At 46.9% G+C, this 69,598-nt stretch overlaps 3 protein-coding genes and 4 long non-coding RNA genes across 8 annotated transcripts; 2 read left to right on the top strand and 5 right to left on the bottom strand.

Annotated features, from left to right (window-relative positions):
* Nucleotides 1-24,771: 24,771 nt before the first annotated feature.
* LOC146754295 (uncharacterized) lies at nt 24,772-32,377 on the top strand. The gene is made up of 19 exons (XM_085527600.1): nt 24,772-25,021; nt 25,394-25,466; nt 25,594-25,714; nt 25,900-25,979; nt 26,185-26,310; nt 26,581-26,660; nt 26,929-27,040; nt 27,351-27,440; nt 27,681-27,785; nt 27,969-28,121; nt 28,279-28,430; nt 28,698-28,845; nt 29,011-29,148; nt 29,268-29,444; nt 29,701-29,856; nt 30,008-30,109; nt 30,227-30,329; nt 30,568-30,627; nt 30,894-32,377. The coding sequence occupies exons 3-19, from the start codon at nt 25,612-25,614 to the stop codon at nt 31,040-31,042; spliced, it is 2,034 nt and encodes a 677-aa protein (XP_085383726.1). The 5' UTR covers nt 24,772-25,021; nt 25,394-25,466; nt 25,594-25,611; the 3' UTR covers nt 31,043-32,377.
* A 542-nt stretch (nt 32,378-32,919) lies between these two features.
* LOC146754294 (uncharacterized) lies at nt 32,920-34,752 on the top strand. Its single transcript, XR_014938884.1, has 3 exons — nt 32,920-32,951; nt 33,590-33,784; nt 34,102-34,752. It is a non-coding gene; the product is annotated as an uncharacterized LOC146754294 (long non-coding RNA).
* A 6,253-nt stretch (nt 34,753-41,005) lies between these two features.
* On the bottom strand, nt 41,006-45,243 carry LOC146754293 (uncharacterized). 2 transcript variants are annotated; one of them, XR_014938882.1, is made up of 3 exons: nt 45,025-45,243; nt 44,232-44,275; nt 41,006-41,403 (listed from the first exon to the last, which is right to left on the bottom strand). It is a non-coding gene; the product is annotated as an uncharacterized LOC146754293 (long non-coding RNA). The 2 variants fall into 2 exon arrangements; XR_014938883.1 differs by lacking the exon at nt 41,006-41,403 and adding an exon at nt 42,485-42,586.
* A 251-nt stretch (nt 45,244-45,494) lies between these two features.
* On the bottom strand, nt 45,495-47,166 carry LOC146754292 (uncharacterized). The gene is made up of 3 exons (XR_014938881.1): nt 47,009-47,166; nt 46,197-46,533; nt 45,495-45,636 (listed from the first exon to the last, which is right to left on the bottom strand). It is a non-coding gene; the product is annotated as an uncharacterized LOC146754292 (long non-coding RNA).
* A 242-nt stretch (nt 47,167-47,408) lies between these two features.
* On the bottom strand, nt 47,409-51,904 carry LOC146754291 (uncharacterized). The gene is made up of 3 exons (XM_085527839.1): nt 51,728-51,904; nt 49,557-49,749; nt 47,409-47,864 (listed from the first exon to the last, which is right to left on the bottom strand). The coding sequence occupies exons 1-3, from the start codon at nt 51,827-51,829 to the stop codon at nt 47,434-47,436; spliced, it is 726 nt and encodes a 241-aa protein (XP_085383965.1). The 5' UTR covers nt 51,830-51,904; the 3' UTR covers nt 47,409-47,433.
* Nucleotides 51,905-57,651: 5,747 nt separating this feature from the next.
* LOC146754290 (uncharacterized) lies at nt 57,652-59,393 on the bottom strand. Its single transcript, XR_014938880.1, has 2 exons — nt 59,283-59,393; nt 57,652-57,947 (listed from the first exon to the last, which is right to left on the bottom strand). It is a non-coding gene; the product is annotated as an uncharacterized LOC146754290 (long non-coding RNA).
* Nucleotides 59,394-67,842: 8,449 nt separating this feature from the next.
* On the bottom strand, nt 67,843-69,250 carry LOC146754289 (obscurin-like). The gene is made up of 2 exons (XM_085527506.1): nt 68,659-69,250; nt 67,843-68,015 (listed from the first exon to the last, which is right to left on the bottom strand). Exons 1-2 carry the CDS (start codon nt 68,906-68,908, stop codon nt 67,843-67,845), a joined length of 423 nt encoding a protein of 140 aa, XP_085383632.1. The 5' UTR covers nt 68,909-69,250.
* Between the last annotated feature and the right edge of the window lie 348 nt (nt 69,251-69,598).

Below are 69,598 nucleotides of genomic sequence, written 5' to 3'. Positions count from 1 at the left end.
CTGTTGGTGCAGCCTTCATCTCCTTTTGTATCTTGTCCTTCTCTGTAAACACGTCTTCTTTCTCTGCAGGGACATCACAAGAGTCACACAGTTTTGCTGTAGTCTGCTGCAGAGCTTACTCCAGTTGCCCGTTTTCATTATACTTGCACTTCACAGGGAGCATCGTGATGCCTCACTAAGACAGGAAAATACTTTCCCCTCTATTTTGCCTTGGGAAATGATAGACATATCATTTCATGTCATATCATATCATATCACATCATATCATATCATATCATATCACAAAGCTAAACATTTTGCAGTCTGATAGCAGATTTGGACATGAGATTTAGAACACCTGCATGCACTGCTGAAGCTCCTATCTTATCTTTTTTTCTTCTGATGTCTCTCTACATTTCCAGTAAATCAGAAGGGAACGGCCCTCTAGAACAGGTTGCCCAAGGAGACTGTGGATGCTCCATCCCTGCAGGCATTCAAGGCCAGGCTGGATGTGGTTCTGGGCAGCCTGGGCTGCTGGTTGGCAACCCTGCACATAGAAAGAAGGGGGTTGGAACTGGATGAGCACTGTGGGCCTTTGCAACCTAGGCCATTTATGAGTCTGATTATTGGCATTTTCCACCTAATTGTGTCACTCAAATTTTGTAACCAGATCTCACTCCTTGCATGCCTGGTGTGCTCTTGCACTGTAACCCTGCAGACACCAGCTGACTACAAGAGCTGCACAAGTTACCCTCCTTGCCTATGGTTTGTTGCAGTAATTCATTCCTGGATGGAAAAGCACATGTAGAAAAGTGTTGCTATGACACTAGATGACAGAGAAAGTCCTAGAGCCAAAATGTTTTGCACCAGAGAGGCTGTCAGTTGATCCTCCAAATGCAAGACACACCAAATGAAGCGTTCCTTTATCTCTGGGATTCCAAGCATTTTCTCACCTCTGACTTTCACTTGGAATGTTGCTTTGTCATCTTTTGTTTCACAGCTGTAGCTCCCTTGGTCTTTCAGGGTCACATTTTTGACCATGAGCTTGCGGTGCGTCCCCTTGGAGATGATGGTTGTCCTCTGGTCCTGCTTCACCTCTGTTTCATCTTTCTTCCATACAACAGCTCCGCTTGCAGCTGACACCTCACACACCAGCTCCAGGTCTTCAGAAGGACTGACTGATATTTCTGGAGTCATTTTGGGCTTGTTGACAACATTAATGGCTTCATCTGAAGAAAAAAAGAGAAAGTGGTTTACATCCTGACTCAGGCTTATTCAGCACAGCATGAGATACAGTTAGAACTGATTGTAATGTCTCTGCTCATTACATTTGGGTGATCGAGTTTCACCTCTGGAGATACTCACATACAAACGTGTGCTTGATTCTCCTGTGTAAGGAAAGAGTAAGTTCTATGCAGACAGTTCTTATTTCTTTTAATCAATTCTGTATTCTGCACGTGTTCTTCTGTAGCTAAAATGAAGGCAGCTAAGTAACGTGTTTTCAATGCATGAACAAACCTATTCAACACCTTGTCTCTAAGCTAACAAGCAGCGTTTGATGAGCACATCAGTATTTCATGCCCTTCATTCCATCCAGACAGAACCTGCCTGAGGAGCAAGCTGATGGCTGTCAGCTACAGGCAGACCAAGCTTAGCATTGCATTTCTTACAGCAACAACTGTTGCTTTCAGTCACTGGATATACCAAGGCCAATTGCTATGCCAGGCACATTTATGGCATCAGTGAACAAATAATGCATTAAAAATTGTAATAGACAGGAGCCATCTATTCTTTTAAAACTAGGTGACCAAAGAAGAACAGCCCCTCTAGAGTCAAGCTGTTAAGAACTAATAGCATCAATCAGTATCACATAGATAGATTACTTCCCTGCCCTAAGACCATCTTGTGACCATTTGGTGCTCCTAATTAAGCCCCCTCTTGATGGCATTTTTGTCTGAGCCACGTGATATTTTGTGATAGGAGTTACTGCTAGTGTTCCCTTCACCCTACACCAAAGTAGGAGGTATCCATTCTCAGGGAATCATGCAGGCTTCCTCTGGATTTGATGCTCAGAGACAGCCCCAGAACTTTTTAAATCTTAGCTTAACTCTCATCCAATAATGTTCATCAAACAGTGCAACTTGTCCTTTGGGGATGCCTTTGTTCTGCATCCACCAGTTCCAACGGAGTCTTCTTGGCTTGTTTTAGATCAGTTTTTCAACAGATAAAGAAAGGGGCTTTGAATTACAAAGTGAAATTGCAGAATGCATGATTCTCAACCAAACAGAACGGGAGGTGGGATGCAGGGTGAATACCTGAGCCAACACCACCTGCAAGCAATCCTTCAATATCTTAGGAATCTCTAGCCATCCCAAATCCAGTGTTGGGCTTGATCTATCATCTCTGCTGAGTTTTTAGCCTGCTGATGGTGAGCATAATGGTGGTGATGGGTGAGCAGTTGGACTAGAGGGTATTAATCAACCTTAAGGAGCCTGTGATCAGAGGAACTTAAATGTGCTGTTAAAGGTCACAAGCGCTGCACTGCAGCATGAGCATACACAGCAAAAGGCTTTCAGTAGAGCTTCAGTTCATAAATGAGGACTGGGTTATGGAAAAGAGGTTCAAGATAGAAACCAGAAAACAGATCTTAACGCCAGGTTCTGTGAATGCAGCCAGTTGAATTTCACAGATATTGACTTTCAATGACAATTTCTTGTGTTATTTTATCCTCCAGCTCCACCCTGAACAGGAACATGTCAGTGACAAGCATTACTCCTCCAGGCTTGACCTGACAGTGCTTTACTTGCACTATGAGCTAATGGCTGTGCTTACAGCACCTCAGGGAGACACCTCAGAGATCACAACGTCCTTCGGGTACAGCAGGAGACACTCAACTCTCCAAATGTGGAGTTTAATTTGTCAAAAGAGGAGACTGGATTCCCATGCTAAGAACTTAGGACCGTTTCAGTCATAGGTTTAAAGATGATGTAAGTGCTGAGGCAATTCATGAACTAGAAGAATGAAGCCCAGATGTCAGGGCTCAAGTCGTGACTCCAGTTGTCTCTTTGTTTATGAAGTTTGCCAGTGCTGAAACAAAATATGGGCACACAAAATATGTACGATGGTAAAGAACTGCAGGGACATTGCTGACCATGAGGCATTCATTTATCATAAGGCCAAACATACACGTTTAATCCTAGTTCTAATTGCTAGATTCTAATTCAGAAGCTGGCAAATTGGCAGCTTTTATAAACCACGTACCAGATTACCTTATCTCCACAAGTTGAAAGACATACACTGTACAGGGGACAGAGCCAAAGGAAGAAGCCCAGGGCTTAAAGAAAATGTTTAAAATAGGAAAACTGAGGAAAGAATTGGAACAAGCAAACTAGAAGGAAATAAATGGAGGGTGTTCTATTACTGCATTGTAACCCCCTGGAAAACAAATCGAGCCTAAAAGATGGAGACAACACTTAGGACTGAAAAGAAAAACAGAATTCCTTTATGGAAGTTAATTGGAGCGCAAAAGTTAGATGATGAAACTGGCCTCTATTAACACACAGTGGAATAATTGTAGTCACCTCACCACTGCTGGATGTGAGCCCAGCCACACAAAAGCAGCTGCTGGTTTTCACTGCAGATACTGCAGGAAGGAGGAACAGCCTCCGGACTGGACCAGCTGAGCGTGGCCCTACCAGGATTTGCTCCAAAGGTCTTATTACCAGTAGTGCTTCCTGCTGAAATACATGGGGGTCCTCCTTTGATTCCAACCCCAACCCACCCCACCATGCCCCCTGATAACATCCATCAGGGCCACATCTCCACAGTTCCTGAACACCTCCAGGGATCCCACCACCTCCCTGGGTAGCCTGTGCCAGTTAATTCTGAGGGCAGACCTGCCAGTATGAAATATTATGCTAACGTGACAAAGAGGGAGAAGAAAAGCAAAATTAAGACTAGCTGACAAGCCTTGGCAGGAAGTTCTGCTCTCCATAAGTTTAGTCCCGTTATTCAATTCTGTTTGGAGCTGTCTCCATGCCTCTCTGGAGTTTGTTCATTGAGAAGAAGCAATTAAGTAAGCTCTCCAATGCCAAAGTGCATACACTACTCTAGGGCTTTGTTGTTTCTCCATGGATCAACAAGGGTGACAAACCAGAAGAATATGATGAAGAGCCTCATGCATACTCAGTGTAAAAAAGAACAAGGCAATTGTTGCTGGGAAGAAGGTGCATTTGCATTTGTGTCTTCTGCAGAGGGTACTGCAGAAATGGAAAGTCTTCCACTGGAGCAAACAAAGGGCTCCCATTTATTGCAATCAAGGCCCAGCGTGTGGATCTCAGAGATCAGACCTAAACCCTGCAGCAAAACAGAGACCTGCGTGGGAAAGTTCAGTTTCTCCCTACATCTGTGTAAGAAAAAGCCCACCATGGAATGACAGCTAAGTAAACATCCCTGTGACTCATCACAAGTCTCTTCTACATGTCAGTGCTGAGCAATTCAAGATATTTAATTTGGTCTTCTTGCCAGATTTACTAAGTAAAAATCAACCAAACATCTCCTTCTACTGATTAAGAATGCTCTAAACATGCTTCTGCAGAGGTTTCCACCCAGTGACAAACAGCTCCTCCCATCACGAATGTTTATTTGTTATATTTGGTCATGCAACGCTGATTGATATTATTGGAATGATTGCTCCCCTACTTCTAAACTATTCCAGTGCAATCAGAAAGGCTGTCTGAACCTGGAGCTGAAAGTACTGCTCTATGGTGATGCAGTGGTAAACCTGGTGACTGAATGCACTGGCCAATAGCTGTGAACTGCAGACATTCATCAGCTGGCATGAAGCAATCTGGTTCAGATACCAAGCAGCTGGGTAGATTGGCTTACCCTACACTCTGTGCTATCATGTTTAGGTCATTACCAGGACTCACATCAGTCCATGGGATGCAATTTCAGGTATTTGGTACAGTCAGTGAATGCCTGCAGCCCCAGTTCTAATCAGCAGATCACAGCAACTATGCCTTGACTGTAAGAGGAAAGGAGAAGGATCAAAGCAAATACCTCTCACTTTCATCTTGGTGCTGACATCAACATTTTTGGCAACAAATTTCACTTCTGCTCCATCATCGTTCTTGGTGACGTTCTTTATCATTAGGCTGTGAGTAGTTTGGGTTCTCTTGATGATGCAGGTCTCGCTTTCCTGTAAGACTTTACCATTGAGGTACCAAGTGCCGCAACACGTTGTTGTAAGGTCAATAGTAAACATGGCATTCCTTCCAGGTACAGCTTCACCAGTTGTTAGTGGGGATTTCACAGCCAGGACTGCTTCTGAGGAAGAACAACATGGATGTCTTAATGCTCTTTAGATGCAAGTCTGGGATCTCATTTAGAGATGGAAGATTAAATCATAGGTACATTTCTACTTCACCCTTTGCATGAGTGCTGGAAGAAGCACTTCTATGCTTCAAATCTGTTACAGAAAGTTCTGCCTCTTGCACATGTGAGATATCAAAAGATAATAATATTCATGTCTCTGTCACAGAAACATAACTTGTATCACTTTAGTGGTAGCTGGAGGTTGATAGGAGATAGGAGAACTAGGAATAAGGGAAAGCCTTTGGTGTGTTAATGCACTACTATCCTTAAAGTCAAAGAAAACAACTTTAGGGAACCAACACAGCTGCTCAGCACACACTGACCCATTTCCATTGGGGTTTTTGTGCTTACCAAGGTGCACGCTCCCTGGGAATTCCAGAGACGGGCTCTGTCCATGCGCATTGACTGCAGACACTCGGAACTGATCATCAGCCTCTTCAGAAAGATTGCTCACCGTGAACTCTGGGACGGGGACATGAGACTCGTGGCACCTCACCCAGGTGAAGCCAGTTAGTTTATTGGATTCCACAATGTAGCCATCGATTGGAATGGGGGTTGCATCTTCGGAGGGGACCATGCCAGCGTCACTGAGGTTTCTGTTTTATTTTTCACCACGGAGTCAACTGGGGGCTGGGTGGGAGGTTTTCTGGGAGCTGAACAGAAAGAAATACAGAAATATTAGCATAAGGTCATGTAGGCTGGAAAAGACCTTCAAGATCAGCAGACTCAACTTTCAGCATGACCTACTGAGTCCCACCATTAACTACTGTGGTACCTGAGGACATACATGACAAGCTTATTCCTGCAGGTATTTGCATAGTGAATATATTCACCCTCTGGTTGCTTCGGAACATTTTAGAGGTTAAATTCCCATCAGACTTTTTCACTGTGTGCAGCCACTGATACAGGCAGGAGGCTGGGAGTTACCTGATGGGCTCTAGTTACAGACTACTGACACAGTAAAGGATTGATTTCATTTCATTTTGGCCATCAGAAGGTATGGTGTCTGCTTTAAGTCACCCAATTATAATTTAAGACTCCAATTATAATCATATGGAGAACAGCGCATTTAGGAGAACTCATCTCATCTCAATAAACCTGAATGAAATCACAGAATCATAGGATCACGGGAGGGCTTGGGTTGGAAGAAACCTTCAAGATCATTAAGTTCTAAACACCCTGCCATGGGCTGGCTGCCCACTAACCAGCTCAGGCTGCCCATCACCCATCCAACCTCGCCTTCAACACCAAGGACAGGCATCCACAGCTTCTCTGGGCAGCCTGAAATGGAAGCAATGAGCCACACGTTGAAGACACTGAAATATTCATTACTGTAGAGAGAGCCAAATACTCCATACATATTGCCTGCCTGGTCAATTGCATTAAAATGCCAACAACAGACTCATCCAGCTCATTGAAAATGGTGTGAACATGGCGTACAGTATTCTTCCAGCAGCTAGTTAGATCTGCAAAGAGCAAAGACAGGAAATCTCAATGCCATACAATTTTCCTGACCCATCCTGACACATAACTGCTTTGATGTGCACTGTTACCAGCCTGTCAGTTGCTGTTAGTCAGTGCTGGATGCCAAAGGTCCCACTAACATAGCATGAAGCCACAAGCTAGACGCTGGAATCAGATCTCCTGACCTTACCATCAGAAATTGAGATGTCATATTTTGCTCAGAGGTGCCTGCTTGTAGGAGGGACAGCTACCGAGCTTTTTCTGCTCCAGGAACCAGCTTGAGCTCCAGAATTTAAACAGCAGTCAGAAATTAAACTGAGCTTTGTCACCTCCATCAAATAGAAGGAGTGGTTGGGTGGTACAGCTTTCCAAATAACTTAGAAACTGGCACAACAATCAGATGCCTACCTTTTCTTTTTGAACTTGTTAATACATAGAGCTTAATAGCATCAGAATGCCCCAAGCACTTCAGATAACATGACAGCTATAAACCCTTCTTTAAGGATTCCTTAGAGTAACTGTAATTCAGTGGTGCTGGTGGGAGAAGGGAATTCCTGATCTTCCCAGATGGTGAATAGAGTTGATGTTCACATGCAGACTGGTGCTGCAGCACAGCCAGAAACCACTCATTTGGGAAACACAGCACCAAGAAAATAACAGGAATAGCTTCATAAAATCAGGCAGCTTCACCCAAATTTCCGTCTGATCATCACAGTGGCCCTCCTTTGGACCCACCCCAACAGCTCCACATCCTTCCCAGGCCTGGACACAGTGCTGCAAATATGGCCTCACAAGAGCTGAGCAGGAGGGGACAATCACCTCCCTCTCCTGCTGGCCACCCCTTTTTCAGTGCAGCCCAGAACACACATGGATCTATCTTTTTCATATGTATATTCCCATAGATGTACATATATATACCACACCTACACCCCCGCAATCTGCTACAACTTCATATTCCTCCCCACAGTCCCCGACAGCCCCCAGTAGCCCCATATCACCCTAAGGCCCCCACAACCCTCTATCTCTCCATACACCACCCCTTAAAGCCCCATACCTGCCCATATCCTCCAATAGCTCCCCACAACCCCTACACACCCTCAGAGCCCCCTAGAGCCCCTAGTCCTCCTATGGCCCACCACAGCCCCATATCCCCCCTACAGTCCCCCTCAGCTCCTTTTACAGCCCCTGCACAGCTCTATAGAACAGTCTGATAGAACTACCTCTAGTAGAAGCAATCTCCACACAGAGATCCTTTCCCAGTGGCACTCAGCCCTTCAGTGGGGTCTAAGAGAGCTGCAGCCAGACTCAAACACAACTGCTCACACAGCTCAGCTGCCTTCACCTGTGCTCCTGACGCTGACACATTGCAGCCCCACATCCCCCTCTGCCCCCCCCACAACGGCCACTCCCGCGCACTGCGGCTCAGCCAATCGGAGCCGGCGGAGCTGCCGCTGCCCAATGGGAGGCCGGGGGAGGCCGGCGCTGGGACGGGGAGAGGAGAGAAGAGACAGAGGCAGCACTGAGGTGGGATGGGCTGATGGGGAGTGCGGGGAGGACAGGGGGGTGTGGGGCTGTGGGGGGGCAGAGAGGGATGTGGGGCTGCAATGTGTCAGCAATGTGTCTTTTCTTCCCTCAGAGTTATGATGAATGCCAAAGCAATTGCTCACCACCTACCAATCAGTGTCCAGTTAGCCTCCTAGTAGTGGAAGAGATTTACATGAAGTTATACCCCCTTCAAAACTCCTTCCACAATATGTCATATAGTATGGAATATCCTTTGGCCAGTTTAAGTCAGCTGTCCTAGTTCTGTTTCTTCTCACTTCCTTGGGCTCTCAGCTGAGATTGACTGTGGCTCTGTACAACGCTGCCTGGCAGCAGCTGTAAGCATCACTGCGCTATCTCCATTGTTTCTCTAGAATGAAAACGTTGTATTGTATCAGACACTGAAGAAAATAATTCAGTCCCAGCTGTAGCTCAGACATCCTTCATTATCTTGTGCTTAGGATTCTTTCCCTACAGGAAATGTGAGATAATTATTGCTATTTGGTACTATGTTCTGTAGCTGAGCTGGATTTTGTTATCCTTGAAGAAGTATCATCCTCTGAAAGGGGAGTAAAACATGATGCTCCTAATGAGCGGAGCAGAGACACAGATCTGATCTGAGTGTTGGTTTCACATTTTTGTGATGCTCTTTGCTGCAGTTTGTATCTCGAGAGAAGCCCTTGTGGTGTCAGTCTGTTGTGTAACCTGCTCTAGTTTTGTGCCTCAAGGAAGAGTGATCCTTTAAACAAATGGTGGCTATACAGAGGGTGTGGGGTGAGATGCATTCCTCTGGCCCCATCCAATGGATTTTCTGTCACAAAGATCATTCTCCCCAGCTTCTCTTCTCTGAGTGGGAGCTTCAGCCCCCTGCACAGGCTGGAGGTCATCCATAGAACTTGCTTCAGAGTTTGTTTCAGGTTGTTATCCTTCCTGGCCAAAAACCAGATACAGTATTGTAGATGTGGTGCAATGAGTGTTGAAGCAGGAATGACTTGTCCTGGTCTGGTTGTGCTGCTTTTTAATGCAGCTGATGATCTTGTTGTACTTCTTTTCTGTCAGAGCACACTGCTGGCTTGCATTCAGCCTGTGGTCTCTCACCACTTGTCCTCCTAGTCCCCAGGTCCTTTCCAACAGATACAAGCTAGTATTTCCCACCTGGGATATTGGAAGATGGGAACTTGCCAGCAGTCAGTGAAGATCTCTGAGACAGCGAGAGCGAGCGAGCTTTGAGTAGACTGGGAGCCACTGTCTACAGCAGGAAATAAGAGAAGAGAAAAGATGTTTCCTTGGGCACTTGGGTGGAAATCATTCCTGACTGCTTTCTCATCCACCGGGAAAATCTGCTGATTGACAATTTGAAGCTGATAGACTTTGGACTCTGTGCAAAGCCAGAGGTAAGAGGATGTGTTAAATCAAATACAATGTGCCCCCAAGTAATGCATGTTTGACCACCGTATGCAACAGGGGCTTGTCCAAACAAACTCCTTAAAATCAAGCTGTTTTTGTGGCTGACATGTCATTGCATCTTGTTTGGAATGGCCTGAACTGTGTGAGAGTGGTTAACAGATTGCTCAGAAGCACAGGTAGATTATTTTCTCTAGCTAGACTCCCTGTTTTTGTAGTCTAAGCTGTAGATAATCTTGTAGGTATATCACCTGTGTTATGCAAGGGTCTGTAATAGGAGCATGGGGTTGGTGTGCCTAAGGAACCTTCTAAGGATCTGTATGTAGGATGAGATTGTGGATAGAATAAAATGACTTTTGCAGGTGAAGTACAAATCCTGTGATTGCATATGCTTGAACTGAATTGTTTCTTGATCTTCAAACTGATTTCCAGAAGCCTTTATTAACATGTAAGAAGGGTGCTGGTAAGAAAGAATGGGAAGACTGCCTTACTGATTCCAAGAGAATTATTTATCATCAAATGATTTTTCCTGGCCAAATTTAGAGCCTCTCACAGGTAATCGAGACCAACAGGCTGTTGTTGCACAATCAACAGGCACAATCGAGATGATCAGCTGAGGAAAAGAAAGCATCATGCCAAGGGTACTAGATAAGTGAGCAGCTTGAGATCTGCACATTCATGTGATGCTCATGGTCTTAGACAATATTTGCTTAGTGAGGTCACATTGAATGAAAGCAAAATCTAAGATGAATGAAAATATACAGAGGAGAAGAAGCCTCTGAGGCTTCTGAAGTGTTATGACCAGAAGACATAAACTCTGTTAAAGCAAACGTTTCTCTCTCTTTTTTGTGTTCTTCCAGGGAGGCCTTGATTACCGCCTGAACACATGCTGTGGAAGCCCAGCTTATGCAGCACCAGAGCTAATCCAGGGCAAAGTGTCTATTGGCTCAGAGGGATGTAGAGCGGTGTTTGTTTTCCCCTCTTTCCCTTCCCTCTGCACAAAGCATTGAAAGGCAGTGGAGCTCAGGTAGGCTCTCTTGGTTTCCCTTCTGAATTCTGCTAGGTTGCATTGCTTGGTAGCTCTCAGAAGCTGTCAGTGGCCACAGACTAGAAAAGTGCAATTGGTCTCAGTTCACACAGCTGGCTGGTTTGTCTCTGGCTAATCCTGAACTGCCTCAAGCGACTGCTTTGGGGCTCTACAGAACAGCAGCTTCAGAGATCTCTTTCTATTACTAAGTTTTTGAAAGAGCAATTTGCTCTGTTAATTATCCATCATTTTTGTGCAATCTGTTTTGTCAGACGTGTCTTTAGCTTCCAAGTTGTAGGTGAAGACTTGTTTCCATTGTAATGCACAGTGTACTAAAAACTGAGAGATGTCTGGAATTTTGGAACCCACTACTTGCAGTTGTTAATCTGTCCAAACTGGTCTGGTTTGGAATGCCCTCATCCTTCTTGAATCGCTGTTAAAGGCGGAGCAATTCCTACAAGTGCCATGGCCCCACTGTTGTTCTAATTCTTGTTTCTTTGTTTTCCACACACTGCTTTTCAAGCCTCCTTTTTCTTTACAGTCCAAGTGAGAATTGCACTGTGAGGTGTCTGAACCTTGTTGTGCCTCTACATAAAGAGAACAGCAGCAAAGCCTGACAGGTGACTGTGCTGACAGCTCTCGTAGCCAGTAACACGTAACTGTGCTAAATCCCTTGCGATGGCTTTGATTTCATTTTTGCCAGTGAAATCCTTGTAAAAGGAACTGCAGCAGTGTGATGAGCTAAGGTGAAGATGCTGGTTTTAGTAGTGCTCTAAGCTGAGTGGAAGAACAATTGAATTAGGGTTATATGCTTTCTCTGGGACGATAAGGTTTTTTTTTCTTGAGATAAAGAGCCAGCTTTTCATGGGCTATATGTGGGCTTTGGCAAGGGCAGACAATCCAGTCTGTCAGGAAGCCATTTGAGGTGCTTCAGGTTTGTAAGCTTGTCTTTTTGTTTTTTGAGGCGGATATTTGGAGCGTGGGTGTACTGCTGTATGCTCTGCTGTGTGGGTTTTCCCTTTGGATGATGACAATATGATGGGACTCTACAGGAGGACACCAGTGGATATCAGTGGTGCTAGAATACACTGAGAAGGGAAATAGCTGAGCTTGACAAGAGGCCTTGCTTTTCGGATGGCAGAACATGCTGAGCTGTGGGTAGAAAGGCCTGTCTGCTGAATATTGTCCCTGTTTTTGCTGCTTTGTCTGCCAGTATTTTGTGGATTTGGTTCTACGCTTGGTTGGCCTATGTGGCACTGTAGCCTGATTCTATACCATGATAGCATACAGAATTTAAGGAGAAGTATTTTCTTGCCAATGTGCGGATTTTTTGTATCTGGTTCTTCAACTGGCTGCTCCCTATACTATCTGTAGTAAAAATAGAGACACATCATTTGATTTCCCAGAAATGAATGTTACTAAATGCCAGCTCTTCTCATGTCTACGAAGAGCAAAGTTCTGCATTTGCTATTAGAATTTCCTCTTCCAGAATCAGGAGGTAATGTAGGAACCCACAGATTGCCTTCAGAATCCAACAGTTAGTTCTGTTTCCTTTGGGAGTGCATAACAACCTGAGCACATGAACTGAATGACGTGGCTTTTCAGTCTGGTACAAACTCTGCTGTACACTGAAACTTGGTCCATTTGTAAGCAGGACTTTGTCCATTTCTGCAGGACAGCAGAAAACCCTTTGTGCTAATCATGATGCCAAGAAGCATAATGCGGCAAATGGCAGATGATCCAACTGCTTCAGGTGTTCATTTCCTTAAAACTGAGAATTGTTTTGGACTGAGAGTTTGTAAGCAGAACGGAGCTCTTAAAGCTGTCAGAGATTATTTCTGCACTGCTCAATTCTATCTGCCTAACATACACAGGATCTCAGAACTGCGTTGCGTGAACTGGTGGAACTTGTTGAAGTGAACTGGGATGAGCAAATTTTAGAACTTAGTCAGAACGCAGTAAAAAATGGATAATCTCATGGGTATTAAGGTACAGGATTGCTATTTCTGCACTGAATTTGTTTTTATTTTACATGGCTGTGATCTGAAAGTTGCTTGAAACGCAGGCACCTCGGCACTGTTGTGTAACTGAATTTCACACATTATAGATCCTCAAATATCCTGGAATCTAAAACTCTGACTTGTTTTAAGTCTGCTGCTTGAGTCTATTCAGGGTCATAGTGTCTGTGTGAAGTGGAGTGTGTGGGGAGATTGTTGCTGCAGATCCTGGGAAGTTGCTGTGTATTTGCAGACAATGGCTGCTGTTGGTCACTGGGTGCCCCTGTTCCTCTGCAGAACAGCTGTGCTGTGCATGCAGCACAGCATGCTGTGCACGCCATGGAACTAGGAATCAAGAAGAGATAGAAGCTTGGCCTTGATGGCACGGGCTGTGTGTATAATCAGGAGGGGTGTTAACTCTTTGAAAGGGCTGATAATATCAGGACAAGGGGAAATGGTTTTAAGTTGAAAGAGGGAAGATTTACGTTGGTTGGTAGGGGAAGTTCTTTACTAGGAGAGTGCTGAGGTCCTGGAACAGGCTGCCCAGGGACGTTGTGGATCCCCCATCTGTAGAGGTATTCAAGGCAAGGTTAGATGTGGCCCTGGACAGACAGGTCTAATAAATGTGGAAGATAGGTGGCCCTACCAGGCAGGGGGAGTGGAGCTTCATGATCCTTGAGGTCCCTTCCAACCCGGGTCATTCTGTGATTCTGTGTTCCCCAGATGCCTCTTGGAAGTCATCAAGTCTGCCTCAGTGCTGACCACCAGTGCACTGTCCCCACGGGACTTAATAAGACACTTGGTGTCTCTGGCTGGGATCTGCTCGGTGATAAACATGGACGTGAAGAACTTAGCGATAGAGTGGGCTCCAAACCACTTAAGGTAAACTTCTTTTTCCTTTTCAACATGATGCTTAGTTCTGCTCTCCTCCAACCCCAGGGGAACAATTTCTAGATGACAGTTTCTACTCACTTGTTTAGCTGGGACTGCTGTGTCCCTGATCATCCAGGATAATTTCGTCAGTGGCATCACTGTTTGCCCACTGCGGAAATCTCCGGAGCCCAGTTTGACAGTTTTTGGCTACAGAAATTCAGACTTGGGGAAATGATCTTGGGGAAATGACTTGTAAGATCTGCCTTTTCTTCAGATCCCAGCAGAGCCAATCTCCCTGCGCCAGTGAAGCTGCCTGCATGGAGCTGCAGACCCAGTCAGCTGTTGTGGAATTCCTCATCAGCCACGCAGATGTCCTCTTCTGCTCCAAATCCACACCAGCCTTGGGAGAGGGAGTAGGTGAGCACCTTCCTCCATTAGCTTGATGTTGATCTGACAGCTTCATCCAATCCAGGGCTTCTCCAAGACCTTTGAAAATTCTATTACTGTCGAGGAGACAGCAGGCTTCTGGGCTTAGGTTAGAATACTGTGCCCCGTTGCTGGGTCATGAGAGTGTCCAAGCCTTACATGGAGAAAACTATCACTGCTGTTAAGATTTTTTGCAAGCAGGTGAAGCTTGATTGAAGTGTGGCTGTGAAGCTTTCTGAGATCCCTGCCCCCTAGTTTTTCTACGCTTTTTGTTTGCCTTTTTCGATACAGTGAGTTGCTCTTAATTGTGGCTGTGTCCTTTGCCACGAGCATACCACTGAGCACACGGTTATTTTGAGCTCCTCTTCTTCCAGTGGCTTGGATGAGCAATTCTGAGAGATATGCAGAACTGGGATGGCTGTGCTGCTGCTTCCTTTTCTGTCTTAGCTGTGGTTTTCCCTTGCAGGGCACAGTTCTCTGCCTGGGCCCAAGTCTGTGTGGGTGTCTCCATCCACAAAGCTGCTCACCGTGCAGGAGGCACAGGCTGAGAGGAGAGGTCAGAGCAGCTCTCCTGTTGCAACACAGAGCAGCAAGATACAAGCGGAGGAAGGCCCCGCAGCTGTACTAAGGAACTTGGATGCAATCATTGATTTTCCATCTGAAAGATAAAGAAAGAGGAATTCCCTTTCCAGCCCCCATCATCATTATTTGGGTGATTTTTATTGGTTTACTTTTTGTCCGTTACATCTCCAAGGACTCAACTTACACACAGTTGCCCTACGGGCTCAGTGGAGCCAGACAAGGGTGCATTTCCTTCCTGGTTGGGCAGGCAGTCACGAGATGCAGAAAGCCACACTGACGTCTATCCTGGTCTGTGTTGGCTGTACCTGGAAACACTGGGGTTTTCCAGATTTCAGGGCCACACACCTGAAACCAATTGTGCTTCTCCTGTAAGCAGAGCTGTTGGTCAGACTTGCAGGCACTACAAATTAAAGATGGCAGTGAGCTGAGGCCGAGGAGGTGTTAACGTAAGAGTCAGAGATGCTTTTGAGCTTCCCTTATGGCTGCACCATTCCTCAGAAAGCAGTTACGCCTGCCAGCTCCTGTCCTGTTCTGCTGTGGAGACTTTACTCACATGGTCTGCATCTTGATTGACATGGTTGAGAGGAATGTAGCCAGCAGGACTTGAGGGCTGAGCTGTAGGAATGGAAGCGTCCTCTGCTGTTTGAAACAGAGCGCGTTTCTAAGCTGTGTTTCAGCAGAAAGCAGGCAGTGCCAGGAATGGGCAACTGTCATCAAGGGCTCGGTGCAGCTCATCACTCACCCTGCACCACGACTGACAGCATGCTCTGTTTTCTCTCTCCAGACTGAGTTCTCCCAGTAAGAGGGCAGAGTCAGCAGCTGGCAGTTGGCGTTCCTGCTTCTGCCTGGGCAAACCATCCCCTGTGGCCAAATGCCAACTGCAGAGCAGTGCCAGGGAGCCTTCCAAAGCAGAAGTCGTGGTCCTGGCAGGTAAGGGTGCAAATCCAGCTTTCAAAGCAGTGCTTGTCAGCAACACAGGTAGAATTCATGCTTTCAGTGGGCTTGTGCCTCCTTCTGTATTCCTGCGTTCGAGCCCGTGCCTGACATCGTTGGTTGACTCCTGTCTTTCCCAAATGAGTCTCGCAAGCTGCTTGAAACCTGCTTGACAGGCAGCACCAAGCCTTTACCTCCTTGGATAGTGAAAGTTTGACGCTAAATGCTGTGTATCTACTCTTTCCAGGTGAATCCATCCCTCGCCAACACAGGAACCCACCAGCAATTTGCAATGATGCACGTTGTGCTTCCATCAATGGAGTGCAGTTAGGATGCATGAGTCACTGCAGTTCCAAGGACAGCCTTCCAGGTGACAGCAATGATGGAAAGAAGGAGCTCTGACCTATTCAGTTTTGGGCCCCTCCATGCAAGAAAACCTTACGTTTCTGGAACGTCTTCAGCTAAGAAGGTAGTGAGGGGTCTGGAGCAAAACCTTACGAGGAGAAGCTGAGGGAACTAGGATTGTTCAGCTTGGAGAAGAGGAGGCTCAGGAGAGACCTTATAACTCTCTATAACTTCCTGAAGGGAGGTTGTAGTGAGCTGGGGTTTGGCCTCTTCTCTTGTGTAATCACTGATAGAACTAGAGGGAAAGGTTTTATGCTGCGCCAGGGAAAATTCAGGCTGGACATTGCGAAACATTACTTGTCGGAAAGGGTATTCAGGCATTGGAATGCACTGCCCAGGGAGGTGGTGGAGTCACCGATCATGGCAGTGTTCAAGAAACGTTTGGATGTGGTGCTGAGGAATATGATTAAGCCGAGAAGTATTGGTAATGGTTGGACCAGATGATCTTCTAGGTCTTTTCCAACCTTGATAATTCTGTGATTCTGAGCTGAGAAGCTTGTCTTGCTCAAGTCCTGCTTCCAAGCTTAACCACCTACAATGAAGTAGATGTCAATTTTCTGGTGTCCTTCAATTCCATGTCCGCATTTTCCAAAAGAAGGAGGTAACCAGCTACAGCGAAGTGAGCAATTTCAGTGCCTATTTCTGATGGTGGCAATGAGTTCAGAGGTCACACTTAATTGCTGGTGTCTGCTTCCATTCTGACAAAGGCTGTAGTTGCAGCTGACTTCCCGAGTCTGCCATACGTGGTGGTGACGCAGCCTTGGGCTTGTGCGTTTGCATGACTCCCACCTTTCCTTTCTGTGTCTTGCAGGTCAGCTGGTGCTGGAAGCGGCCGGTATCTGAGTAGGAATGAAGGTGAGTGCAGGAGCAGCTGCTGAGGGGAGGAAGGAAGTCCATGCTAATGAGCTCTGAAGCATCTGCGGGTTTGGTATCAGAAGAAGCAGAAGTGATGCAGGGGGCTCCCCAGCAGGAAGCTGTCTGATCCAAATGCTTGCTGAGAGTTTGGAAGCCCAAACCCTTATGGTCTCTGTAAGGGTGGCTAATATAAAGATGTTAACCAAGATGGTGGTAAATATTCAAAGGTTGTTAGCAAAGGAAAACTCACCAATGTCGATGTTTTGACCAGAAAGCTGAGGCAGTCTCAACTGGGGAGCAATCTCCAAGAGATGCTGCCTCAGTGGTGGTCAGCCCTTAAATGAGGTCTCAGAGGAAGTGGAGTTGAGGTCCACCCCTTCCAGGAGCACAGCTAGATTACTCTCACCTGTGCTCCCGCAGCTGACCCAACACTTGCCTCAGCTGATTAATCAGAGGTTCAAGCTGTGATTTCCCATACAGTCTCTAAGCTGAAGGCAGCATCTCCTTGATCTGATGGTGGTGTGCCTGAGTGAGGGAGTGATCCAAGCTGGATGCAGAAGAGTCATCTTAATTTCTCTGCTATTTTACTTCAGATGACACCTATTGGGTGTTGGTTTCTTAAAATTTGGATCTAGGAGGTGGCCTCTCCCTTTGCTTCTGGTGAAAGCACAGTAGTGCAGCAGGAGTAGAAGACAAAGAGGTTTTCTTCGTGACAGCAACACCGATTATTTGATTCAAGTGTGGAACAGTGAAGAAGATGGTGAAGAACAGATACACCTCAAAGACATGCTTGATCACATAAGGAATGAGCATGTGATCCAAGACAGTCAGTGTGGCTTTAGCAGGGGAAGGCCATGCCTAACTAATCAGGTGGTCTTCTATGATGGAGTGACTGCATTTGTGGACAAAAGGAAGGAAACTGATGTCATTGACCTGGACTTGAGCGAGATCTTTGACATGGCCCTCCACCACATCCTTATCTCTAAACTGGAGGGATGTGGATTTGACAGGTGGACCACCTGGTGGATAAGGGATTGGTTGAAAGGCCACAGACAGAGGGTGGTGATTCATGGTTCGATGTCCAGGTGAAGGCTGATAACAAGTGGTGTCATCCAGGAGTCTGTCTTGGGACCAGTGCTTTTTAACATGGTTATCAGTGACACCAATGATGCAATGGAGTGCACCCTCTGCTGTTTGCTGAGTGGTGCGGCTGATGCAGTGGAAGGAAGGGATGCCATTCAGAGGGAGCTCAACCGAGAGGTTGGCCTAGGTGAATCTAATGAGGTTCAAGACAGCAAAGTGCAAGGTTTTGCACTTGGGCTGGAGGAATCCCAGGCATTTCTACAGCCTGGGAGGAGCAGTCCTTAAGAGAAGCCCCGCAGAGAAGGACCTGGGGGTCCTGGTGGATGAAAAACAGAACGTGAGCCATCAGCGTGCTCTTGCAGCTCAGAGAGCAAATGGTCCCCTGGGCTCCATCAGAAGATGGGATGGCCAGCAGGGACAGGGAGGCGATTGATCTTCATGATCCTTGAGGTCCCTTCCAACCCGGGCCATTCTATGATTCTGTGATTACACTCACTGACAGAAATAACGGCAGCTGTACAGAAGCTGGATATATTTTGGGACAGTTCTTGTAACCAGCTGATTTTAAGACCTTGCCCAAGTCGTGAGTCTTAATTGCATGTCAGAAGAAAGCTGGGAAAGTGGTTATTGCTCATTCTTTCTCATTTGCTGATTCTTTCTTTAGTGTTCCTTTTCCAAAGGAGATTCTGGTGATGGAAGCAGTTGAAGAAAGAACCAAAGCAGCTCTTGCCAAGAGTGCTTGAAGTCCCTGTGGAGAGAAGCAAAGAACTTGGGCTTCCTCTGGGATGCTCCCCACCATGTCTCAGGAAGGAGACCAACTGCTGTTCCACTTTCTGCTCTGTGTGTGGAAAGGTACGTCTGGGTTTCTTCTGCTTGTTTTTTCTTTCTTTTTCTGGCTTTGAAGGAGAAGGGGTGGAGCAAGGGGAGACCCACTGGTCATTTGTTACCTCATGAACAGGATGGATTCTGCATTGACTGTGAAAAACCTGGGCTAGTAGCATGGGCATGTTTCAGGCTGGACTCTTCTTTTGCTGCTTGGTTTCCTTTTGGCTACAGGGAGACAGCTGTCTAAAGGTGTGTTTTCAAACCCACTCTCCAAAACCATGTTTCATTGTTGCAGGTGGTTCAGTGTGCTCTTGCAGTGCAGATGCTGTAGTTTGCTGTAGAATCTGAATGGTTTCTGTTCTTAGGGAAGGACTGGGAGGAGGTAGTGAGAAGAGAATTCAATGCCTGAGGTGTATCTTAGTGAGAAATGTTGGCATGAGGTGCTGAAAGTCTTGAGCTGTCAAAGGCCAGTGATGCTCAGACTCCTTAACCTGCTGGAGCAGGGTGGAAGCAAGGAGTGGGCACTGCCGTCACACCAGCTGCACTTGGTTCTGGTCTGCCAGGTCTGTGCTGGCCTGGATTTCTTCTGAGAAGTTTGTTGGAGCTGCTTGGAGTAGTGAAGGGTGGGGAAGAAGTGCTGCTCAAGAGCTAAGGCTCCGCTTGATCAATTTGGATGGATTTAACCATGGTATCTGAAGACATAGTTTCCATCAGAATGATCCCAGCATTGTGCAAGTGTCTCAGCTGAAGCCCCTGAGCAGATGTGTGAGAGCACCCTCCTACTCCAGCTGAGCCATAGGAAAGCTGACTGTGCCCAGTAATTACAGCTTCTGCAGATTGAATGTGCTTCCAAGTGTTTTCCTTAGTGATCAATCATGTCCCAGCACTCTGAGATTCCATCTCTGGCACAATCTGGAGCATCTCTGCAATCCTTGGGTGCCCATTCCCACCAGCGTTTCTTCCTTTCTCTCTTTAGAATCAGTGTGGTGCAGTTCCCTGTGTTTGTGAGCAGCAGCCAGCAGGCTGCAAGAGATCCAATGGCAGCTTTCAGCACACAGAGGGATGTGATGGGGACAGACTGTCCCTAGTGCCATGCAGAAGGGAGTTTTTACTGTCCTCTATCAAGAAGTATGAAAGAATAGAGTTTGAATGATACTTGTGAGCAGGTGCTGTGCTGTAGGGGATGTCAGGTAACCATTAATTTGGGGGTGCAGGAAGGAGCAGTGAAAGTGATGTATTAGTTTGTGTTTTGACTGTTGGAGTGCAGTTCCATTTTTGGGAGCAAAACTATGGGCTAAGATGGAAAACAGAAGGGAGAAGGCTGATACCTGGATAGTGGGCTGAGCTTTGGTGACTGCAGCCATCTGCAGTAGAAGTTAGAAGTTTTGCACAGTGGGGTTCAGAATGGGAGCTGATGATGAATGGGAGCTGCTCAAGGGACAGACTTCCACATACAAGTTCCAGTGCCTCAATGACTTTCTTGTAGCGAGGAGCCCAAAACTGAACATAAGACTTGAGGCGCAGCCTCCCCAGTGTTGAGTCCAAGGAGATGATTACCTCTCTGCTCCTGCTGGCCACACTATTTCTTATACAGGCCAGGATGCCGTTGGCCTTCTTGGCCACCTGGGCACACTGTTGGCTCATGTTCAGCTGAGCATCGACCAACAGCCCCAGGTCCATTTCCTCTGCACAGTCCTGCAGCCACTCAGCCCCAGGCCTATAGCGCTGCATGGGGTTATTGTGGCCAAAGTGCAGGACCTGGCATTTGGCCACACTGAACCTCATCCCATTCACCTCAGCCCAGTGAGGTTGATCCAGCTTATCTAGATCCCTCTGAAGGGGCCTCCCTTCCCTCAGGCAGATTGACACCAGCTCCCAGACAAAAGACAAAAAGAGAAGAAAGCAGAAATGAAGAAGGCTTCTCTGAGAGCTGCCCCTGCACCTGCAGAGGTGAGTCCTTGTTATGGACAGACACAGCTCTTGTTGTCAGGGCCTCCATCTGTCAGACATGAATGAGACTGTAAAATCCTGAGGGAAGTGGCGTCCTGTTTCTGCACTTGCTTTGTTTCTTTGCAGTGTTTGAAGTGTTACACAAAATGAAGGATAAATCTCTAAAGCAGGTGGTCGGGATGCTGGCATGATGATGTTACTTATGTAATTAGTGCTATTATTTTGTAGTATGTTAGCAGTTTGCTAATAAACAAAAAACAAGGGGGGGTTGGAGGGGTCGGTAACAGAGGAAGGGGTCCTGGTAACAGAGGATGCTGAGAAGGCGGAAATACTGTATGCTTTCTTTGCTTCTGTCTTTAGTGAAAAGGCATTCCCTGAGGAATCCCAGAACCTGGAGGTTAATGAGAGAGTCTGGGGAATGGGAGATTTCCCTTTAGTCAGGGAAGAGGTGGTCCGTGAGTGCCTAGAAAACATTAAGGTCCATAAATCCATGGGACCTGATGGGGTGCATCCACGGGTGCTGAGAGAGCTGGTGGAGGTCATTGCTGAGCCGCTCTCTGTAGTCATTCAGAGGCCTTGGAAACTGGGGAGGTGTCTGAAGACTGGAGGATGACCAGTGTCACTCCGGTCTTTAAAAAATGGCAAGAAGGAGTACCCAGGTAACTATAGGCCAGTCAGCCTCACCTCTGTCCCAGGGAATGTGATGGAACAGCTTGTGCTGGATGCCATCTCCAGAGAACTGGGAGTAAAGCAGGTTATCAGGAGTACTCAGCATGGGTTCACCAAGGGGAGGTCGTGCTTGACCAACCTGGTGGCCTTTTATGAAGATGTCACTGGCTGGGTGGATAGGGGGAGAGTGGCAGATGTAGTCTACCTTGATTTCAGAAAGGCTTTTGATATTGTCCCCCATGACATCCTTATAACAAAGCTGAGGAAGCATGGAATAGATGAGTGTACAGTGAATTGGGTCAAGAACTATCTGGCAGAGTGCAGAGGGCTGTCGTTGGCGGTGCTGAGAGGGGATTTGATCCAGGTTTATAAATACCTGAGGTGTGGGGGCCATAGTGGCACGGCTGGTCTCTTTTCAGTAGTGCGTGGGGACAGGACTAGGGGTAATGGGGTGAAACTTCTGCATAGGAAGTTCCGCACGAATGTGTGCAAGAACCTCTTTACAGTGAGGGTGACGGAGCACTGGAACAGGCTTCCCAGGGAGGTGGTGGAGTCTCCTTCTCTGGAGATATTCAAGACACGCCTGGACACCTACCTGTGCAACGTGGTGTAGGGAAGCTGCTTTGGCAGGGGGGTTGGACTCAATGATCTCTAGAGGTCCCTTCCAACCCCTACAATTCTGTGATTCTGTTGGAATGTGGGAATGCAAGAAAGAATATTCTGAGCAGTAGCTGTGGAGCGAGATAAATTGCATGAGAAAGCAAAGCTGAGAAGTAAGGAAGGCTCCAGAAGAGAAAACAAAGTCCAATAGGGCATATTTAGAGACAGGTGAAGAACCCTTGAGCGCACTGAGGAGTACTAGGGTGCTCTGGAATGTCTCTTGGGCTCCCTACAGCACACATGCTTGCTCTGGGGCATGTCTGGATGTCTGTAGAGCTAATTGCGGGGCCCTGAGAAACCTCTGGGGCACATTAGGGGGCACTGGCTTCCATGTGAGTGTTCCCAGGTTCCCAGAAGTCAACAGGGAAGCCTTTGGAGACCCCTTGGGAAGACTCAGTGGGGCCCTAGAGTGATGTAGCAGCTTGTGTTGGTTGCATCTGCTTGGCAGGGAAGCGATTTCCGTGCTGGGAGCTGATTGACTGGGAGGTGATTCCCTTGGTTTAATTAATTTAATTACCTGGATTATAATTAAATAACACTGTTCAGCGTTCAATCAAGATTATATTTTTCCAAAGTACTGCAGTCGTGCATCTGTAGCAGCTTTCCTAAAATATATCGAGTTTATTCAAAATTCCAGTGATGCTCCTAAAGCACTTGAAGTGCATTTGAGGTGGCGAGTGACAAAACAGCTCTGAGAGAATCATCATCAAATCAGAACATTGGAACGGTAACTAATAGCAGAGATTCTGATAAGAATATTTAAATTTTCAAATTACCTTTTTCTAAAGTTGTATTTCACCAAGTTTCATCAATATGCACACTGAAGAGCTGACTTGCTATGTTTCTTTTTATAAAAAATCATGTGTTACAATTGAGAAAAGAAGGTATAGCATGTAACATCCTCCAAGTAAAGTGCAAAAAACATTTCTTCACAGTTCCAATTAATGTCTTATGTTTTGTTCAGACTCACTAAATGATGTATTTCAGGGTACATCACATGGGAATATAAGAAGACTATTCAGAATAGGAGCTGCAGAGCAAGATGAACGGCATGAGAAGGTAAGGCCGGGAACCAAGGACACAGCTTTTGTGTCACTCAGCCACCTGTGGCAGAGGTCAGGATTTCAGCAGGGATTTCTGCAGACGTTCCTTGAACACCCCCAGGGTGGGTGACTCCACCACCTCCCTGGGCAGTCCATTCCAGTGCCTGGCCACCCTTTCTGAGAAGTAATATTTCCTAATGTCCAGCCTGAACCTCTCCTGCCGCAGCTTGGAACCATTCCCTCTAGTTCTATCAGTAATGACACGAGAGAAGAGGCCGACCCCCAGCTCACTGCAACCTCCCTTCAGGAAGTTATAGAGAGCAATGAGGTTTCCCCTGAGCCACCTCTTCTCCAGGCTGGACATTCCCATCTCCTGCAGCCTCTCCTCATATGGCCCCATTGTGCTCCAGACCCCTCACCAGCTTTGTTGCCCTTCTTTGAACACGTTCCATTGCCTCAGTGTCTTTTTTGCAGTGAGGGGCACAAACTGGACACAGAATTAGAGTTGTGGCCTCACCAGTGCTGAGTACAGGGGGACAGTCACCTCTCTGCTCCTGCTGGCGTCACTGTTTCTGATGCAAAATGTATGTAAGTGTCACATGTGTGACATCCTTCTTGATGGAGTTCTGTGACTGGAGTTCAATGGATTTGAGAGCTGACTTGAAGCCTGTGGGCATCACCCAGGAGTTGGGGTGAGAGGATGAGGCGTAGGAACAGGAACCTCTTTGGTCGTTATTAACTCCCAACTTTTTGGTCAGGAATCTCTGTGTGTTTCTTTATCACGTAAAGAACAGAGTCATTGTGCAGCATGTGAATGAATTGATTCACGCCTGCTGATTGGTGCTGTTCTCTACAGGGAGCTGCAATGGAAATGGACACTTGTGGTCCACTGTCCAGCCCCCTCCCGTGTTGGATTTTCTGGGCTTTGAGACACGTCTTCCAGATGCACTTTGTGTTATTTCTGATGTGTTGACCTGTTGAGCTCCAGCCCCAAATGAGGATTCAAATAGTACCACAGCAGTCCATTGGGACTGTAGTATTTCTTGCTAAACAGAATTCGTGTGCACCCTTGTCTTTCGTCTGCACAAAGGATCTTGTAATCATCTCTGTCTGTGTTTCTTTTAGAGCCAGAGATGGAGCAGAGAGGAACACAGACTTGGGTGAATCTGCATTCAGGAGCAGGGACACGTCATGCTCATCTGAGGTGTCTGGCTGACAACAAGAGCAGAGAGGTAATTTTCATAGGGTCGCGTGCCCATTTTATTTTATTTTTCATTCATGATGCATAGAGGCGTTCCCCAGACAAAGTGAGCATTTCTCAACTGGACTTTCTAGAAATGAGCTAGGCAGTGAAAATGGGTTTGAAGCATTCCTAAGAGCCCCGCAAGAGAATGCTGAGAGTTAATCTGGCACCCTCCTTTGGAAACGTCCGTTGTCTGTCAGCTCTTCAGCTGTGCCCTAACACCTCCCATTGCGCTGCCACAACAGGTTAGAATTCCAAACCCACACTGAGTCCTGGAATGTTGTGGTGCCGTGTTGGAATCAGATGTGACCACGTGGTCTTGGCTCCCCGCCTTGTGGGGGGTCATGGTGGACCAGGCTGTTGGCCGTTGGTGATGTCATAAGCGGCTGGAATGAGGGGAGGAGCGGTGCGTTCTGTGTTCCTTTGTGGGTGAGCTAGTGGTCGGAGTGGTTGGTTGTCTTGTTGGTCTTGTGCCTTTAGTGCCGTTAGTGCTGTTAGTTAGTGTTGTTAGTGTTGTTAGTTAGTGTTGTTAGTTAGTGTTGTTAGTTAGTGTTGTTAGTGTTGTTAGTTAGTGTTGTTAGTTAGTGCCTTTAGTTAGTACCTTTAGTTAGTGCCTTTAGTTAGTGCCTTTAGTTATTGCCTTTATTGCCTTTTTCTTCACACCGTCGTGTGCAGCAGCTTGTAGGTAAGCTGAGCTGACGTGGGATGGATGGGTGGGCAGTGAGGTGTTGAGAACTGCTGGCTGTTTGAGCTCACAGCACCGTATTGCTTACTCTTGACCATCAGACATAATTTTCCCCTGGTACACACGTTCCAAAGGGGGTATCAGTAAAGTTGGCACCTGTCCCGTGCTTCTTCCATTGTGTTTGCTCAGTAGTGGAAGCATTGTAAAGTTGCTGGGTGGACAGGCATCACGTAGCCTGAGACTCAGCATGTCTTGCAGCAAGTGGATGGGACGGTTGTGCTGTGTGTGTTATTCCATGGATGTCTTAGCCCTGCTCACTGACCTGCTCTTTCTCTCTCCTCTCCTCACCCTCCACCCACTGCCTCGGTGCAGCTTTTGCTCTCATTCCATCTGAGCAAAGCGACAAGGAACTGCTGCAGATAGCTTGAAGTGATCTCATTGCCAGGTACGTGCCACGTTTTGTCCCCGCACATGGTTTTGCCGCAGGGTATGCGAGGGTAGTTCTGACGAATTGTACCCATACTGTGCTGTGTGAATACAGAAAACAGAAATGTGTTTCCGTTCTGTTCCAGCACGTCACAGCTGCTGTGATGGGCGTCGCGTGCATGGCCGGGGAGGAGAGTGGGGCTCCCCAGGACAGAAGATCTCCAGCGGAGCCCTACCAAGTTACGGAGGTGATGCCTCTGCATGCTGGTGAGTGAGGTTCTAAAGCGGGGTGGGCAGGGCTGGGGCAGCGAGTGCCCCCTGCTCCACACCAGGAACCCTTGTCACGGGCAGACTGTGCCAGGGGAGCGAGCCCAGGGCCGGAGAGGGCAGAGCTCCTTCTGCTCCCGCCTGCCTTTGGCCCCTCTATAGCACTGCTCTCTCTCCTTGCTCAGATGCTGAATTGCTGCCTCTGTCTGATGTGGAACAGGAGGCAGTGGACTTCATCCAAGCCAACACCATCAGCATGGAAATGGTAAGAGCAGCCATCTCCATCGTGGCTATACCTGCATCTCCAGACGGTCCCTCTGGCTCTGCCTTCAGGCTGCAGGAGGGCTGATGGCCGGGCAGAGCTGCTGCTGTCCTGCAGCTGTCCTGTGCTGCTCCACACCCCGCAACGCCTGGTCCCCCTGGCCATGGCTGTCCCCACTCACACTCCTCGGTCTCTGTGTGCTTGCCAGGATCTGGTGCAGAAGCTGCAGTTCCTCAATTCCATTTGTATACTGTGCAGCATGGCTGGACAGACGAGCCTCACACTGAGCCATGATATCTTCTGCTTGCTGAAAAATCAGTGCAAGAAGATTGAGGTGAGGGGACATGGCACCCAGGTAGCTGCACCCTGTGAGAAGGACAGGACAGGGGGAGAGGGAGGCAGGGAAATGATGCACAGACACCCAAGTGCCCCAGATGGGACTCCAGGTGCTGCTGAGAGCTCAGCAGTGGAGGTGGACAGCAGCACCAGTGTGCCAGTGTTTGTCAAGGGCCACTGGGGCGACTCAGGCCCTAGCGGCCGGTGGCAGGTTTGCTGTTGCTGGGTGCTGGCAGCTGCCAGGTGCCATCCTGATTGTGCTTTGCAGGTTCTGTTGCGTGAGGAGCCCATGGAGCAGCTGAGCACCGGCCTGAGATACTGCTGCATGAACACCATTGCTGCCTTGAGGTACCTGCCCAGCCCCTGCTTTTGCCAGCACATCCCCCAGGCACCATCCTGGTGGCCCTGATGCAGCTCCCCGCTAAGTCTTGGCCCTCGCCCCAAAGCTGGTGACATCAGGACTGTCCTCTGACCCAGAGCAGCCCCGTAGGGGAGGAGGCACCTCCTGGCAGGGCTCCCCATCCCTCTCAGGGAGCCTTGCCCAGGGGAGGACCTGTTCCAGCCCTGCCTCAGCACCCAGGCACCGCTCCTAGCATCAGTGTCTCTCTAATTGCAGCACAGTTAATGCAGTTACAGAGGAAGAAATACTCCATCTCTTCAAGGTGTGCTGCAGCATCGTCTTCTATCTTCCTCCAGCCAGGGCCTTGAACATTTCCCTCTACAACCAGGTATGTACTGGGCAATCTACTGTTGACCCCATGCCTCTGGGCTGCCGCTTGCATTACTTGTGTCCAGAGATCTATCAAGATGTTTGTGGGACAAGGTAGCAGCCTTGCTTGCCCTCACCCCTCTCACTCTTGCCTTGGGCTTGGCAAACACCCTGTGTTGTAGCCTGCTCTGAGTGCAGCAGCCTTGCAGGGTGCCCCTGTGCACAGATCTGTGGGTATCCTTCCTTGGCAGCCAGAGGGGTTCACAGCAGTCTACTGGGTATGAAAGGGAACCCTGAAAGACTTCCACAACCCACTGTTCTCTTTACAGACCCTGGAAGCTATGGACGACATGCTGCAGATTGTGCTAGATGTCTGTCCCATTGCCAGTGTCAAGAGTCGGCTGCAGGGAATCTTGGAGGTCTGTCTATTGTGAAGTTCTGCCCCCACAGCTCCCTTCTAGTAGTTTATCCCACTCCATGGAAACGGCGCTGGCAGTAGTTGGAGCCAGCAAGGGACCCTGGCGGCAGTAGCCCCATGATGGGCTTGGCTTAAGCTCAGGGGAAGCCTGGATGGATGCTGTGATTCCAGCTAGGAGCTCAGCAGACCTGCAGTGGGCATCAGCAGCTCCCAGGCTAACCAGCAGCTCCTCTCCTCACAGGTGCTGCTGCCTTTCAGCATCTCCAAGACACAGGCTGTGTGTGAGAGGGCTTTGGGGCGTATCTGGAAGCTTAGTGGCTTCATGACCAGCAGTTTCTGGCAGCAGGTAAGGAGACATGAAAATTGTGTACCTGTGAGAAAAGCTGCGGCTCAGGTGTGAACCCTCAGAATGCTTTTGACATGAAGGGAGGGTCTTTATCCTTCCTTTTGCCTGTGCTCATCCTGCTCCAGATGCTATTCTCTCATTCTGTTTAACATGCCTTCCCTCCTTTTTTCCTTCTTACTGCAGCCCCTTGGAAAAAACCTTGCCCCTTCTCAGAGGACAGACATTGCCCTTGTAACCCTGGAGAAGATCATTGGGGACTATGGTTTTGATGAGAAGAAGTGGGCTGAGACTATGCTGGATGTGCTTCGGAGAAACCCTGGCACCTGGCTGATGGATGTAAGCAGAGTGAGGCAACCCTGCCCGCCACAGCTTTTGGGAACTGAAGCCATTTGAAGGCAGCAATGAGCTGTGGGAAGGGCAGTAATAACACAGCCTGGGAGGCAAATGGCTGCAGTCCAGTGGCAGCAGCAGTCTCCCTGTGTTCTCACAACAGGTGCCAGAGATTCTGGGATTCATCCACGCCAACCTGAAGATCCAGAGCACATCAGTTCAGCAGATCCTGCTCTCAGTGCTGGATATGCTGACCGTCCAGTTTCCCAGGGATGTGCTGAGGAGTGTGTTGACCGACCTCCCACAGAATGACAGGTATCAGCCCAGACAGCCCCACACATTTGTTCCATGTGAAGAGCAGGGCTCAGAAATGGTCTGGCTGCCAGAGCCAAGGAAAGCTGCAGGACATCCCAAGGAGCAGGCCCTCCATCCAACTGTGCTTTCCAGTGCTGGTGGGCAGCTCAGGGCTGCAGCAGCCAATACCAACCATGGCAGCCCAGAGCCCCCCATCAGGCTCCTGCCTGAGCCATGGTGCTGTGGCTAAGGCAGCCCTGCTGACGCAGCATTGCTCTCTGTTTATAGCACTACCCTGGACATACTGAAGAGTGTGCTGACCCTGCTGGAAGCATCCAAGCGGATCTGGGATGAGCTCAGCAGTGTTCTACAGGACCAACAGCTGTGTGAGATATTGAGCATCAGCACAGAGGAGTTGGGCCTCCTTCGCTTGACTGTGAGTTACTGGACAATGCACCGTGCTCTCCTACAGAGCACTGGTAGCTCAGGCTGGGCTGTGTCTCCCTAGTGCCCTGCCTTGAGCTGCCAGAGCAGCCAGGAGCTGCAGGGTGCAGGATGTCCTGCTGCCTCTGCCTGCCTCTCACTGCTGTGTTGGTTTCAGGCGATGCCTCCCACTGAAGAGCTGGTGAAGGAGCTGTGTAAGCCAGCACTGCTCCAGAAGCTTCTGAATGTGGAAAGCCTGCCAGTGCTCTGGCTGGTGCTCAGACGTCTCGTGCTGCTGTCTGATAGACCTGAGACGGTGAGCAGGACCTTGTCAAACGAAGGCCTCATGTTGACAGCCTGGTGCTGGGGCAATGGGCAACACTGTGCCTTGGCATCTGTCCTCCTGATGGAAAGGAAATTGTGTGTTTTGTACAGGCAATTGAAATCCGGGCCCTGCTTCCAGGCGTCATGGAGAACCTGCTGTTTGCCAACACAGCCATTACTGTGAAGGTGCTGAATATTTTCAGGAATGCAATGCACCATCTGGGGAAGAGGCATGCCAGTCCGTTTGCTCTGGAGCTGGCTGAGAAGATCCTGCCTCTTTTTAATCACGTAAGTCTGTTGTGGGAGGCTGAGCTCTGCGGGTGGGTGCTTGACAGGAGCGTCTTCTCCTTTCTTTCCTTCTCTGGGCTCTCAGGAATGACATGTCCTGTGGGCTCTGTAGCACTGCTGGCCGTGTCCCTGCTAGTGCAGCTTGGTTGTTCTTGGTGATGTCAGGCCCCTGTGCTGGGGCTCAGCCTACACTCATGCTCACCATGGGCAGTGAGAGTGTGCTGCTGAGGTCTGAGGTCCTCCTGTTCTCCCTCAGGCATCATCTGAAGTGCGAGAAGGTTCCATCCGCCTCTTCATGGATGTGATGGATGCTGTGCTGTGGTCTCAGAAGGGAAGCATGAAGAAGATCGTGCGCAGGGCCCTGCACCCTCTGCTCTTTCACATGAGTGACGAGACCCTGAGCGTAGCACAGGTACGAATTTCAGAGCTGAGCAGTGTGCAGGCAGTGGTGTGCTGACAGTTCAGCTGTGATGTGCAATTGAGAGCAAGTTCAGCAAGCATTCAGACACTGGGATGTGTGTCTGTGTGTGTGGTGCCATGTCCCTGCATCTGTTGTTCTGCAGGCATCTGGGGAAGCCCTTGTGTCCTGTGCAAAGTTCCTGAAGTGGAAGGAGCTCAAGCAGCAGACCCAGCAGAAGAACACAGTGGGGATCATGAAGTGTTTGGTGAGGACAATCTCACAGCCCCCACCTTTTTGCTGGGGGAAAGGGGATTCTGGAGGAGGGGTTGCAGCAGCAGCTGTGGCTGCTCTGCAAGCCCCATGCTCTTGTTCTCTTCTTCAGCTGCAGCAGGACAGAAAGGGAGTGGAAGGGTACCTGCAGCAGAGCCTGCCATACCTGGAGGATTCTCAGGCCTCCTTGCGATGCGAGGCTGTCAGATTCATTGGTGAGCCCAACCCCTGCGTCCCTCTTTGGGCCCTGCCCTGGCAGGAAGGCACAGCCCTGAAGCCCCCAGGTACAGCCTGCCCATGCCGGTAGCCACAGTGGGTGCCTTGCTCAGGTCCCCCCTCAGGTGCCGTCCCTGCCTGCAGCATGGAAGGGGAAGCAGCTGGGCTGGCGGGGTTGGGGTCTGAGCTTCTGGCAGCATGTTGGGGAGTGGGTGTCTGACAGAGCTCTTTCCCTAGGGCTGATTGGGAAGCACGCCAGGGAGCAGAGTGAGGAGATGCTGAATGAACTCTGCAGTGGTGAGTGAGGGCAGTGCTGTGTGTGTTGGGGCTGGGGGCAGAGCTGGGCAGCATGCAGCTGTGCTTTGCCCTGCTGCAAGGAAATGCTGCAGGGGCAGAGGAGCATTCATGGCAGTCCTGAGCAGTGTCTTCCACTGACCCGTCAGTCTCCCGTGCTCCTCCTGGCCAGGAAAAGCAAGGAGTGGGGCTGGCAAGGCCCAGAGTGGAAGCTGGTGGCTCTCTGTAGACTGGGGGTCCCATCTCTGCTCTGTTTCCTTCTGTTGCAGCCCTTCAGCCTTTGGAAGATGACCCCCATCTGACAGTCTGTTCTATGGCATCTGAGACCATCCAGAAGCTGAGACACCAAAGGCAGAAGGCGGCACCAGCACGGAGAAGGCTCCCAGCACTTTTCCGCTGGTCCTGCATAGCCTTCTGAGGGATAATTCTTGTTCATTAACGTTGCTAGGACACCTGTACAGCAACGTTGCTGGGACATGTGTTCCTGTCACGCAAGACAGACCCCCTGAACAACAGCGGGAGCCTTGGAGCACAGACATCTTGGAAGAAAGAACAGGAACCAAGCTGGTTAGAACTGGGTCTGTAGTTAGCGATTAATTAAATTGAAAAGCACAATTGAAAGCCTTTGGAAGGAAGATCTGGAGAATATGACCACTAGAGAGCAGCACGTATGCACACAGATGCAGAACTGATCATAATTACACTGACTAAATTGTAACTCCTCATATGAGTTCTTGGAACTTAAACAAGCAAGCAGAAAAGTTGTGGTTTATTCTAGCTTTTGCAAAGCCGGAATGCTGGGCAGCAAAGCTCCTGCTTGCTTATAGTGCTGTGTGCCTGGACATAAGTGTCATGTGGAAAAAGACAAAGAAACACATTTTCTTTGCCTATGTCTTGGAGAGCCAGGAATCCAGAATTCAAGATCTTTGCTTTTGAGTTTGCAATTCAAAACCGGATTAGAAAGGATTCTGCAAACTTTCTTTGATGACATTAGACTCTTCATTAACAACAATACTGTTTCTAATACTACTAATAACAGCAACACAACAACAAAATAATGGAAGATGAAGGAAGACATGGGGACAAGAGTCACTGGAGGAAATTTCTCCTTTGAACTGAATTGGTGTTAGTGTCCCCGTGCACAAGAACCAAGGAGAGAGCAAGCATGTTTTGTACTCTTCAGAATGCAGTGTGGTTCATCTTATTGTCATCCAAATGAGACCGGGATTTCACTGCATTGTTGGAAATGGGAAAACAGTGCCAAAGTTGCATGTTTTGAAGCGGAAAAATAGTAATTTTAAAAACCCACAACAATAGAGTAGAGAAGATCACCAGCAAAGCCTGTATCACTTGACCTCAGAGTAAAAGCAACAGTCAACCAAAGAAGCGGATGCTGATCCATTTCATGCACTTTTGTAAGGATGTGAAAGCGAGCAGACTTACCTGAAGGTGGTGTAACGTTAGTGGTAAACATCACCAAGCTCCCTCCAAAAGTGGACTTGACCTTTTGTCTCTGCGACCATCTACGTACAGAGGGAGCTACTGGAGAGCTGTGCTCGGATCCTTCAGTTTTCATGTCTCTTACCATCTCTCTTCCAGGAGATCTTGCGAAGAAAGGCTTTTCCTGTGAGGATGAAACACAGATATGAAATGCTACATCTAGTTTTGCTGTGGGAGTTTACCTCTGTGTGTGACACATTCATTCTTCTGACAGCTGCTAACACTCAGTTTATTAATAAAAATCATACCTTTATTACTTTGTGCCTTGCAGATTAATCTGAATGTAAGAAAATCGGGTTGACTTTGTTTGCTTCGCTCGACACTGGCCACATCAAGATAACAAAGGACATTGTTTTCAAGAATAATTGCAGCTATCTTCCAGTTGGCTTGTGCTTCTGTGTTTCTGAGAAACACCATCTAGCAATTTCTTTTTCTTCTTTTTTTGCACGAGTCCTGGATGCTGGTGTGTGTTGTGCTCTGTTGTTTGCTGACCAGCAGGTGAGAGGACTGTGTTTTGTGTTGGGTGTTGAGTTTTGTCTATCTCAGGGGCCATCCAATTGGATCCATCCTCTTTTTGCAGTGCTTAGGGACAGTTAATTTGCTGTTGCCTGGAGCTATGTGTGAAGTGCAGGACTAGAAGCTGTGATCGCTGAATCTCCTTGGATGAGCCCCAGCTCAGGTTCTCTCACACCAACCAAGAACATTTTTGCCAGCCCTGTTGTATTGCTGCAGCTCAGTGACCCCGACAATCTTCCCATGGAGTGCCGAAGACGGAGGTGGGAGCCTCCTTGCTGAGATCTGCATGCAAAGCCCTGAGCGGCTCTAAGGTCGGAGCCTGTTGGGTCGGTAACACTGTGTCATGGTTTTGTGCTGTTGCTGTCCATATTCCACATCATAACATCACATGCAGTATGAATCATTAATTGAGGGTATAAATAGTGGAATCATGTACAAAGGAAAAAGGGTTAAAGAGAAAGTAACTTTTTGTTTATAACTGAACAATACGGATTGCTAAGGGAACGTTATATGGTATTAAAGGTGTTTGAATGGGACAAACTGTTCTGATGGTATAAGAAAGTGTAACTGAGGGTATGTGGAAGTGTAATAGAGGGTATGTGGAATTGTGATCGAGGGTATGTGGAAGTGTGGAAGGAGGAAGGCTGAGGGACCTGGTCTAGGTCCTGCTATCCTGGAAAGGCAGCCTGGGGATCTGGCAGTGTGTGTGCCAAGTGGCTCTGTGTGCCTATGGTGTGTACTGAAGGGCACCCAGAACTGCCACTTCCCCTTGGGATATAGGCTTGGAGCATCAGTTGCTATGTTACTCTCTGAGAAGAGGATTCAGGCCCCAAGTCTCGCGTCCAGCTTGGTGATTTGGATTGACTCTGGGGCAGCAGTGGATGATCTGCAGCCCTGCAGCTGAGTGCATGAGGCTGATTGTGATCTCTGCTCTGCCATGTACCTACAGCAAATCCCAAGAGCACACAAAGATTGGGTCTGTACCCTGGCCTTCATCCCTGGCTGCCCCATGTTGTTGAGTGCGTACCAAGGAGGCGTGATCAAAGTCTGGAACATGGATAACTTCGGCCCAGTTGGGGAGATCAAAGGGCAGCCCCATCAACGCCATCTGCACCAACTCCAAGCACATCTTCACTGCCTCCAGGTGAGCCTCGGGCTTGGTGCTCCCCAGATCCTGCAGGAGGTGAGAGTGCCCTGTGTTGACTTGTCATCCCTGGGCCTGGGTGGGTTTGCACTGAGTGGGGCCAGGAGCCTGGAGGGCGAAGAGGGCAGAGGGGATCTTGCAGCTTTCTGGTCCCTCAGTGCCTTCCTCTCACCTTGCTGTCTTAGTCTGTCCCCTGCCCGCTCTCTGGGATATCCCCATGCAGGGTCCCCTCTTCCCTGGCGCTGGGCATCCCCTGCTGTTCTTGGGGAGCATTTTGGCAGCAAGACTCTGAAATCCACTCTCTTTTGTTTGTGCAGCAGCCGGAGCTGCGCATCTGACCTGGCTCACCCTGAGCTTCCCTGCAGAGATCTCTGAATCCCAACTGCAACGTCTGCTGACCCTCTGCTCTTCCCTGGGTACCCACTTTGCTCTGCAGTGGGGTGGGGAAGGGCTGCAGATGGGTGAGGATGGAGATGGTTGTGCCAGGAGCGGAGTGTGGACGGGTTGGACCCTGATCCTGCACGACTCCCCCACGGCTGCACACCTGAAGGACAATCCTACAGAGAACGATGGTGCATGGCTGGAGCCCTTCAGAAGGCTGAAGGCTCAGCCCAGGAGTGTCAATGAGGACGCAGCCTCTCCAGCTGCCCTGCTCATGTTTCTCTGCTCAGGGGGCCGACGAGGCCCTGGTCTCACACTGGAGCTTTCTTCTACCTCTCCTGTGGTCCCTTGGAGCATCCCCTGCTCCATCCTGCCCTGCCCCGCGCTGGGCTCGTGGGGGAATGTGGGAATACAAGAAAAGCTGTTCAGAGCAGCAGCTGTGGAGCCAGATCAACAGCCTGAGAACCAAGGACACCTCTGGAAGGAGAAGAAGGGACTCACGGCTCTGATTGGATATGTTAGAAAAAAAAAAACTTGTGAAGGTTTATAATGGATGTGAGAACTTGTAATAAAGGATTTGGATCATTCACATCTGAGTCCGTGCTTCAAATGCTGCAGGGGAATGGCTGCGTTGAGCCCTGGGAGTGGTATTCTCTCCTTATGCGCTCTCACTTCCCTTTGGTCACTGAAGAAACGACTTTTGAACTCGGACTTAAGGATTTCTCTGCATGATCCCATTGGTGCTGAACTCGGATCTCAGAGGAGCTCCAGGATGTGCCCCATAAAGCACAGACCAATTTCTTTCTGCTTTCTGCAGCCCCGTTTGTTTCGTGTCACCAGTCCTTGTTCAAACCACTGCAGGGTGGGAATTTCTGCACACCTTGAAACAGGAGCATCTCTATTGACTTGATGGAGTCTGTCTTTTATCATTCTGGGGATGGGGGGGGGAAGAAGAAAATGCAGTTTCCATGGCCTGGTGGAGGGCACGATGGCATGCGCAGGGTCACCCTGCCATGGACAGGATGGTGGCTGCTCCTGGGTCACAGCTGAGCCCCGTGCTGTGGGGCTGGGCAGGATGGATCACAGGACCCATGGTTGCCCTGTGACGCACAGCACTTTTACAAAGTAAAAGAATCAATTTCCTTAAATATTGAGCATCCATACGTAAATTGCAGCCTAGTGGAATCTTTTCCTATCCAAACAGAATTCTTTATCTATTTCTGTTACATAAGAAAAGCAAATAATTTTTTATCGGTCGACTTTGAAATTCAGGCAAGTGTTCACTTGAAGTGTTATGAAGTGTCAGCTTTTCTAGAGCATTTACTTTTCATGCTCTTAATTTCTCATTATCTCACCTTATTCTCTTGCCACGTCAGTGTTTTCATTCGATGGCTTCCATGTGACAAGAGCTCTTGCTGTGTGAGCGATACAAATGTAGCTTTAAAAGTGGTACAACTTGCTATTAAGGCAGCTCCCCTCGGGAATTCCTTAAAGCTGCAGTGAGACAAGGGACACAAGAGAAACTTTGCTATGCACAGCAGGCTGAGCCCTCCTGCAGTCCCAGCTATGGAGTGCTCTGCACAATCTGTCTCTTTTTGCTCCTGATGTGCAGAGGTTTGATCTGCTTTTGCACCAGCAAGAGAGAAGTGGCACCTCACACTTATATTTCTGAATATTCTTGCTGCATTCAGTGGGATGTAAGCAATAAATAAAGAAATAAAATAAAAATATTATTGCTTTGGTTCTCAAAAAAAAAAAAAAAGAACTGCCCAGCTTAATTTTGCTCCAGATCCTTCACTGCTTTGTTGCCTTTCACTGGACAAGATTTAGGGCCTCAATATCTTTCTTATAGTGAGGGGTCCAAAACAGAACACTGATAAACAGACCGGTACTGTGATCAATAGAACTTGAGGAAGAAATTCATCTTTCATGAGGAGCTCCTCTTTGAACAGCACCAGGAACTAAGACAGGTGTTTGATTATTTCCTGCTATGAGGCAAAGATGGATCAGCAGATACAGCTGGAATCTATCTCTCTCCTCCCCACTTTATTCCCCACCTTCAATTCTTTTTGGAAAGGAAATGCTGCAAATCTGGACTTATTTGGGAAATCACCGTGCACACAATGAAGTGAGAAAGCACCGTGCACATGAACAAGGCAAGATCCTGGATCAAGCTTTCAGTGGAAGGGAAATGCCTGAAAGGATTGAGCAAAGTCCTGGCGAAAAATACCTGGGGTTCCTGTTGGTGGGAAGCTGAACATGAGCCAGCAGTGTGCTCTCACAGCACAGAAAGTTAACCATATCCTGGGCTGCATCAAAAGAAGCACGGCCAGCAGGGCAAAGGAGGCGATCCTGCCCCTCTACTCTGTGCTGATGAGGCCTCATCTGGAGTACTGCATCCAGATGCAGAGTCCTCAGTACAGGAGAGACATGGACCTGTTGGAGCATGTACAGGTCACTGATACATGCCATAGAACTGATTCAAGGGCTGGAACACCTCTCCTATGAGGACAGGCTGAAAGAGCTGGGGCTGTTCAGCCTGGAGTACAAAAGGCTCCACGGTGACCTGAGAGCAGCCATGAAATCCTTAACAGGGGAAAGTAGAAAGAAATACAAATAAAAGAGATTTCCATTAGGATATTTAGCAACACAGTCAGTAAGGGAAGTCAGTAAGGCACAGATGATTTGCTACATACTACCAGAAGAAGAAATAAATATTACAATTCAATGGTAAATTCAGTTGTATTCACTTTTACTTCTTCATAGACTAAGATCTGAATACATAGAAAACCAAGAGAAAATTTATTACAGGGATTATAGCTCTTTCATTAAAAATGTCTGAAACTTAATAAAGAAAGTCAGCCAGGGATGGATTTATTGACCATATCAAATATGACCCCTGACTTCAATTCTTTGTGTTGCTTTTTACAAGGAAATGTTCTCTTGGCAGTGGGGTCAGCATATTTGGTGTTGAAAGATGCTGTAGAGCAAGGACTGACTCCACTCAGACATCAGGATGCCCAGGACAAGTAGGGTTCCCAAAAGGGGAAACTACAAGCTGCCATCAACATCTCAAAGTAAAATCTCTTGGAGAAGGCAGGTTTGTGCAGAGCCAGAAAGATCATGAGGCTGCAAACACTTTCAAGGCATATTATGGTAAAAGCGAAGTTCTCCAGCACATGTAGATACCAGGAGGAGAGAGAAGGGGGTCCATGCACTGTCACTGTCTTTCCTCTGATATTCTATATAGTTCCATAGCAAATTAAATTCTTTGGCAGGTGAATTGCTGTAATAACAGAAGTAAAATAATAAAAAAAGCCATCGCCTGGGCACAATGAGGCACACTGAGAAACAGTGAAGGGACAAGAAGGAGAGACCTCAGCTTCCTCTGTTGTGGGTCTTCAAAGTGCACCTGCAGCAGTCAGCTATTTTCCCTTATTATTTGGCTCTTTTCAAGATTTTCTTTGTGATACTGTTTTTATTTTTTTATTATTTTTATTTTTCTGTTTCCTAAGAGTCTCTACATGTTGTAGGTACTTCCCTCATCCAAAATTTCCTTTCTTCTTACGATAAAAGAATACAGATTATTCCCTCAATAATGGGAAAGGACAAATAGAAGCTGCTTCACCCCATCTGAGGTCAGGCTGTTTCCACACATAGGAAAATTGCAGGTAAGTGGAGGGGATTTTATCTAAGTGTAGGAACCAGGGGTGAAAATGTTGATTTTCTCCTCTATGAGAAGGGCAGAGCCAGCCATGCACACCCACAGAGTTCAGAGCTTTTCATTGCTTCTTCATTTTTAAGTAAAATCATAGGGAAACTGTCAGACAATCAATGTGCAGAAGTGGTACAATCTCTTGAAAAGCCACTTACAGATCTGCAAAACTTGCAAATAACAATTTTCTGTTTATCCAATTGTTTTCCCATCTCCAGATAAGACCCCGTGCTCTGATCCATTTTTTGTGCGTGCATCAACAGATTTACAAAAAGAAACAAGTCAGCAACTGGCAATTTATTCAAGGTGTTGAAAGTATCAGACAGTTGGTAGATTAGAAAGCAATCTGATTCCTCCAGAATTTCTTGGGGGACTCTCAGGAAATGGGATCCAGTAGGAGCTGGTCTGAAGTGGGGACTACTCCATTTCTAAGGAACTGTACATCAATGAGGAACTAGTTCAATGCTTTCTCAATCAAAGAAAAACCTGACTTCAGTACACGTCTGACCAAATGCCCAAGCTGTACAAACCTAAGTCAAGGTGTGAATGCAACTCTCTGAAAGGAAATTTTGTCATTTATTTCATTTATTTCATTAGTAAACATGGAAGTTTGGTGGCCCTTCCAGGCAGGGGGGCTGGAGTTTCATGATCCTTGGGGTCCCTTCCAACCCGGGTCATTCTGTGATTCTGTGATTCATTTCTCTGCATTGACAAGACTATCTTCCTTGTGTAAGCAGAAAGAAGAGCTGCTGGAGAGGAGCTCTGCTGAGAGGGACCTGGGCGTCCTGGTGGACGACAGATTGACCATGAGCCAGCAGTGTGCCCTTGTAGCCAAAAAAGCCAGGGGTGGGTAAAAGATCTAACACACATCTCTATGATGGGGGTGGCCCAATCACAAGCAGTGCTGCGCTCAGTTGTTCTGCTTGCCTGCTCCTCAAGGAGTTAGGAGAAATCAATGCCTGTTGCGTGTTCGAGTGCGTGTGCAATGCCATGTGGAGGGCTTATCGCAATAAAGATTGGCGGATTTGCTGCGTAGACCGGTCAGAAGTCAGATCTGCGTTGTGCTTCCTGCGGCACCAAACGCCCATCAGTGGCAGTTCCGTGTATTGGCCAGCAGGTGGCAGCAGAGACCACGGAAAGAACGTCTGCGGGACAGACCCTGGGGATCCGTTCTCTTTTGATTATAGGGGAAATATATTGAAAGCTTCAGATTTCATTAATCTTTGTGGGAATCATATAATGTGCAACTCAGATCTACCTCTTCGTGAAGTGACTGCCTGTAAATTTGCTAGAGCCTGATATAATATGGGCTTGTGCTTTCCGCTAACTCACCTTCATTTCATTTTCATTAAATTTGCTTGGTAGTCAGATTTTGGTGTGTGGATATTTTAAAACAATCTAACTGACATTGGCAAAAAATTAAAAATAATAAAAAAATGCACGACAGCATCAATTGTATCAATTTTTATAGGTAAGATAAAGAAGAGCAGTTTCCCTTAGTTTTCTGTGCCTCTTTACTTTCTTACCCTCTCCCCTTGTGTGAGAAACTCTCAAAGTCAAAGATTTCTAGTTAGGCAAAGATGGCAGCGATAGCAGCAGTGCTTATTCATTACTGCAATACTGTGCACACATCCCCTGTTGGCAAGGGAGAAATTGCACACCAGTCAGTGACATTAATTCTGTTCTATGCCCTAAACCCAATGCAGGTGATGCTCTCATGGCTCTCATTGGTTGAGCATCTCAGGCTCACACACTCCTCCAGACTGTTGCTAGGATTCATTTCCATAGAAGGTCAATTACCAACCTCTTGTTTTTAGGTCTGCCTTGTACTTTTCTGCGGACAGAGAAGGGCAATGTTTCCAACAGTCAGTACATTCATTCTGTGCTGTGCTGGGCTCTACCCACCCTGCGTATTTATCTTGTGCTTGTCTCAATTCTACCCATGTCAGAATGCCCCCAGTCTGAACTTAACTCTGTTCAGCAACTTTCTTGGTGGAAAAACTACTTATACAGCTGTTTTACAAGAGGGTTATACATTCAGTTAGGGCCTACACTATGTACTGAAAATACTGGAAACCTCCACTGCAAAAACACAATCTACCTCTCCCATCTGTGCAGCCTTGCAGACCCAGAGCATGCCAGGTTATTTCTGCTTTCATAGCATTTGCATGCTGTAGGGTGAGCAAAATGTTCTGCTGCTTGATTCTTCTGCAAGAGCTGCCTACCGGCAAATGGTTACAGGGATGGAGGATGTGACAGAAAGCATTTGTCTCCACAAGAGCAGAGTTACATTCAGTGCAGAGTGTGAGAGTCAGGTTGGTGTGGAAAAGCACTGACACGCTGGGGATGATGCAGTGCTCACATGTCTAACACTCACAGACATTACTGTCAGAAGGATGGTGCTGTGTTGTGCTTCTACCTTTGGCAGCCCCTGGAGAAATGCTGTGGCACACAGAACACCTTTGTATTGCACTGACTGCTGCCATGCAGCATGGATTTAACACACCAAATCCAGAGGAGCATGACTGCATCTAACTGCCCTGAGAAAAACTACTGTAGCTGAAGAGATGAGGAGGCAGCTGCTCATCTGCAGAACAAGCAGTACTGCCAGACATTGGGCCAGGTGAGCACCTCCTGCTGCAGCGTGATGATGACAGGGCTGGAGATGATCTGCAAAGCCAGCTTAAAAGTGGGAGACGTGAGTCAACATGGCAGGAGGACAGAGGTGTTAGGGAGCAGCCAAGGCATCAAAGAGTATCAAAAGGCTTTGAAAGGTATCACAAAGCGACAGCCAGGAAGACTGGGATTATCATGAGCAGCAACCTGGATGCTAGAGATTATTTGCTGCCATACAAAATGGTAGAGATCTTGCTGCTGACATCCCAAAGCCAGGCAAAATGGGAACCCAGAGCTCTGCCTGCACGAACCCCACAGCCATAGCATTGCAAGCTGAGCTGCCTTGCTGTTTGTTGCATTCATCCCAATCCCTGTGAATGAAGACTCGGAATGCAGCCAAGGCGATGATTGAGCATGAGAGTGACTTTATTCAATAAAAGACAGGAGGGCTTGAGAGGTCAAGGGTGAAGATGGGACTCCTCTTGTCAAGATGAGAGTGGCTCAGAGCTGGTGCTGCTGCCTGGTGCCTGGGACTGGCAGCCTGACTCTAAGTCCCCATCTAAGATGCTCAGCTTCACCTCACTGATGCTGACCTGCTCCTGCATGGTGGTGCTGCTGTTGGGGCACTCGGGCTGTGCTTGGGATGGGCAGCACTGCAAAGGCGCTGGGTCACAATCCAGGCAGGTGACTGTGGTGTCTGGCAGGCTCAGGTCAGGAGCTTCAGCAGAGCCAGGAGATATGAGAGCATGAACGTGGATGAGCCCCTTGTGTCCATCACTGTTACCATGTGGAAGGCTGTCATCCGAATTGCAGCGATTTGTGCTTAATAAGAACTCTCCATTGATGGAAACACACTGCACATCAGTACTTGGTTTGGATCTTTGGGGTTGACAAGGGCTCGAATTATCTAGGAAGGCACAGAAACACAAGGGTTAGTGTCAAACGTTTGCAAGTTGAATCATGCAAGAGGTTGCTGATACTTGGTAATAGAGTGGCGGCAGGACGAAGCAAATAAGCTTGAAGCAACAGAGCCACTGTCTTGAAAGTGATCCTCGTGCAGGTCCATAAGTTTTGACTCTGCCTGGACTTCATATGGGGCAGTATGACATCACAAAGGGGTGATATGATGTCACAAATGGGCATTATGACGTCACAAATAAGCATTATGATGTCACAAAGGGGCACTATAATGTCAAAAAGGGGCATTATGACATCACAAATAAGCATTATGATGTCACAAAGGGGCACTATAATGTCAAAAAGGGGCATTATGACATCACAAATAAGCATTATGACGTCACAAAGGGCATTATGACATCACAAGGGGCATCATGACATCACAAAGAAGCATTATGACATCACAAAGGGGCATTATGACATCACAAAGGGGCATCGTGACGTCAGAAAGGGGCATCGTGACGTCAGAAAGGGGCATCGTGATGTCAGAAAGGAGCATTATGACATCACAAAGGGCATTATGACATCACAAAGGGCATCATGACATCACAAAGAAGCATTATGACATCACAAAGGGGCATTATGACATCACAAAGGGGCATCGTGACGTCAGAAAGGGGCATCGTGATGTCAGAAAGGAGCATTATGACATCACAAAGGGCATTATGACATCACAAAGAAGCATTATGACATCACAAAGGGGCATTATGACATCACAAAGGGGTGTTACCATCACCCTGCGCCCAACTCCTCTCTCCCTCCTATTGGCTCCCTCTCCCACCAATCCCCGATCTCCCCTCCCCTTAGGCATTGAATTCTCTTCTCACTACCTCCTCCCAGTCCTCCCCTAGGAACAGAAACCATTCAGATTCTACAGCAAACTACAGCATCTGCACTGCAAGAGCACACTGAACCACCTGCAACAATGAAACATGGTTTTGGAGAGTGGGTTTGAAAACACACCTTTAGACAGCTGTCTCCCTGTAGCCAAAAGGAAACCAAGCAGCAAAAGAAGAGTCCAGCCTGAAACATGCCCATGCTACTAGCCCAGGTTTTTCACAGTCAATGCAGAATCCATCCTGTTCATGAGGTGACAAATGACCAGTGGGTCTCCCCTTGCTCCACCCCTTCTCCTTCAAAGCCAGAAAAAGAAAGAAAAAACAAGCTTCTGTACAGCTGCCGTTATTTCTGACAGTGAGTGTAATCACAGAATCATAGAATGGCCCGGGCTGGAAGGGACCTCAAGGATCATGAAGATCAATCACCTCCCTGTCCCTGCTGGCCATCCCCTCTTCTGATGGAGCCCAGGGGACCATTTGCTCTCTGAGCTGCAAGAGCACGCTGATGGCTCACGTTCTGTTTTTCATCCACCAGGACCCCCAGGTCCTTCTCTGCGGGGCTTCTCTTAAGGACTGCTCCTCCCAGTCTGTAGAAATGCCTGGGATTCCTCCAGCCCAAGTGCAAAACCTTGCACTTTGCTGTCTTGAACCTCATTAGATTCACCTAGGCCAACCTCTCGGTTGAGCTCCCTCTGAATGGCATCCCTTCCTTCCACTGCATCAGCCGCACCACTCAGCAAACAGCAGAGGGTGCACTCCATTGCATCATTGGTGTCACTGATAACCATGTTAAAAAGCACTGGTCCCAAGACAGACTCCTGGATGACACCACTTGTTATCAGCCTTCACCTGGACATCGAACCATGAATCACCACCCTCTGTCTGTGGCCTTTCAACCAATCCCTTATCCACCAGGTGGTCCACCTGTCAAATCCACATCCCTCCAGTTTAGAGATAAGGATGTGGTGGAGGGCCATGTAAAAGATCTTGCTCAAGTCCAGGTCAATGACATCAGTTTCCTTCCTTTTGTCCACAAATGCCGTCACTCCATCATAGAAGAGCACCAGATTGGTTAGGCATGGCCTTCCCCTGCTAAAGCCACGCTGACTGTCTTGGATCACATGCTCATTCCTTATGTGATCAAGCATGTCTTTGAGGTGTATCTGTTCTTCACCATCTTCATCACAGTTCTACATTTGAATCAAATAATTGGTGTTGCAGTCACCAAGAAAACCTCTTTGTCTTCTACTCTTGCTGCACATCTGTGCTTTCACCAGAAGCAAAGGGAGAGGCCACCTCCTAGATCCAAATTTTAAGAAATTAACACCCAATAGGTGTCATCTGAAGTAAAATAGGAGAGAAATCAAGATGACTCTTCTGCATCCAGCTTGGATCACTCCCTCACTCAGGCACACCACCATCAGATCAAGGAGATGCTGCCTTCAGCTTAGAGACTGTATGGGAAATCACAGCTTGAACCTCTGATTAATCAGCTGAGGCAAGTGTTGGGCTAGCTGCGGGAGCACAGGTGATAGTAATCTAGCTGTGCTCCCAGAAGGGGTGGACCTCGACTGCACCTCTTCTGAGACCTCACCTCATTTAAACGCTGACCACCACTGAGGCAGAATCTCTTGGAGACTGCTCCCCAGTTGAGACTGCCTCAGCTTTCTGGTCAAGGCACCAACATTGGTGAGTTTTCCTTTGCTAATAATCTTTGACTATTTACCACCATCTTGGTTAACATCTTCTTACTAGCCACCCTTACAGAGACCATAAGGGCTTGGGCTTCCAAACTCTCAGCAAGCATTTGGATCAGACAGCTTCCTGCTGGGGAGCCCCCTGCATCACTGCTGCCTCCTTTCGTACTGGACCTGCAGATGCTTCAGAGCTCATTAGCATGGACTTCCTTCCTCCCCTCAGCAGCTGCTCCTGCACTCACCTTCGTTCCTACTCAGATACCGGCCGCTTCCAGCACCAGCTGACCTGCAAGACACAGAAAGGAAAGGTGGGAGTCATGCAAACGCAGAAGCCCAAGGCTGCGTCACCACCACGTATGGCAGCCTCGGGAAGTCAGCTGCAACTACATCCTTTGTCAGAATGGAAACAGGCACCGTCAATTAAGTGTGACCTCTGAACTCATTGCCACCATCAGAAATAGGCACTGAAATTGCTCACTTCACTGCAGCTGGTTACCTCCTGATTTTGGGTAAATGCGGACACTGTCTTGAGGGCTACCAGAAAAACGACATCAACTTCATTGTAGGTGGTTAAGCTTGGAAGCTGGACTTGAGCAAGAAAAGTTTCTCAGCTCAGAATCACAGAATTATCAAGTTTGGAGAAGACATACAAAATCATCTGGTCCAACCATTACCAATACTTCCCGGATAAATCATACCTCTCAACACAACATCCAAACGTTTCTTGAGCACTCCCATGGTCGGTGACTCCACCACCTCCCTGGGCAGTGCTATCCAGTGCCTGACTACCCTTTCTGAGAAGTAATATTTCCTAATGTCCAGCCTGAATCTTTCCTGGCACAGCTTAAAACCATTCCCTCTAGATCTATAACTGATCACACGAGAGAAGAGGCCAAACCCCAGCTCACTACAACCTCCCTTCAGGACGTTATAGAGAGTTATAAGGTCTCCCCTGAGCCTGCTCTTTTCCAAGCTGAACAATGCTAGTTCCCTCAGCAGCTCCTTGTAAGGTTTGTGCTCCAGACCCCTCACTACCTTCGTAGCTGAAGACGTTCCAGAACCGCAAGGTTTTCTTGCAGGGAGGGGCCCAAAACTGAATAGGTCAAACATCCTTCTCTCCATCATTGCTGTCACGTGGAAGGCTGTCCTTGGAACTGCAGTGACTCATGCATCCTAACTGCACTCCATTGATGGAAGCACAACGTGCATCATTGCAACTTGCTGGTGGGTTCCTGTATTGGCAAGGGATCGATTCACCTGGAAAGAGTAGATACACAGCATTTAGCGGTCAAACTTTCACTGTCCATGGAGGCAAAGGCTTGGTGCTGCCTGTCAAGCAGGTTTCAAGCAGCTTGTGAGACTCATCTGGGAAAGACAGGAGTCAACCAAAGATGTCAGGCACAGGCTTGAATGCCAGAAGGAGGTACAAGCCCACTGAAAGCATGAATTCTACCTGTGTTGCTGACAAGCAGTGTTTTGAAAGCTGGATTTGCACCCTTACCTGCCAGGACCAAGACTTCTACTTCAGAGGGCTCCCTGGCACTGCTCTGCAGTTGGCATTTGGCCACAGGGGATGGTTTGCCCAGGCAGAAGCAGGAACGCCAACTGCCAGCTGGTGATTCCTTCCTCTTTCTGGAAGAACTTGGTCTGGAGAGAAAATAGAGCATGCTGTCAGTCGTGGTGCAGGGTGAGGGAAGAGCTGCACCGAGCCCTTGCCAATAGTTGCCTGTTCCCGCCACTGCCTGCTTTCTGCTGAAACACAGCCTAGAAACACCCTCTGTTTCAAACAGCAGAGGATGCTTCCATTTATACAGCTCAGCCCTCAAGTCCTGCTGGCTACATTCCTCTCAATGATTTCAAGCAAGATTCGGAGCATGTGAGCAAAGGCTCCACAGCCGGACAGGAAAGGAGCTGGCAGGCGTAACTGCTTTCTGAGGAACCGTACAGTTATAAGGGAAGCTCAAAAGCATCCCTGACTCTTACGTTAACACCTCCTCGGCCTCAGCTCACTGCCACCTTTAATTTCTAGTGCCAGCAAGTCTGACCAACAGCTCTGCTTACAGGAGAAGCACAATTGGTTTCAGGCACATGGCCCTGAAATCTGGAAAACCCCAAGATTTCCATGTACAGCCAGCACAGAACAGGATAGACGCCAGCATGGCTTTCTGCATCTTGTGACTGCCTGCCCAACCAGGAAGGAAAGGCACCTTGTGTGGCTCCACTGAGGCCATAGGGCAACTGTGTGTTAGTTGAATCCTCAAAGATATAATGGACAAAAAATAAACCAATAAAAATCATCCGAACAATGATGGTAGGGGCTGGAAAGGGAATTCCTCTTTCTTTATCTTTCAGATGGAAAATCAATGATTGCGTTGAAGTTCCTCAGTACAGCTGCAGGCCCTTCCTCCACTTGTATCTTGCTGCTCCGTGTTGCAACAGGAGAGCTGCTCTGGCCTCTCCTCTCAGCCTGTGCCGCCTGCACGGTGAGCAGCTTTGTGGATGGAGAGACCCACACAGACTTGGGCCCAGGCAGAGAACTGTGCCCTGCAAGGGAAAAACACAGCTAAGACAGAAAAGGAAGCAGCAGCACAGCCATCCCCATTCTGCATATCTCTCAGAATTGCTCATCCGAGCCACTGGAAGAAGAGGAGCTCAAAATAACCGTGTGCTCAGAGGTATGCTCGTGGCAAAGGACACAGCCACAATTAAGAGCAGCTCACTGTATCTTAAGAGGCAAACAAAAAGCCTAGAAAAACTAGGGGCCAGAGATCTCAGAAGGCATCACTGCCACACTTCAATCAAGTTTCAACTGCTTGCAAAACATCTTAAGAGCAGTGATGGTTTTCTCTATGTAAGGCTTGGACACTCTCAGGACCCATCAACAGGGCACCATATTCTAACCTAAGCCCAGAAGCCTGCTGTCTCCTCAACAGTAACAGAATTTTCAAAGGTCTTGGAGAAGCCCTGGATTGGATGAAGCTGTCAGATCAACATCAAGCTAATGGAGGAAGATGCTCACCTACTCCCTCTCCCATGGCTGGTGTGGATTTGGAGCAGAAAAGGACGTCTGTGTAAATAGTACTGTTGAAATATCAACTGGTAGAGCAGTGTTGCACATTGTACAAATCACAGTTGGACATCCATGGACAGCTGATGATAAAAGTAATTGTAGGGGAAGAGCTGGATGAAATATTGTTAAAAACAAATAATCATTTTAGCTGCACGTTTGTAAGCATTTCTTTTCATCCTTCTCAAAACAGTTTCATGGCAGAATAAAGAGGACACGTTCACACAGACATTTCCACAGCCAGACTAGGGAATAATCAAAGAATATCAACCAAAACGTGTTTCCTACCAGTTACATGAATCTTGAAGGTGAGTTTCTAGCCAGCAGCCTCGCAGCTGTACACCCCTTTGTTGCAGTAATTCATTCCTGGATGTAAATCACATGTAGAAAAGTGTTGCTATGATACTAGATGACCAAGAAAGTCCTATAGCCAAAATGTTTTGCACCAGAGAGGCTGTCAGTTGATCCTCCAAATGCAAGACACACAAAATGAAGCGTTCCTTTATCTCTGGGATTCCAAGCATTTTCTCACCTCTGACTTTCACTTGGAATGTTGCTTTGTCATCTTTTGTTTCACAGCTGTAGCTCCCTTGGTCTTTCAGGGTCACATTTTTGACCATGAGGTTGCGGTGCGTCCCCTTGGAGATGATGGTTGTCCTCTGGTCCTGCTTCACCTCTGTTTCATCTTTCTTCCATACAACAGCTCCGCTTGCAGCTGACACCTCACACACCAGCTCCAGGTCTTCAGAAGGACTGACTGATATTTCTGGAGTCATTTTGGGCTTGTTGACAACATTAATGGCTTCATCTGAAGAAAAAAAGAGAAAGTGGTTTACATCCTGACTCAGGCTTATTCAGCACAGCATGAAGATACAGTTAGAACTGATTGTAATGTCTCTGCTCATTACATTTGGGTGATTGAGTTTCACCTCTGGAGGTACTCACATACAAACGTGTGCTTGATTCTCCTGTGTAAGGAAAGAGTAAGTTCTATGCAGACAGTTGTTATTTCTTTTAATCAATTCTGTATTCTGCACACGTTCTTCTGAAGCTAAAATGAAGGCAGATAAGTAACGTGTTTGCAATGCATGAACAAACCTATTCAACACTTTGTCTCTAAGCTAACAAGCAGCGTTTGAAGAGCACATCAGTATTTCATGCCCTTCATTCCATCCAGACAGAACCTGCCTGAGGAGCAAGCTGATGGCTGTCAGCTACAGGCAGACCTAGCTTAGTATTGCATTTCTTAGAGCAACAACTGTTGCTTTCAGTCACTGAATACACCAAGGCCAATTGCTATGCCAGGAACATTTATGGCATCAGTGAACAAATAATGAGTTAAAAATTGTAATAGACAGGAGTCATCTATTCTTGTAAAACTAGGTGACCAAAGAAGAACAGTCCCTCTAGAGTCAAGCTGTTTAGAACTAATAGCATCAATCAGTATCACATAGATAGATTACTTCCCTGCCCTAAGACCATCTTGTGACCATTTGGTGCTCCTAATTAAGCCCTCTTGATGGCTTTTTTGTCTGAGCCATGTGACATTTTGTGATAGGAGTTACTGCTAGTGTTCCCTTCACCCTACACCAAAGTAGGAGGTATCCATTCTCAGGGAATCATGCAGGCTTCCTCTGGATTTGATGCTCAGAGACAGCCCCAGAACTTTTTAAATCTTAGCTTAGCTCTCATCCAATAATGTTCATCAAACAGTGCAACTTGTCCTTTGGGGATGCCTTTGTTCTGCATCAACCAGTTCCAACGGAGTCTTCTCGGCCTGTTTTAGATCAGTTTTTTAACAGATAAAGAAAGGGGCTTTGAATTACAAAGTGAAATTGCAGAATGCATGATTCTCAACCAAACAGAACGGGAGGTGGGATGCAGGGTGAATACCTGAGCCAACACCACCTGCAAGCAATCCTTCAATATCTTAGGAATCTCTAGCCATCCCAAATCCAGTGTTGGGCTTGATCTATCATCTCTGCTGAGTTTTTAGCTAGCTGATGGTGAGCATCTTGGTGGAGATGGGTGAGCAGTCAGACTAGAGGATATTAATCAACCTTAAGGATCCTGTGATCAGAGGAACTTGAATGTGCTGTTAAAGGTCACAAGAGCTGCACTGCAGCATGAGCATACACAGCGAAAGGTTTTCAGTAGAGCTTCGGTTCATAAATGAGGACTGGGTTATGGAAAATAGGCTCAAGAAATAAACCAGAAAACAGATCTTAATGCCAGGTTCTGTGAATGCAGCCAGCTGAATTTCACAGATATTGAATTTCAATGACAATTTCTTGTGTTATTTTACCCTCCAGCTCCACCCTGAACAGGAACAGGTCAGTGACAAGCATTACTCCTCCAGGCTTGACCTGACAGTGCTTTACTTGCACTATGAGCTAATGGCTGTGCTTACAGCACCTCAGGGAGACACCTCAGAGATCACAATATCCTGTCTGAAGTGCTTTACATGGATTGTGATCCCATGTTTGCCTCACAAACTTACCTGAGACTTTCCAATCAAAAATCAGAGTGTCATCTCCAGTTTTGCAGATGTATGTTTCCTCATCTTCTTTCGTTACAGGTGAAGCCAGAAGATTATGCGTTTTCCCTTTATCTTCCATTGTGAACTTGTTACTAGTCATGATTTCTTTGCCATTTTTGTACCACTTCACCAGGACATTGCAAACAAATTGAGCCTAAAAGATGGAGATATCATTCAGGACCGAAAAGAAAAAAAGAATTCCTTTATGGAAATTAATTGGAGCGCAAAAGTTAGATGATGAAACTGGCCCCTATTAACACACAGTGGAATAATTGACTGCAAAGATTCAAAATCTCACCACTGTCTTAGCCAAAGGTTTAAGCCTAAGGCCACGGTCCTATTTTACTCCAGGTAATGGAGTTTGTTTTCCAACTTCTTGTTAACATATCATTTCAAAACAGCGCACACAACTGAGTTGGGTCTGTTGAGACAGCGCAGTCAGAGCTACTAAAATCAAAGTCTGGATTATGCATGCATTTGTTCTGCAGTTCCAAGAACACAGATGGATAATACAAATTCAACAACATTCTACAGAACGCCTGTCTTTTAGGAGCTCGAGAGCCAGCTGATGGACACTGGGATGCCTGAGATCCTGTAAATACATTTAACTCCGTCCTATCATACAGTCAAATTTAATTCATTTTTTCAGGAACTGTCTCTTATCATTGTAGTCCCCTCACCACTGCTGGATGTGAGCCCAGACACACAAAAGCAGGTGCTGGTTTTCACTGCAGATACTGCAGTAAGGAGGAACAGCCTCCGGACTGGACCAGCTGAGCGTGGCCCTACCAGGATTTGCTCCAAAGGTCTTATTACCAGTAGTGCTTCCTGCTGAAATACATGGGGGTCCTCCTTTGATTTCAAACCCAACCCACCTCACCATGCCCCCTGATAACATCCATCAGGGCCACATCTCCACAGTTCCTCAACACCTCCAGGGATCCCACCACCTCCCTGGGCAGCCTGTGCGAGTTCCCCACCGCCCTTTATGGGATAACACCATCTCCTCTTCCCAACCTCCCTGAAAAGGATGGATGTTGCTGAGATCTCTGTTTATCCACCAGCATGGATCACAGGTTGAAAGGTCTGGAAGGAAGAGCACGAAAAGAGTTTCATCCACGTGCCTTCTCCTTCCTTAGTAAAACCAGTGTGAAACTGCAGCCACGTCAGGCTGAAGGAGACGTCTCAGATGTCCTGCCTGGATGCAGGAGGTCACGTGTCAGAGGATGTCTGGCACGTCAAGTCTCATGGCAGTGCAGTGCATGACAAACTGCAACAACACTTTCCTGTGGGCTCCTTTGGGCACGAGGCCCAGCGGGTGACACACCTCTGGCTGCAGCTCTTCAGAGCCTCCCAGTAGCCACGTGATGCCCATGGGAGAGACACAGCTGACCCGCACAGCAGATGATTTACCAGCTAGCTCTGATTTACAACAAGAGAAGATACAAGTGGCGATGCTGAATGGTGAAATACTGTGAGTGTGTGGCATAGGTATAAGATTTGTGAGCCTGAGGATGTTCAAAGTCAGGATGGACAGGGCTCAGAGCACCTGATGGAGCTGCGGTGCCCCTGTTCATTGCAAGGGAGTCCAACTAGCTGACCCTTAAGGGTCTCTTCCCTATCTATGAGATACACAAAAGCTGATTCTGCAGTAACCAAGCTACCAACAGCAGCTGTTTGTCATACAGCTTGCCAACACAGATTTTAAAATAACAGCATTGATTACTCATTTGATAGTCACATTACAGTGCAAAGCACATGGAAACGTCCATCAGCTAATTCATTTAATTCTTTGGGCAGACCTGCCAGTATGAAATATTATGCTAACATGACAGAGAGAAGAAAAGCAAAATTAAGACTAGCTGACAAGCCGTGGCAGGAAGTTCTGCTCTCCATCAATTTAGTCCCATTATTCAATTCTGTTTGGAGATGTCTCCATGACTCTCTGGAGTTTGTTCTTTGAGAAGAAGCAATTAAGTAAGCTCTCCAATGCCAAAGTGCATACACTACTCTAGGCCTTTCTTGTTTCTCCATGGATCAACAAGGGTGAACAAGCCAGCAGAAGATGATGAAGAGCCTCATCATGCAAACTCATGCATTTTATCCCCCTCACAGATGCACTGACAACTTACAGCATCATCCATTGAGACGTTGTGAATTTTCAGGGTGTGTTTCTTCCCCACAATGTGCAGTTCATATTTTTCACTGGCCTTGAGCTCCTTCCCATCCTTCATCCACTCCACAGTAGCGCCTGTGTCTGAAAGCTCAGCCTGCAATTTGGCTTCCTCATGCAGCCGAGCGGAGATCTTTTCTACATCTTTGCTCTTATTGGTAAATCTCACTGCAGCACCTGTCAGAAGCAAAGGCCTCGTTATTTCAATTGATATCAGGCTAACGTGGTCAATGTTTGCTGCAACATCTCTGAAAAAGTATCACCTTCTGTTCCTGCACTCATCATTGTGTCAGTGCTGAGCAATTCAAGATATTTCATTTGGTCTTCTTGCCGGATTTACTAAGTAAAAATCAACCAAACATCTCCTTCTACTGATTAAGAATGCTCTAAACATGCTTCTGCAGAGGTTTCCACCCAATGACAAACAGGTCCTCCCATCATGAATGTTTATTTGTTCTATTTTGTCATGCAAAGCTGATTGATAGAGATATTATTGGAATGATTGCTCCCCTACTTCTAAACTATTCCAGTGCAATCAGAAAGGCTGTCTGAACCTGGAGCTGAAAGTACTGCTCTATGGTGATGCAGTGGTAAACCTGCTGACTGAATGCACTGGCCAATAGCTGTGAACTGCAGACATTCATCAGCTGGCATGAAGCAATCTGGTTCAGATACCAAGCAGCTGGGTAGACTGGCTTACCCTACACTCAGTGCTATCATGTTTAGGTCATTACCAGGACTCACAGCAGTCCATGGGATGCAATTTCAGGTATTTGGTACAGGCAGTGAATGCCTGCAGCCCCAGTTCTAATCATCAGATCACAGCAACTATGCCTTGACTGTAAGAGGAAAGGAGAAGGATCAAAGCAAATACCTCTCACTCTCATCTTGCTGCTGACATCAACATTTTCGGCAACAAATTTCACTTCTGCTCCATCATCGTTCTTGGTGACGTTCTTTATCATTAGGCTGTGAGTAGTTTGGGTTCTCTTGATGATGCAGGTCTCACTTTCTTGTAAGACTTTACCATAGAGGTACCAAGTGCTGCAACACGTTGTTATAAGGTCAATAGTAAACATGGCATCCCCTCCAGGTACAGCTTCACCAGTTGTTAGGGGGGATTTCACAGCCAGGACTGGTTCTGAGGAAGAACAACATGTATGTCTTAATGCTCTTTAGATGCAAGTCTGGTATCTCATTTAGAGATGGAAGATTAAATCATAGGGACATTTCTTCTTCTCTTTTTGCATGAGTGCTGGAAGAAGCACTTCTATGCTTAAGATCTGTTACAGAAAGTTCTGCCTCTTGCACATGTGAGATATCAAAAGATAAGGATATTCATGTCTCTCTCACAGAAACAGAACTTGTATCACTTTAGTGGTAGCTGGAGGTTGACAGGAGAACTAGTAATAAAGGAAAGCCTTTGGTGTGTTAGTGCACTACCATCCTTAAAGTCAAATGAAACATCTTTAGGGAACCAACACAGCTGCTCAGCTCACACTGACCCATTTCCATTGGGGTTTTTGTGCTTACCAAGGTGCATGCTCCCTGGGAATTCCAGAGACGGGCTCTGTCCATGCGCATTGACTGCAGACACTCGGAACTGATCATCAGCCTCTTCAGACAGATTGCTCACCGTGAACTCTGGGACGGGGACATGAGACTCGTGGCACCTCACCCAGGTGAAGCCAGTTAGTTTATTGCCTTCCACAATGTAGCCATCGATTGGAATGGGGCATTGCATCTTCGGAGGGGACCATGCCAGCGTCACTGACGTTTCTGTTTTATTTTTCACCACGGGGTCAGTTGGGGGCTGGGTGGGAGGTTTTCGGGGAGCTGAACAGAAATAAATACAGAAATATTAGCATAAGGTCATGTAGGCTGGAAAAGACCTTCAAGACCAGCAGACTCAACTTTCAGCATGACCTACTGAGTCCCACCATTAACTACTGTGCTACCTGAGGACATACATGACAAGCTTATTCCTGCAGGTATTTGCATAGGGAATATATTCACCCTCTGGTTGCTTTGGAACATTTTAGAGGTTAAAATCCCATCAGACTTTTTCACCGTGTGCAGCCACTGATACAGGCAGGAGGCTGCGAATTACCTGATGGGCTCTAGTTACAGACTACTGACACAGTAAAGGATTGATTTCATTTCATTTTGGCCATCAAAAAGTTTTGAGTCTGGTTTAAGTCATCCATCTAGACTCCAATTATAATCATATGGAGAACAGCGCATTTAGGAGAACTCATCTCATCTTAATAAACCTGAATGAAATCACAGAATCATAGGATCACGGGAGGGCTTGGGTTGGAAGAAACCTTCAAGATCATCCAGTTCTAAACACCCTGCCATGGGCTGGCTGCCCACTAACCAGCTCAGGCTGCCCATCACCCATCCAACCTCGCCTTCAACACCAAGCACAGGCATCCACAGCTTCTCTGGGCAGCCTGAAATGGAAGCAATGAGCCACACGTTGAAGATACTCAAACATTCATGACTGTAGAGAGAGCCAAATACTCCATACATATTGCCTGCCTGGTCAATGGTATTAAAATGCCAACAACAGACTCATCCAGCTCATGGAAAATGGTGTGAACATGGCGTACAGGATTCTTCCAGCAGCTAGTTAGATCTGCAAAGTGTAAAAATAGGAAATCTCAATGCAATGCAATTTTCCCTCATAACATAAATAGACACATAACTGTTTTGGGGTGCACTGTTACCAGCCTGTCAGTTGCTGTTGGTCAGTGCTAGATGCCAAAGGTCCCACTAACATAGCATGAAGCCGAAAGCTAGACGCTGGAATCAGATCTCCTGACCTTACCATCAGAAATTGAGATGTCATATTTTGCTCAGAGGTGCCTGCTTGTAGGAGGGACAGCTTCCGAGCTTTTTCTGCTCCAGGAACCAGCTCCAGCTTCAGGATTTAAACAGCAGTCAGAAATTAAACTGAGCTTTGTCACCTCCATCAAACAGAAGGAGTGGTTGGGTGGTACAGCTTTCCAAATCACTTAGAAACTGGCACAACAATCAGATGCCTACCTTTTCTTTTTGAACTTGTTAATACATAGAGCTTAATAGCATCAGAATGCCCCAAGCACTTCAGATAACACGACAGCTGTAAACCCTTCTTTAAGGATTCCTTTGTTTAACCACTGAGTAACTGTAATTCAGTGGTGCTGGTGGGAGAAGGGAAGTCCTAATCTTCCCAGATGGTGAATAGAGCTGATGTTCACATGCAGACTGGTGCTGCAGCACAGCCAGAAACCACTCATTTGGGAAACACAGCACCAAGAAAATAATGGGAATAGCTTCATAAAATCAGGCAGCTTCACCCAAATTTCATGTCAGGTCCATTATTCTTCCTATTTTCAGGAAGAAAGGTTTTCCCTTTTTCTTGTAGTTTTATTTTCTTTTCCTTTCATGCAAGCAGCTTTGTAGCTTAAAAAATTGTTTTCTAATCACCTCCTGGTGTGGACAAATCACACAGGTTTGACTCCATGTTTTACATAGTTAGCATTTTATATTTGTTCCAGTATGGAACTGTACAGCCATAGAATGGCCTGGGTTGAAAAGGATCTCAAAGATCACCCAGTTCCAACCCCCTGCTATGTGCAGGGTCGCCAACCACCAGACCAGGCTGCCCAGAGCCACAATCCAGCCTTTCCTCATAGGAGAGCTGCTCCAACCCTCTGATCATCACAGTGGCCCCTCCTCTGGACCCACCCCAACAGCACCACAACCTTATTGTCCACAGAAAGCATATAACCCTCATTCAATTGCCCTTCCACTCAGTTTAGAGCACTACTAAAACCAGCATCTTCACCTTAGCTCATCACACTGCTGCAGTTCCTTTTACAAGGATTTCACTGGCAAAAATTAAATCAAAGCCATCACAAGGGATTTAGCACAGTTACGTGTTACTGGCTACGAGAGCTGTCAGCACAGTCACCTGTCAGGCTTTGCTGCTGTTCTCTTTATGTAGAGGCACAACAAGGTTCAGACACCTCACAGTGCAATTCTCACTTGGACTGTAAAGAAAAAGGAGGCTTGAAAAGCAGCGTGTGGAAAACAAAGAAACAAGAATTAGAACAACAGTGGGGCCATGGCACTTGTAGGAATTGTTCTGCCTTTAACAGCAGAGCTTTTCAAGAAGTATGAGGGCATTGCAAACCAGACCAGTTTGGACAGATTAACAACTGCAAGTAGTGGGTTCCAAAATTCCAGACATGAAATCAAAGATAGAAAAACTCTTCACATTTTCATCTCTCAATTTTTCGTACATTGTGCATTACAGTGCAAACAAGTCTTCACATACAACTTGGAAGCTAAAGACAAGTCTGACAAAACAGACTGCACAAAAATGATGGATAATTAACAGAGCAAATTGCTCTTTCAAAAACAGAGTTTATGTCTTCTGGTCATAACACTTCAGAAGCCTCAGAGGCTTCTTCTCCTTTGTATATTTTCATTAATCTTAGATTTTGTTTTCATTCAATGTGACCTCACTAAACAAATATTGTCTAAGACCATGAGTATCACATAAATGTGCAGATCTCAAGCTGCTCACTTATCTAGTACCCTTGGCATGATGCTTTATTTTCCTCAGCTGATCATCTCGATTGTGCCTGTTGATTGTGCAACAACAGCCTGTTGGTCTCGATTACCTGTGAGAGGCTCTAACTTTGGCCGGGAAAAATCATTTGAGGACAAGTAATTCTCTTGGAATCAGTAAGGCAGTCTTCCCATTCTTTCTTATCAGCACCCATCTTACATGTTAATAAAGGATTCTGGAAATCAGTTTGAAGATCAAGAAACAATTCAATTCAAGCATATGCAATCACAGGATTTGTACGTCACCTGCAAAAGTCATTTTATTCTATCCACAATCTCATCCTACATGCAGTTCCTTAGAGGGTTCCTTAGGCACACCAATCCCATGCTCCTATTACAGACCCTTGCATAAGACAGGTGATATACCTACAAGATTATCTACAGCTTAGACTATGAAAACAGGGAGTCTAGCTAGAGAAAATTATCTACCTGTGCTTCTGAGCAATCTGTTAACCACTCTCATACAGTTCAGGCCAATCCAAACAAGATGCAATGACATGTCAGCCACAGAAACAGCTTGATTTTAAGGAGTTTGTTTGGACAAGCCCCTGTTGCATACGGTGGTCAAACATGCATTACTTGGGGGCACATTGTAGTTGATTTAACAGATACTCTTACCTTTGGCTTTGCACAGAGTCCAAAGTCTATCAGCTTCAAATTGTCAATTAGCAGATTTTCCCGGTGGATGACAAAGCAGTCAGGAATGATTTCCACCCAAATGCCCAAGGAAACATCTTTTCTCTTCTCTTATTTCCTGCTGTGGACAGTGGTTCCCAGTCTACTCAAAGCTCGCTCGCTCTCGCTGTCTCAGAGATCTTCACTGACTGCTGGCAAGTTCCCATCTTCCAATATCCCAGGTGGGAAATACTAGCTTGTATCTGTTGGAAAGGACCTGGGGACTAGGAGGACAAGTGGTGAGAGACCACAGGCTGAATGCAAGCCAGCAGTGTGCTCTGACAGAAAAGAAGTACAACAAGATCATCAGCTGCATTAAAAAGCAGCACAACCAGACCAGGACAAGTCATTCCTGCTTCAACACTCACTGGACCACATCTACAATACTGTATCTGGTTTTTGGCCAGGAAGGATAACAACCTGAAACAAACTCTGTGGATGACCTCCAGCCTGTGCAGGGGGCTGAAGCTCCCACTCAGAGAAGAGAAGCTGGGGAGAAAGATGTTTGTTCAGGGTGCAGAGGAACCTCATGGCAGCTTCTCAATGCCTACGGGGTGGGGAGAGGGGGTGCGTATGAAGATTGACTGAGGCTCTGGCCAGCAGGTCACGATGGGATTGTGACAGGAAACAGTCATACACCTAAACAGCAGACTAGATAGAAGGAAATAGCTTTCCAAGCACTGAACATATTACCCAGAGAGAACATGCAGCCTCATCCCTCGCAGAAAGTGATGATGAGAGTGGGAAAAGCTCTTGAGAAACTTGGTCTCACGATTCCCAGAGCAGCAGGTTCAGGCACAAATCTCTACAAGTCACCTCCACACCCAGTTCCTGTCCAAGCCCATAAATCCATCAGCTTCTCAGCTGGAAGCCAGTTGCTTCTAAAACATACAGACAATGATTCATTTTTCAGAGGGGAAAGGTTCCTTAGATAGAGGGATTTCATAAGATGCCTAGGAAAATGCTCGTGCTGTAATGATTTGCTTTACTGAGTGATACCAGCAGCTTACAAAATGCCAAGCTCTAACCTATTGGTGAGGAAATATTCAAGCCTTCCAGTACCTAACCTGTGCTTCAAGACTTCAGTGACAGAAAATCCATTGGATGGGGCCAGAGGAATGCATCTCACCCCATACCCTCTGTACAGCCACCATTTGTTTAAAGGATCACTCTTCCTTGAGGCACAAAACTAGAGCAGGTTACACAACAGACTGACACCACAAGGGCTTTTCTCGAGATACAAACTGCAGCAAAGAGCATCACAAAAATGTGAAACCAACACTCAGATCAGATCTGTGTCTCTGCTCCGCTCATTAGGAGCATCATGTTTTACTCCCCTTTCAGAGGAAGATACTTCTTCAAGGATAACAAAATCCAGCTCAGCTACAGAACACAGTACCACATAGCAATAAATATCTAACATTTCCTGTAGGGAAAGAATCCTAAGCACAAGTTATTGTCTGAGTTTCAGCTGGGACTGAATTATCTTCTTCAGTGTCTGATATAATACTACGTTTTCATTCTAGAGAAACAATGGAGATAGCGCAGTGATGCTTACAGTTGCTGCCAGGCAGCGTTGTACAGAGCCACAGTCAATCTCAGCTGAGAGCCCAAGGAAGTGAGAAGGAACAGAACTAGGACAGCTGACTTAAACTGGCCAAAGGATATTCCATACTATATGACATATTGTGGAAGGAGTTTTGAAGGGGGTATAACTTCATGTAAATCTCTTCCACTACTAGGAGGCTAACTGGACACTGATTGGTAGGTGGTGAGCAATTGCTTTTGCATTCATCATAACTATTATCCTTTTCTCTATCTCAGTACATAATTCTATCTCAACCCATGAGTTCTACTTTGTGTTACTTCTCCCCCCTTCAGTTCTCTCCTGCAATCCACTGGAATGGAGTGGAGTACTGTAACTCTCTCTGCCAACAGAAAAATAAAAACACATTCATTATTATTTATGGAAGACTGACTGCAGTTCAGGCTCACTGGTTTGAGGTCTCTGGGCATAACCCTGACTGTGAACAGAAGCAATTGCTGAAACAGTCTGTCAAAAAAAGACTGGAGCTTCCTCTTCCAAAAGGCGGTCCTTAGAAACAATGCAATCAAACAGCTTCCCTGTAAGATAAGGTTATCTGAAAATGCATTTAGAGAGTATCAGAGAAAGATAAGTAAGAAAGACAGCACAGAAAGCAGAAACTATTTCTTACCTCTATGACTATAAATATTTCTTTGATGTCTCTCTTACGTGATCCAATGGGCAAACATGTTGATGACTTCAGTTCTTCATGGCATCAATTTCTGTTTTAGCATGAGGCAAGTCATCCTTAAGAGACCATAAAAGCAAGCGATGAAATCGCTAACTACTGTGACATACCAGGTACCACATCTGACTGCTGTGGAACAGAACAAGCACATATGGGACAGTACACAATTCAACATCAACTCAGCAATGACTGACATCACTCCCATAGAAATTCTGAAACAGAGCTGTGAAAAATGAAAAGTAAAACATTCAGCATTTTCATTGGCATTTTGGTAAAGTTGCTGTAATAATGTAACAATAATGTAATGTAATGTAATGATGTAATAACTTCCTCCATTTTAAAGCCAGAGAATTCTGCCCTCTGAACAACCAGCAACAAGATTTGTGGTGCTCTGTTAAACTTTTTCCAGCTCTACAGCATCTTTCAAAAGGCAATGGGACCAGTAGGCTGCATTCGTATGTACCATCCCACCTGCCCCCGTGTTCTTGAGAACTCCACAACTCCAACAAAAGATATTATCATATTTAAATGCCTTTTGGCTTACCCCTACAGTAACTTTCTCCATGATTTTTAGTGCAACTTTTTCACCAGACAGAAGATGCCGCCCGAGTTTTACCTTGGCAAAACCACCTACAAATCAAAACACAGATGCTTAAAGTTGAGTGTGAATTCTTCTCTAATATAACATTACAATTTCCAACTGGTTAAAAAAACGAATTTCAAATTTATACAAATGAAACCTGACTTAGAGAACTGACAAGAGCTGTTAATCTATTCTCAGATTAATTCTAGAGTGGTGAGACAGACTGTTAGGCGTGCTGTTTCTGTACAAAGATGACACTTACCCGTTCCAACTGTTTCATGGAATTCCTAGTACTTGAGAATTTCCTCGTAGTCACTGACAGACATCCTGAATGTGCAAGAACTGAAGATCCTCCAAGCACGTGCAATGAGGAAGTGCCAGCAGTGTTCACATCCTACTTAGGACATATTCTTAGAGGCAGAAGGGACACTCGTGGCAGATCCAGCAATGCTCATCTTCTCACCAACGTGCATCCCCCTCTCACCCAGCAACAACAAAACACAGTGCATGAAGCTGGCTTCACTTAGGTTAACAATATGGAACATCCCTCAGGGCTTTGTGCCACAGAGCAGTAGCAGGGCTGGTCTACAGCTTGAGGAAGCAGTGGAAGCCTTTCCCTGTATGGTTACAGTGTCCCTGCACGCACCCCACAGCCAGAGCGTTGCAAGCTGAGCTGTCTTGCTGTTTCTTGTACTCATCCCAATCTCTGCGAATGAAAACTCAGAATTCAGTCAAGGCGTTGATTGAGCACGAGCGTGCCTTTATTCAATAGGAAAAAGGAGGGGGTGTGAGGTCTGGAGGAAAGATGGGACTCATTCTCTGTTGTCTGATGAGAGTGTCTCAGAAGTCGTGCTGTTGCCCAGAGCCTGGGACTCTTGGCCTGATTCTACCTCCCCCTCCAAGATGTTTGGCTTCTCCTCTGTAATGCTGACCTGAGCCTGCATGGTTGTGCTGCTGTCAGGGCACTCGTGCTGTGCTTGGGCTGGGCTGTCCTCGAAAGGCACTCGGTTCAGGCTGGTGCCTGAGGAGTCTGGCAGGCTCAGGTCAGCAGCTTCAACAGGTATGGGATGAACGAGAGCTTCAACGATGATGGCATTCTTCTCTTTATAACTGATGTTATACGGAAGGCTTTCATCTGAACTGCAGCATCCTGTGCTTAGTAACAGTTCTTCATTGATGGAATCACAGGATGCCGCATCGTAACATGCCTGGCGTCTTGGAGATATACAAGGGCTCGGGTCACCTAGGAAGGAGTAGATGCACAGCAGTTAGTGTCAAAGTTTCACAAGATGAATCATGAAACAGGTTCTTGACATTTGGCTATGCAGTGATGGTGAGCAGAAGCAAATAGGCTTCTAGCAACAGTGTCACTGTCTTGAAAGTGATCCTCGTGCAGGTCCAGCTCTTGTGTTGACAAGAGACTCATTTGGGAAAGACAGGGGTCAACTGAAGATGTCAGGCACAGGCTTGAATGCCAGAAGGATGTACAAGCCCACTGAAAGCATGAATTCTACCGGTGTTGCTGACAAGCAGTGATTTGAAAGCTGGATTTGCATGCTTACCTGCCAGGACCAAGACTTCAGCTTCAGAGGGCTCCCTGGCACTGCTCTGCAGTTGGCGTTTGGCCACAGGGGATGGTTTGCCCAGGCAGAAGCAGGAACGCCAACTGCAAGCTGCTGACTCTGCCCTCTTACTGGGAGAACTCATTCTGCAGAGAAAACAGAGCATGCTGTCAGTCGTGGTGCAGGGTGAGGGAAGAGCTGCACCGAACCCTTGCCAATAGTTGCCTGTTCCTGGCAATGCCTGGTTTGGATGCTTCCATTCCTACAGCTCAGCCCTCAAGTCCTGTTGGCTAAATACCTCTCAACGATGTCAAGCAGGGACATGGATCCCGAGAATGTTGGAGGCTCAGGCTGCTTCGCTCTCCTGGGGCAGGCCTTCAACAGGGAACGAAGGCAGGAGATGAACTTGCCCCGTTTCTTTGGCTCTGCGCAACAAAACAAAAAAACAAGTTCATTTCAGCCCTGGCTCGGTTGGACGAGGCCGAGTGCAACACATTCAACAGAACACGTAACAACAGAAAGCATGTTCCCAACAAAGACACGCAAGAACGGATTTTCCCCATCCCTGGAGGTGCCCAAGGAGCTTAATGCAGTTCTCTTTCTAAACTTGCTCAACTCGGGCATTAATGAACCCCCTGAAAGCCACGTTCAGACCCCATTTTACTAACCCGCATTGTCAAATGTAAAATACGCACCTGGCTTTGGCAACGAATGTAGGATGGACTCGGGCAGTTTTCCCCTGATGAGTTCCACGCACTCACCAGGGAAAAAACCAACCTGTAATAAGAACAAAAAGACAGGTGGGCATTAGCCCAAGCCCAGAGCCAAAGGGAAGGTCCTCTGACACCGACACAGAGCAACTGTTTGCATCCAGAAGCCATCCTGTGCAGGCAGAGCAGCTCCAACCGGAGATTCCCGACTCTACTGAAGCTGTGCTCTCTAGTCAAAAATGTGTGCCTACCTCAAAGCCACGCTTGCCTCTCCAAAAGGGGCTCATCTCCTTTGGTGGCATATCAACAATGCACACGATGTCTCCAACCTGCAAAAGATTGAAACATCAATCCCAGCTTCAGCACAGCTAAAACAAAAGCCTTCTTCTACGACACAAAATATGAGAGTATTCCCGAGGCGTTCACACTCTATACTAATTCTGTGCACAACAACAAGGAACGCCTGGAACTGCTTACCTCCAGAGAGAGCTCATCCGGCCCCTGGGCGACGTGGCTCCTAATAACATGGGCTGCCGCAATCGCTGGTACGTTTAAAGATGACATAGCACGCACCAGCTGCGGCTCCCACATGTTATCAGCCTGCAAAACAGAGCACAGGCCGTGGTCAGGGCACTGAGGACAAACCAGGAGGATTTCAAGGTGAGGAGCACATCTGCAAAGAAAGCTGCAGCAAATGCGCTCCGTCCTTATCAGGAGCACTTCAGAAGGAGCTGCACGTCTCATCACAGTTATTTCCCTTTCTGGCGTGCATTGCCAGGCCATGCAAAGATGCATCTCTCTCTACCCAGACTAATCAGCAATGGCACTGGCACAGACAAGTGGCCAGGCCCTTTTTGGCCCATTCTTTCCTGCAGGAGAGTACACCTGCAGCTCCTTCTAATGGCTCAACACAGGGAAAAAAGACCGGCCAGAGCTTCATACTGTACCTCCGTCGCCGCCAACTCAGGCTCACAGCTGATCCCACTGCACGCAGCACCCATCACAGCAAGTGTGAACAGCTGGAACAGAGCAGAAACACACTTCTGTTTTCTCTATTCACACAGCACAGTATGGACAGACTTCTTCAGAGCTACCCGCGCATACCCTGCGGCAAAACCATGCGGGGGGACAAAACATGGCACGTACCTGGCAGTGAGATCACCTCAAGCTATCTGCAGCAGTTCCTTGTCGCTTTGCTCGGATGAAATGAGAGCAAAAGCTGCACCGAGGCAGTGGGCGGAGGGTGAGGAGAGGAGAGAGAAAGAGCAGGTCAGTGAGCAGGGCTAAGACAGTCATGGAATAACACACACAGCACAACTGTCCCACCCACTTGCTGCAAGACATGCTGAGTCTCAGGCTACGTGATGCCTGTCCGCCCAGCAACTTTACAATGCTTCCACTACTGAGCAAAGACAATGGAAGAAGCACGGGACAGGTGCCAACTTTACTGATACCCCCTTTGGAACGTGTGTACCGGGGAAAATTACGTCTGATGGTCAAGAGTAAGCAATACGGTGCTGTGAGCTCCGACAGCCAGCAGTTCTCAACACCTCACTGCCCACCCATCCATCCCACGTCAGCTCAGCTTACCTACAAGCTGCTGCACACGACGGTGAGAAGAAAAAGCACTAAAGATACTAACTAAAGCCACTAACTAAAGGCACTAACTAACTAACGGCACTAACTAACTAAAGGCACTAACTAACTAACGGAACTAACTAACTAACAACAGTAACTAACTAACAACAGTAACTAACTAACAACGCTAACTAACAACACTAACTAACTAACAAAACTAACTAACTAACGGCACAAAAGGCACAAGAACAACAAGACAACCAACCACTCCGACCACTAGCTCACCCACAAAGGAACACAGAACGCACCGCTCCTCCCCTCATTCCAGCCGCTTATGACATCACCAACGGCCAACAGCCTGGTCCACCATGACCCCCCACAAGGCGGGAAGCCAAGACCACGTGGTCACGTCTGATTCCAACACGGCACCACAACATTCCAGGACTCAGTGTGGGCTTGGAATTCTATCCTGGTGTGGCAGCGCAATGGGAGGTGTTAGGGCACAGCTGAAGAGCTGACAGACAACGGACGTTTCCAAAGGAGGGTGCCAGATTAACTCTCAGCATTCTCTTGCGGGGCTCTTAGGAATGCTTCAAACCCATTTTCACTGCCTAGCTCATTTCTAGAAAGCCCAGTTGAGAAATGCTCACTTTGTCTGGGGAACGCCTCTATGCATCATGAATGAAAAATAAAATAAAATGGGCACGCGACCCTATGAAACTTACCTCTCTGCTCTTGCTGTCAGCCAGACACCTCAGATGAGCATGACGTGTCCCTGCTCCTGAATGAAGATTCACCCAAGTCTGTGTTCCTCTCTGCTCCATCTCTGGGTCTAAAAGAAACACAGACAGAGATGATTACAAGATCCTTTGTGCAGACGAAAGACAAGGGTGCACACGAATTCTGTTTAGCAAGAAATACTACATTCCCAATGGTAGTACTTGAATCCTCCTTTGGGGCTGGAGCTCAACAGGTCAACACATCAGAAATAACACAAAGTGCATCTGGAAGACGTGTCTCAAAGCCCAGAAAATCCAACACGGGAGGGGGCTGGACAGTGGACCACAAGTGTCCATTTCCATTGCAGCTCCCTGTAGAGAACAGCACCAATCAGCAGGCATGAATCAATTCATTCACAAGCTGCACAATGACTCTGTTCTTTACATGATAAAGAAACACACAGAGATTCCTGACCAAAAAGTTGGGAGTTAATAACGACCAAAGAGGTTCCTGTTCCTACGCCTCATCCTCTCACCCCAACTCCTGGGTGATGCCCACAGGCTTCAAGTCAGCTCTCAAATCTGTTGAATTCCAGTCACAGAACTCCATCAAGAAGGATGTCACACATGTGACACTTACATACATTTTGCATCAGAAACAGTGACGCCAGCAGGAGCAGAGAGGTGACTGTCCCCCTGTACTCAGCACTGGTGAGGCCACAACTCTAATTCTGTGTCCAGTTTGTGGCCCCTCACTGAGAAAAAGACACTGAGGCATTGGAACGTGTTCAAAGAAGGGCAACAAAGCTGGTGAGGGGTCTGGAGCACAATGGGGCCATATGAGGAGAGGCTGCAGGAGATGGGAATGTCCAGCCTGGAGAAGAGGTGGCTCAGGGGAAACCTCATTGCTCTCTATAACTTCCTGAAGGGAGGTTGCAGTGAGCTGGGGGTCGGCCTCTTCTCTCGTGTCATTACTGATAGAACTAGAGGGAATGTTTTCAAGCTGCGGCAGGAGAGGTTCAGGCTGAACATTAGGAAATATTACTTCTCAGAAAGGGTGGCCAGGCACTGGAATGGACTGCCCAGGGAGGTGGTGGAGTCACCCACCCTGGGGGTGTTCAAGGAACGTCTGCAGAAATCCCTGCTGAAATCCTGACCTCTGCCACAGGTGGCTGAGTGACACAAAAGCTGTGTCCTTGGTTCCCGGCCTTACCTTCACATGCTGTTCATCTTGCTCTGCAGCTCCTGTTCTGAATAGTCTTCTTATATTCCCATGTGATGTACCCTGAAATACATCATTTAGTGAGTCTGAACAAAACATAAGACATTAATTGGAACTGTGAAGAAATGTTTTTTGCACTTTACTTGGAGGATGTTACATGCTATACCTTCTTTTCTCAATTGTAACACATGATTTTTTATAAAAAGAAACATAGCAAGTCAGCTCTTCAGTGTGCATATTGATGAAACTTGGTGAAATACAACTTTAGAAAAAGGTAATTTGAAAATTTAAATATTCTTATCAGAATCTCTGCTATTAGTTACCGTTCCAATGTTCTGATTTGATGATGATTCTCTCAGAGCTGTTTTGTCACTCGCCACCTCAAATGCACTTCAAGTGCTTTAGGAGCATCACTGGAATTTTGAATAAACTCGATACATTTTAGGAAAGCTGCTACAGATGCATGACTGAAGTACTTTGGAAAAATATAATCTTGATTGAACGCTGAACAGTGTTATTTAATTATAATCCAGGTAATTAAATTAATTAAACCAAGGGAATCACCTCCCAGTCAGTCAGCTCCCACCAGGGAAATCGCTTCCCTGCCAAGCAGATGCAACCAACACAAGCTGCTACATCACTCTAGGGCCCCACTGAGTCTTCCCAAGGGGTCTCCAAAGGCTTCCCTGTTGACTTCTGGGAACCTGAGAACACTCACATGGAAACCAGTGCCCCCTAATGTGCCCCAGAGGTTTCTCAGGGCCCTGCAATTAGCTCTACAGACATCCAGACATGCCCCAGAGCAAGTATGTGTGCTGTAGGGAGCCCAAGAGACATTCCAGAGTATGCTAGTACTCCTCAGTGCGCTCAAGGGTTCTTCACCTGTCTCTAAATATGCCATACTTGACTTTGTTTTCTCTTCTGGAGCTTAGTTCTCAGCTTTGCTTTCTCATGCCATTTATCATTCAGTTTAGAGATTATTTTAACTAAAATATTTTAATCCACCATATTTTCTGAAAACTAAGAATTGATCCCGCTCAAGGAAACAGAAGAGAAAAACATCACCCACAGGCTGCAGATATTTACCTCGACTTCTCTACATGCCTTCCCCAGTGTGCTTTTCAACTCACCTTGCACAGTGACCCTGGCTTTTGTTTCAGAGTCCTCTGTCTCACAGGTGTACTCCCCGCTGTCCTTGGCGGTAGAGTCATGGATGATCAGAATGGCCCCAGTTCCCTCCTGCTGCAAGTCGTACTTCTGGCTTTTTCTGATTGCTTTGCCATCCTTGTACCACCTGATGTTCACATCTGGTTTCGACAGCTCACGGCTCAGGCTGATGTCCTGCCCTGCTGCTGCTGTCTTATCCTCCAGCTGTTTTGTTACCTCAGTAGGTTTTTCTGAAAGAAAACATGCTTTTTGAGTAACATACACTTAGGGTAGGATGCCTCTCTCAAAATACACGCATCTACATGCTGGAGATAAGTTAGAGAGGCACTTGCAACAGAGGCCATCCTACAGCCAGCAGTAATCTGTAAAGTACAGACAATAGAATTCCAGGCACCATTAATTCTCTCTTAAATCTACCCCATTGAGGATGATGAACCATGTCTGAAAACTGCCTCTTCCTTCTCTCCACTGATCACACTGGGAGCCTCAGATGATGCTCTCAGATGCACATGTTCTAGATAGGAATTTGTTGTACAGCTAGATGATGTGAAGGCCATCCCTTCAGCTTATACTTAGAGGATATTGCTCCCACAGTTCCCTCAACAGATCATTCCTGATTTACTGTTAATGGAACAAGCTGTAGTGAGATGCCCATTTCCAACACTACCCCAGTGCTTTGGGTAGTTCTCACATTTGTGTCAAATGGTTCCTCCTTTTACTTATTTTTAAGAGAAATTCTCAGTGCTTCAAGGTTCAAGTAGAAGGTTGCTGTTCACTTTAACCATATTATGAGTTAGCTCTCATGACAATCTTATCAGAAGACAGTTGAAGGAATCAGACCCCAGAATCTCTCCCATCTCATTACCTTTCACAGACAGAGAGGCTTTGGAGGTTAGACCACGGGCAATAAAAACGACTTCCCCAGAGTCAGTAGGAGTCACACTTTTGATAAGGAGAGTCTCTTACCAACCCACGTTAGAAGCTTTAAATCGCCCACCACTTTCCACTCTGCTTCCATTCAGTGTCCACTTGAACTCATCAATGCTTTCATGGGACAGAATGCATTCAAAAGTGCCATCTTCTACCTCCTGGATTTCATTGTTTTTCAGCCGTTTGCTAATGCCAATATTCAGCTCTGGAAGATAAGAGATAGGTTAGTATGAGGTTTAGATGGAGAAAAGGCATTCGTGACCAATGTGAGTAGCAGTACTGGTGTTTGAACTCAGGATTTGCAGATCATGGCTGCGTTCCTTACTGATGTATTCTCTAAGACATTCTCCTCTCAGAATTACCAGAAAGCTATAAAAAAAAGAGACGTGAATCTCTTGGCTTTGCTCTGGAAGAACTACAAGGAGAGCAGCTCAGTCCATGGAGCACAATGAAGATTCAATGAGCTACAGAGGGAAAAACCTAACAGAGAGGACAACTCTAGGATGCTGCGTGAGAAAAAGGGTTTTGCCTACGACAAGACATTAAATGTTTCTATTAGCTAATTTGTTACCATCCTACCCCTACTGGTGTTCAAACCATTTCTCCATTTTAGGGATGTTTAGAAAGGAAACATTTCCAGGACATTCTTGACGTGTTTTGTGATTTTCATGGCAAAAGGAGATACATTTACTTCAAAAGCAATGGGAATTTTCCAGACATCACTGCGCTAAATTGCAGAAATACAGTTCTATTGTAGAAACTATTAAGGCTCGTGGGGGAATAGGTGTAAGACATAGTGACCACACTGAATGTGCTTTTAGCACTCCTTCACTTTCCACAGTACTTACCCTGAACGCCGACATTTGACTTGGCAACATCAATGCCAATATCACAGGTATATAAACCTGCATCTGACTTCTCGAGGTCATGGAGAAGGAGACATAGGGTCTTCCCAGACTGTAGCAGCTCAAACTTGTTGCCAGAAGTGAGCACAACACCATCCTTTTTCCACACTGGTTTGACCTTCTCTTTAGAGACTTCGCATTCCAATTTAATCACACCCCACTCCTCAACAAAAGCATCATTCAAACACTTCATGAAGACAGCAGGCTTCTCTGCAATTAAACAGGCAAAACAGAACAACGTGATACAGAAGTTGAGACATTTCCAGTTGTGTTCAGATTTTTAAAGAGGTATCAATAAATCTTTACCATTACTGACGACACCAATATAGAACCTAAAGTGGTTTCATGTCTGTTGACTGAATACGCTTTATGGAATTCTCAAGTATTCAGTAGGAGAATACAGGGAACAGGAGGGACAGCCTGCATTGCCGTGGGTGGGACTGATATCATATGAAAAAATTGGGATGTAGCTCTTCTAAAGCTGGAGAGCTGGCATTGCCCTCACGTGGAGCAGAGCTCATACAGCAGGCCACAGGATTAAGAGGATAAGCTGCTGAACACTTTTGATTTTCCTCTTTCAACAGTGAGTTGAAAATATAATAAGTACTTTAGGATGTGAATGGAGACTCTTACGCTGGGGACAACAGGAGATAAAAAGCCTGCAAATTTCTTTCAGATAAAATCAATGACAAACTGCATCAAATTTAGGTGCTACCAAACTTAAACTTGTCTACTTCAGAAATACAATTAATTTCACCTGATTTGACTTCTTTGCTATAGCCAAGGACAAAACCTCAGCTCTGTAGATCTGAATAGTAAGCACATCACAACTATTCATACAGATCTTTTACTGAGACGCAGCTGTCTCATTTAGTGTCCAATG

Source organism: Coturnix japonica, chromosome W, assembly GCF_054131305.1.
Source record: "Coturnix japonica strain WE chromosome W, WE-NBRP24, whole genome shotgun sequence".
Classification (NCBI taxonomy): Eukaryota; Metazoa; Chordata; class Aves; order Galliformes; family Phasianidae; genus Coturnix; species Coturnix japonica.
This window is presented reverse-complemented; position numbering and strand designations above follow the sequence as displayed.

Excerpts from the sequence above, each read along its gene's own strand:
- LOC146754295 (XM_085527600.1), top strand. The coding sequence starts at position 25,612 with ATGGGCGTCGCGTGCATGGCCGGGGAGGAGAGTGGGGCTCCCCAGGAC. Across the intron at positions 26,661-26,928 it reads AACACCATTGCTGCCTTGAG|CACAGTTAATGCAGTTACAG; the intron begins GTACCTGCCCAG and ends CTCTAATTGCAG. Across the intron at positions 30,330-30,567 it reads CGAGGCTGTCAGATTCATTG|GGCTGATTGGGAAGCACGCC; the intron begins GTGAGCCCAACC and ends CTCTTTCCCTAG.
- LOC146754291 (XM_085527839.1), bottom strand. The coding sequence starts at position 51,829 with ATGAAGGATGGGAAGGAGCTCAAGGCCAGTGAAAAATATGAACTGCAC. Across the intron at positions 49,750-51,727 it reads ACGTCTCAATGGATGATGCT|GCTCAATTTGTTTGCAATGT; the intron begins GTAAGTTGTCAG and ends TCCATCTTTTAG. Across the intron at positions 47,865-49,556 it reads TTTTGATTGGAAAGTCTCAG|ATGAAGCCATTAATGTTGTC; the intron begins GTAAGTTTGTGA and ends TTTTTTCTTCAG.
- LOC146754289 (XM_085527506.1), bottom strand. The coding sequence starts at position 68,908 with ATGAAGTGTTTGAATGATGCTTTTGTTGAGGAGTGGGGTGTGATTAAA. Across the intron at positions 68,016-68,658 it reads GTCAAATGTCGGCGTTCAGG|AGCTGAATATTGGCATTAGC; the intron begins GTAAGTACTGTG and ends CTTATCTTCCAG.